This window comes from Merops nubicus, unplaced genomic scaffold (genome assembly GCF_000691845.1).
Source record: "Merops nubicus isolate BGI_N331 unplaced genomic scaffold, ASM69184v1 scaffold42831, whole genome shotgun sequence".
Lineage (NCBI taxonomy): Eukaryota > Metazoa > Chordata > Aves > Coraciiformes > Meropidae > Merops > Merops nubicus.
The window spans coordinates 21,745-83,535 of NW_008588561.1; the positions used below are offsets into that span (position 1 = coordinate 21,745).

General features: G+C 42.8%; 2 protein-coding genes across 2 annotated transcripts; one reads left to right on the forward strand and one right to left on the reverse strand.

Annotated features, from left to right (window-relative positions):
* The first annotated feature begins 38,997 nt into the window (after positions 1 to 38,997).
* Positions 38,998 to 39,177, forward strand: LOC103781564 (cortexin-2-like). Its single transcript, XM_008949289.1, has one exon. It carries the CDS (start codon positions 38,998 to 39,000, stop codon positions 39,175 to 39,177), a length of 180 nt encoding a protein of 59 aa, XP_008947537.1.
* Positions 39,178 to 49,781: 10,604 nt separating this feature from the next.
* Positions 49,782 to 60,724, reverse strand: FAH (fumarylacetoacetate hydrolase (fumarylacetoacetase); the record flags this gene model as incomplete). The annotated part of the gene is made up of 11 exons (XM_008949290.1): positions 49,782 to 49,890; positions 53,258 to 53,375; positions 54,300 to 54,401; positions 55,089 to 55,135; positions 55,689 to 55,764; positions 56,508 to 56,638; positions 57,321 to 57,420; positions 58,516 to 58,568; positions 58,833 to 58,930; positions 59,442 to 59,532; positions 60,675 to 60,724. Coding segments are annotated over 11 exons (946 nt in total), but the record flags the coding sequence as incomplete, so codon positions are not given.
* Between the last annotated feature and the right edge of the window lie 1,067 nt (positions 60,725 to 61,791).

Below are 61,791 nucleotides of genomic sequence, written 5' to 3' on the forward strand. Positions count from 1 at the left end.
CTGTGAAGATAATGTACAGGTGTTGATTTAAAACATTTAATAGTAGATTATTTAAAGCACTGCCTGCACAAAAACACCATTACCCATGTCAGACAGCCTCACAGAATTATGGACCCTCAGACCTGAATTTCTCTCTCATCCCAGCTCCTCTAGATTAAGTCAACACTGCACTTGCCTTTCTCTTTGTAGAAGCTGGCTGCATAAAAGACCCATTTCACTAAATCCTTCATTTGCAGCTAGATTGCTTTCTCTGCTATTGCACTTCTTTTGACCCAGCCTTTTGAGTGTTTGACTTCAGCTCTGAAGAGAATAAGAATAAAGATGCACAGATAAGGATCTCATCAGATCATACATTTTCCCAAAGACACAGGAGAAAGAGAAGAAAATAATTCTCAGAAGAGCTCATTCAATTTTTGTTCTCTTGGAGGCTTTTGGGAACTTGCTACATAAAAACAATTTGGTTTATTCGTCTGAATTTTCAGTACCAAAAGAAGTTTGATAGGTAGAATTAACTCTGTTCAGATGGGAAAGGAACTTCATTATCTCTCACTGTTGTGCAATAAATAACTGTCACAGAGGAGCAGTATGAGACTGGTCAGTTGTTCTAGCTTCATCCCATGACCTGCATTGGAGCTGTGAATTCCCAGCCTCTGTCCTGGCACAGTTTGTGATAGCTGGGGCTGTGGTTTGTTCACAGCCTCCAGGTCTCACATTCCTTTTTTCTTCAGAATATCCAAGAGGCAGCTAAACTGCTGTCTTCTGAAATGTCACAGCATTCTCCTCAGTTCCTGCTCAGGACTCTCAGTAGCTCCTGCCTCTTGCCACAACCACCTCAAGTTCTCATCCTCATGTTGGCAAAAATCAAAACTCTATCACTTAAACTGTTCTTCAGCCTATGATTATCTCTGGTCAAGTCAAAAACACCTCCAAAATGAACACATAAGCCTCCAGATTTCGATATCAGGCCCCCAAAAATCCAGTGCCATGATCACAAAATGTTTTTGGAGAATAGACATGCTCTGATCTCATGGACAACCTCAAGGGCTGTCTGCATACCTTTCGGTTCACATCATCTGCTCTCCTCAGTAACGCTCTGCTCTTCTTTCCCTCATGCTGAAATACAAAACCATAGCTTCCCACAGCTCCATAGTACATCCTCTCAGAGCACGTCCTTGCCAAACTGAAGGATTTTTAGGGCTGTGCCTGCCTTTTCATCCCTTGTGAAGGGCCTAATGCATTTTTGGGCACAGGGGCTACAATTCCTGTAAAATGATCTTGAATATTCTGTTAGACCAAGTTCAAGGTCCATGATCCCACTCTCAGTTTTACTGTAGATGTACCTGTATTTTCCCATGTGACAGGAGGATTTCCCCTCATTCTTGACCTGAGAAAGAACAATTATGTAGAAAGGATAAGGAAAGTAAAGTTGAATTCATGGATTTACCTGGAAAATGTCATGAATGAAAAGTTGTGGATGAAATAGGGCATTTTATTTGTAGCACATAAACAAGATTAGTAGCACTGAGAGTAACAAAGGAAAAGAAGGTGATACAGTATACAGGAGTAGCAATCTGCTCATTTAAGAGAAAAATATAAGATAATTAAGGTATTGGTCCCACAGTTAATTGTCCCATGAAATTAGAAAGCGTGTCTCTAATTCAAATGAGACACTTTGCTGACTACTCAGTTCCTTTTGCTCCTCATCTCCAAAAGCTGTAGTATCTCAAATGGAATAGGATGAAATCAGTTTAAGAAAGACTGTCCTCCTAGAGGGGACAGGCATAAGTCCTGTCCTGTCACCTTTACAGGATGTGCCTTTGTAGGCATATTCAGGAAAATTTACCTGAAATAAGTAAAATGTGCTTAAAACAGATGCCTAAAAATTGTATTCCTGCTTAGTTTGTAGCCATATGTGTATGTTGAAAATTAAAGTGTTGGTCATTCAATTTAGGTTAAATTATTCTAGAATAACAGTATAGAGATTATCAGTGCAGTAGTTATGAATGGGTGACTATCTCACCTTAAACACAGTTTAACTGTGCTAAATTTCCTCCAGTGTGTACTCAAACATCAAACAAAATATTGTCCTAATTCTTAACATGCAAATATCTAATTTTTATAATCACTTTTCTTCTAAGACACAGTGTCAGGCAGATTTTCCTCTAATTCCTGTCATAAGATGGTGGTTAGTAAGGAAGTCCTTTTCCCAGTGCTTGATTTCTATGGGTTGCAGTGAGCAGCTGACCACAAAGCCAGCTGGAAAGGTGATGAAGCAAGAGAATATTTCAAATTTGAATTACAGAATTTATTTAACTAATGAAGGAAAAAGTGTGAACTTTTGCCTCTTTGAAGGAGGCACCGAACATCCTTTTGTAACCTGAAGTTGTGCTCTCTCGATTCACTGAAGACTCCAAGTGACTTGAGCAGGCTTTGCTGACTCTCTTCCTCCCCATTTTACTATTCCCCAACTGAAGAAGGAATCATAAGGTGATTTTCCTGCAGACATTGGCCTCCAGCTCAGCTGCCCACTGCATGGGCCATGCTCTTCACCTCACTGTACAATAACTACCACAAGTTATCCCAGGCTACTGCTAGAGCTGTTAAATACAGCCCCAATAAACCTGTCCTGTATTGTAACACTGAGTAATTCAATAAAGGCATAGCCAGGCTGCTCCCAAATTCTTTTAAGCTTATGGAGTCTGCTCTTGACACAACTATATTGCTACTATATAAATCTTTATATAGTTATCACAAACAAATAAATAAATTCACAATAAATGTAAAGTCCTACGTGAACTAGTTTACTTTTCTCACAGATGAGCACTCTGCACTATATGACTCTCTTCAATATTACACGTCCAGAGTCAATTATAAGCCCTTTATGTTTCCCTAGCAGGAAGGTTAAAATTCAATTCTTTTTTATTGCAGTTTGCAAATATAATACGCTCTCCAGCTGGCTTGGAAAAGCTCTTCAGTTAAATCATCATGGGCAGCACTGCTTCTTAGCTGCTGGTACCTCCCTACCCAACAACAAACTGACAACCCCACATTCTCAGGGTATTTATTGTCTTTTTCCTTAAATGTGATAGTTACTTTTCAACACATTTATTTTTCATTCAAATGACCACATAGTTTTGCTTATTGGTTGGGGGTTTTTTTTGAGTGGGAGCACAACTGTGCTTTAAATTTTTTTTTATAGTTAAAGTTGATCTTTTTATGTTATGTGTATTAGTCATGAAGTTTTTTAAATTTAAACTGTCTCCTAAAGGCTTTGAGCCAATGCTGTCGTCCTTTGTGCCTCTCCCCAGTAAATCAGTTGTTCGGTTCCTTTTGTTTTCAGGGTTTAAAATACTGTTACTAGCAGAAAGTAAAGTGATGTGTTAGCATAGCAGAGTTTGCTGTGTTATTGAGCTGAGGCAAGGAGCCTGGAAACCTAGAGGAAAATGATCCATAGAAATCTATAATCCCTCCCTCTACCCTCACCACAGCTCCAAAACATAAGATTATTATGCTTGTTAGAATAACTACATATCTGCCCATGGCCAGGGCTGCTGTTTACTGGGATGTTAAAAAGGTCCACACCTAATTACTGTGCTGACTCAATTATTTTTTTCCAACTCATACTCCAAAGAAATCCATTATACCTTATCCCCCAACCAAGGAAAGTAAATGGACTTACTGGAAGGATCAATATGCTTCAAAATGGTGACAAAGGAAGAGAAAGCCAAATAAAGACAAAAAGGAGAATCTGAGTGCCTTTCTATAGGGTCCTACAAAAGCTAAGATCCTTCACAGTGAGTTAATTGGTTCTGCTATCAATGCTACGTACAGCTCCCAAATCCAGCCAGATTTTCCTGATTTTCTTGCAACAAGGCTATCACCTGGCAATCCTGGTTGTTACATGCCTGCATCACTTTGTCTGATTTTCACTGGATGCTCCTTGGAGCAGGGACTGCTGTCTTTTCTGCATTTTAAGAGTTAAGACACACGCACCTTATACGTAATTACTATATAAAACAACCTTAATATTCAAGGCACCTTTGTTTGTTCTTACTTTCTATGACTCAACAAATTTGTTACCTTGAGGTGCTAAACACAGCTGTGAACGCAAGTGAGATAAAAAAAAAGCTCATTTTTTTTCTATTACAGGAGTACCTTCTGGTTTCACAGACACCCCCCCCGATGCTGACACAAATATGTGGTGTGCTGGTTTCCCCTCTCCTGCAGGATGTTATTTTTGTGAAAGTGCAAACCAGCACCTTTCCAGCAACATCTGTCAGCCAAGAAGACTGAGTGTCTTTGGCATTTTCACAGACAGAAAATACAGCACTCAAAATAATAGTCACAGTACCAGTGATACCAAAGGGTATCATAGAAAGCTGCATTGATACAGAAATTCAAGAAAAAGATGAAGTCCAGCTAATAAAATGCTTTCCAAAGGAAAGATGTAACATGGTCCTTCTAGGTGCCTGTCCTTGTTTGCCCTTTTTCTAAAGGATCCAATTAATATTCCTGCAAAAGTTATTAGCCACACTGTTTTGGTGGCTGGGATTTCCCCATGCTATCAGAAGGACAAGCAGCCTCTGGGGATGCTCAAAGCCATTACTAAGGGGGTCAAAGCCTCCTCTCAGTAACTGGAAGCTCCTGCGGTTGTCACCAGGTCCTAAAGCTCCCGTCAGTGGCAGAGGAAATCTCCCCTGCCCAAGAGCCTTAGGGAGATGAGTGAGTCAACACCTTACACAATGCCTAGTCTTCAGAAATGTTAATTAATGGTTGCTGTACTATCTAGTGAGGCACCTGTGTGGAGAAAGCATCATATCCTTACCTGCAGAACTGCAACGTATTTGTTTTCACCAATTTACCACACATGGTTAGGCACAATTAGCAGGTCACAGGAGGTCTGGGTAAGCACAGCATCAGCATGGGTCTTTTCTCCTGAGGGTCCCTCTGAAGGTCACGGTTGGAGTGGGTGGCAATGTGGCTTCACAAATCTGCTTGTCTGTACACCTCGCTGGAGCCGGTTACAGGGAGAGCAAGAGCCATTCCCCCACCACTTCCCAGAGCACAGCCTGGGGCGTGTCACTGGAGTCAAAGAATCAGGGTCCCCACTGAGAAATTATTTACCATCTCTCTTTCTGTCTCTTTGTTATTACTGCTTGTTATTTTTTACCCTGTCAGCTTGCTGTGGGACCAGTCCCCCCCTCATACAGTGACAGACGTGCCACAGACAAGGGTGACAGTCCCACCTTCAAGACTAGAACAGTGCTTGGAGCATGCTAAACCTGGATTGTTAACCTGTGAAGTTTTAGGCTGCTACATTTTGAGTGTAACCTTTATGTAAGTGGGCTGGTACAGTCCATTTCGGAGCTAGGAAGCACCTACCATTCACTTGTACTTCTGAAAAAAACCAGAAGATTAAGTTCAGCTGAAAGAATTTGTTCCTCAGCCTTTAAAAATGCATCGGCTTGAATTTGTAGTGTAAACTGAAGGTCTCCCTGAAACATAAAACACAGGGTTTGGCTGGGAATTTCACTGCAAGTTACAGAATACAACTTGCACTCTAAAGAACCGTAAGGCAAGATGAAGGCATCCCCAGCACCTTTGCCTTTAAAATGCCATGGAAGCACAGAGGCTTTCGGCAGAACACCTTATCTGCTCTCCAAAGCCGTGACTCTTCATCCTCTCATTATGAAGACCCAGGGGATTGCTTACTTAGCATACACCAGAGGCAATGGCTAAGGGTGAGCAGCCACTGCAGCCAGAAAACCCCAGTACAGAGCACAGGCAATTACCCTCCACATGCAGAGACTTTGGAGCTGAATTGTGCTGAGCAGAGAACCCCTCCGGCTGAGAGCCATGTGTGCCCGGGAGGAGCAGGCACTTTCCCTCGGCTGAAGAGCAATGCAGTAAGTGACTGGGGGATTGCAGCAGCCACCGCTTCCCTGCCTTACCAGGAGTGAAGCCTTGCAGCTTGTGCTGGGAGAGACACAACCTCCAGTCCAGGAGCAGTGTCAGAGCTGCATGATTTTGTGGGTTGCCGTTTCTAGATGAAGTGAAGGAGCGGAGCTGATGTGCAGGGACACTCAGTGTATTGTTTTGCTCTGGGTGGATGTGTGTGTATTGCAGGGGAGTGCTGGCTCTGTGGTCCTGGGCTGAACTAGTGCCGTTTGGTTTGTAGCTTTTTTTCTATAGTCATGGTTAAACAGAGATAGTGCTTAATAACTTAATGTCAACGTACATTTGTGTGTTCTTTCTTAATTATACAGCATGATTCCTATGCTTGGGTGCAAACTATTTTCTGTACTATAATGCTGGGTTTATAGACTGTGCCTTTGGATAATGATAAATTGTGGATTTCAACTATGTGAATGACTGCCTTGAGGATGAATAATACTTTGATTTCAGCAGATACGGCTGATTTCTAGTTTGAGGTAAATTCTTCACTGTGGTCTGAAATAGCAGATGCTTTTTTTGTAGATAAATGTTTGTAAGCAATACTTTATCACAGCATAGCTGTGGTTTTCTTCAGACTCAGTTGTTCTGTTTCTCTACTCTGCAGTAACAGCTTCCTATTTGTACTGGGTAGGAGAAGGGAAGACGGAATCATTTAAAGTTTGGCTTATAAGAAGAGGGATTTTTACATACTTTGAAAGTGTTGGCAAAATTAGACTTTTGGGCAATAATTTCAGGCCTTTGGAAGAAACTGTGCAGCATTTAAAGCGAATTTGACTATGCAGTTTTCATTCTGTTAATTTAGGGACTAGTAATAAGCTGCATTCCTCTAGTTTCTTGATACAGCTTTCTCAGTGACTTATGAGGCTCTGGCTTTAGAATAAATGCCTGCCTTGAGAATAACTGCCATTTTGGGCTTCAGGCACATTTAACTCTTTAAAGCAATGCATGATAAATTTTTTAAAGAGCAGTACATACAAGTGCCAAAAGTTAGGGATTCTTTTCTTCCTGTTCAGCCAAATGTCAATATTAAATAATCATTGATCTCTTGTAAAGGAACACTAATGAAAGCAGCCTTTAATTTTCCAACTCAATTTTTGTGGAAAAAGTTGGGATTTATTTAGTTGTTATAACCTATTGAGAAACGCATATGAAGTCTTTACATAATAAAGAAAAAATTTCCTCTGTCATTTTAGTTTTGAGCAAAATTTGTGGTGTCACTGTTAGAAAGGATAATCCTTCAGAAATCAGACAAAGGGAGTTCAGTTTCTGATGAGTTTCTGTGGAGATGCTGCTGAAGATGTGTGTAATGTTTAGTCCTGGGCACAGCTAAAAGCACCAAGAAATCCCCTGGAAGTTATGGCATTTTCTGCTCACAGGCAACGTGCCTGTCTTAGAGACTTTACTCCTTGAGATTGATATTCCAGTGCTGACAAGAGCTATTTCCTTTGACACTGCAGTCAGAAGAATTTTCTCCTTTTTGCCTAAAAGAGAAAGAGCCCTTGTGACATATGGTGCTATTAAGTTGCAATCGTTAAGATAACGAGCAATTAATAAGTGATAATTATTCTTCATTAGCTGCACAACTCTGAAGACGGACAAATGTACAAGGAGGGTGAATTGCATCCGAGTCTGAACTGCTCCCTACTTCCCTTTGTCTCCCATCCCAACTTCTCCCTTTCTGTTTATGAGCACTTGGTAGATGTTGTTGTTGCTCTCAGTTAAGGACCTGGACCTGAGATCAGTGCAATTTTTCCAGTAATGGGTTCACAATCACTGTATTTGTCCCCATTTTCTTCATCTAGATATTCAGTAAAGCCAATAGTGAATTTGGAACATATGAGAATTTATTGTAAGATAGCTTAATGAGCATTATAAACCCAGTATTGATCCACCTATCATGATGAAATAGGAGGGGTTTTACCTGTAACTAGAACATACTCAGAACATGCAGTTTTGATGAGATTATCACCAGACATTTTCAGGTAAACTAATTCTGGTAATTTAACAAGCGACGGTTTTCAAATTATTTTCTCTGAGGAACAAAATGGGAGGAGGAAAAGAAATGCAAATAAGATTTATGTTGGAAAGACACAGGATTCATAATGAGAATCACAAGATGAAAAGAAAGATTGTAGCTGGTTTTGTGCCTTCATGCAATTCTGAACCTCTAATCAAAATGTGTTTCCTGAACTGGAACATTAGAATTATTTGTCAGATATTATTGTTCATGTCAAATTTAAAATGGAGAACATTATGTATAAAATCTAATTTCTCAATAATCTAGAAATAAGTGTATTAGTAAACAAACTTTTTCCCTTCTTCATCCTGTGTTTTAAGTAATCCTGGCAGGAGCCCGGCCTCTTAAGTCAAGTTCACTTTATTGCATTGTGGTCTTTGAGAGATACACACAAAGGGAAGTTTATTAATTTTATCCTACATTGCCAGTAATGAGTTGGCAAGTCAATTTAATTAACAGTAGTTGCTCAACCTTTGCTCTACCTTTGTAGTCACCTAAAGTAATTTAATTCACATCACTCTGTCTCCACCACTTTTTCACTTGTAAAAGAACTGATGTTTCCTTGCAATAAGAAATACGACTGCAACGTCTTGTCATTCAACTACCAGAGAGAAAATTTCTGGTATAAAAGAATATGCAGTCGATGGATAAACATGCTCCACAATTTCAAAGCACAGTGAAAATGTGTGTCATAGTTGCACCAGGAACCAATGTTGCCAACAATGTTACATTAAAAGATAACAACATTCAGCACATTCTCAAAGAGAGAAGCTTAGCTGTGTTCATGGAAGGGTAGAGAAATTTTGTACCATACGCAGTAGAACTGTCATGTCTATAAAGAAAAATAGCCTACAGATAGTGATGGCCAAAATGTGCCACACATGTCGTCAATAGTTTCTTGCTGACTACAAAAGAAAGGACATTTTCTTCCTTTTCTGTTATTCAAGGGTAGACTCCTGATGGTGTCAACTACTTAGATATGCTGCATAATAATTATTTTATTCATATGTATGAAAGCAGATCCCTTAGAATCTTCATTATACTTATCTGCTGTGAGCATCAAGATTGAATTCAATTTGGATTTTCAGATATATGCTTAGACAACCCGTTTTCAACAACAAAATGAATATACTATTATTTGCTACTATCACTTCTTACCAAGGGCAATTGCTTAATATTCAGTAATAGCTACAATTCAGTATACTTTGCCACAGTGACTCTCTTCACTTTCCACACCCACACAAGCCCCAGAACCTACTGTGTAAAGCAGCAGTGCAGTGGAATTCAAGGAGGATTAAAGGACTAAGACTGAATACTTCCTAAATGCAGCTGTCTGTGCTGTTGTTTGAAACAGGGGCAAAAATAATATACTTGCCTTTTCCAAGTGCTGTTCAAAAAGTATAGATGCACACCCAAAACACTGCCAGATTTAGAAAGATCATGCTCTGCGTTTGGCAAAGTACCTCCAATGTGTACCTGTAAGCTGACCTTCAGAAGATGCAGAAGAACTGGTCCATGATTCTTCCACCTTCTGTATCTGTTCCCTAGAATTATGGGCAAGAATACTGGAATTCTGACTTTTTGGAGGATAACTCAACACATTGAACTTTGAAATAAGGCTGTGGAAAGCACGTATCCTAATAAATTTGATGATCAGTGACAAATTGCAAATAGGGTATCTGATTTTCACTACAACATCTGGAGGAAACTCCAAATACTGTGTTCTCAGTTCTGAATCCTCCTGAGTTAGTTCATGGAATGTTTAATGATCTTTTCATCTCTTTTGAATATCAATACTACAGAAATACAAAGCATGTGAGCTGAACAAGGGTTTGCTTGAACAATGGCTGCAGAGACACGTACCTTTTCTCAGCATTATTTTAGCGTTTACATTTCAAATCTATTTCATCTAGCCCTGGTGAGACTAAGCCTCTGGGGGTCCTATTGACAGATCCTCTGAATTCGTAGTAGTCAGCCAGAGAGATTCCTAGACGGGAAGAACATCACATTCCCGGTGTCAGTCAGTACTTTGTTCAGAGGGGAAGATGAGGAAATGTGACAGAAGGTTGCTGAAAACACAGATGCTCGCATTTTTTTCTGCTAGAAACAGAAAAAAAGGTTTCTTTTTATCATAAATCACCAGTTCTCTCTTGTTACTATGCTTTTAGACTTTCAATCAGAGCTGATGGCTGTAAAGAATCCCATGCTCAAGCAAATCTAAATTATCTGGTGGAAAAGCCTCCCCTTTCTCTCCCTGCTCCATCTGATTGATTTCATGATTACTGGAGAATTTGGTCCTTCATGCATTTAGTTTGCATTATAAGCTGGTCCAAAGTAGCTGATGCTACCTATCCGAATTTCATATCCATATTCAAATTCAAACTCCTACTCCCTCTGTCAACATCACCAATATATCTGCGACTTCTTACCAAACAACCATATCACACCATATGTTGCAGAATTGTTCTGGATATTCACCAGCTTAGTTTAAAATTCAGCCCTCAGTCTGAGCATAATTTAGCTAGGAGGAGATACAGTAATAGATCATTTTTTCTAACTCACTGGGAAACTGTTTGTCACATTGAGTCTTGGCATATTGATTCTTTTACCTCCACTATAAAAAAGGAGTATCTGGTCAGTGGGGTTACCCAAGTCGTTTTGCAGTCCTTGTGCTTTCTTTTCTAGGGAAATCAGGGGAAAGAACATGGCAAATTAATACTTCAGAATGGTTGAGCAGCACCTGCTCACTTTTAACGATGATTTTTAAAAGGCTTGGTGGGACCCATGAGCCAGAAGCCCCATCAGAGACTGTGAAAAACAGTGGGACTGAAGAGAAAAGGAAGCCTTACCCCTCAACACAGAAGGAGCCAATTTGTCAGCAAAATCTTGTCAGGAAAGTGTCTGCCATTATTAGAATTCCAAATAATGACAGATCATAACTACTTAATGTCGTGAAACTTGGATAAACCAAACCAAAAAGACTGAATTCTGAAAAAATAAACATTACTTTCTTTTTGTCTCCATTTTCAGGGATTCTTTAGGATTCATGCTTCAAAACTTTAATCTGCGAGCATATGAGAGCATTTTAGAAAAAAAAAGAATCTGGGGTCCTTGCACAGTATCCTCACCAGAGTTCCAAAACCATCATCGCATATGAAAACCATAGAAGTTCAAAAGTCAGGTAGCCCCTATAGTTAGAAGCACAATTTTACAAAACACTGCTTTCTTTTTTTTTTTTTACAATTTTACATGCCTGTCTTGCCTGTCTTTATGTTTTACAGCCAGTGGAAATGTTTCCTAGGAAGAGAAACAGGAGGATTTTCTACTGTCTGCATCTGCAAACCACCAAAAATTACCATTTTCTGGGTTGTGTTCTGAGTTCACTACATGATCATTGTAGTTTTGCAAGTAACAAGGAAAAAGCAGCCAGAGAGAAAATACTCAAGTAAAGCTGATCCAATACTTGTCCAGCAGCAAAAGCATTCAGAAAGATCTCTCCTTTCCCTTTTCACGCTATGTATTTGGGCAGCACACTGAGGATGACTAGCATTGTATTTTTTCCCATTCAGACTCTGTCAAACCATTACAGCATTTACAGTTCTCATCTTCAGGCCCTCTATGGGTATTTTCTGGAAAGAAGCAGATTCTCCTGCTCAGAAAACACCTGCTGTCACTTCGTACAGTTTTCCTTATGCCAGATCCTAGTAATGTGCTCTTTTAAGAGTTGCCTGGAGAATGGGAACAGGTTGGTAATAGCAAGTAAAAAAACAATCTAATCCATAATTGCATCTGTAAAAGAGTTTTTCCCCAGCTGCCTTCTGCTTTGTGCCTTGATCCCAAATCCAGGGAAGGCAGCGAGTAGACTCCTACTGACTTTGTATCAGAACCCAAGAGACTTAAGTGAAAGGCATATTGAGAATATTTTTGCTGATCTACAGCTACTTGCATTTGCAAAGTTACTCTCCTTGTGGTGCAGAAAAACAGAGAAATGCAAGAGATCCTGACCTTGCAAACACTCGTCTTTGTGAGCAGCCCTCTCCTGTGTAAATAGTCAGGCTTTCATCAGTGGCTTTATTTGCCCAAGTCCTTGCACATACATTAAAAATTTATAATGGGACTCTTATAGACAATGAAGTTATGTGCCATCCTGTTGTTTTCTAATAGTGGTTTGATTTCAATTACGTGGTGACTAAAGGAAATAATATTTTAAAAGAAATGAAAGTGTAATATAAGCACAAATAAAATTTGGTTACAGATTGAATTTAAGTAGATGGAATAACTTTTCTTATGAAGAAATACTGCTCCTAGGGAGAATATCTTGTACAGTACTCCATAGCCTAGGATTTGATTTAAACTGCCCTCCAGATATCCTTAGTTCTCAGTGTAGCTCACTGGAGAAAACCAGCAAGGGGATGTGTCTTTTAAAAAAAAACAAACAAACAAACCCAAAAACATTTACTTCATATAATTCTCATAAACCCAAGATTTTGGTAAGAAATAATGCATACAAATGAAGCAATATCTCTGAAAGAAACAAAACCAAAAACCCCAATAAATCAATATTTGGAAAGGAAACAAAAGCACCATATATTCCACAGGGAAGTTTCCTTAAACAATACTCAGTACTAAAGCATTTATTGTCTTTAAGAGAAAAATGAAGTGTCACCTGGATGGGTCCTAGCTGGCTACACCTGTCTCTCGTGACCAAAGGAGCTGACCACGTCAGCCAGCAGCAGAGGACAGAGGTGTTTATACACTGCTTCATTTCAAGTTGACTGGACAAGGCCTGCACAGAAAGCAGAAAGAATGGCTGGTAATAGTGTTCTTTTTTTTTCCAAAACTATCCCGTGATGCCATGATTGATTTAAGAGGCTGCTATCCATCTGTTAGGAAGGACAATCCATGCAGAAACCACCACTGTCCATAAGAGTAAGAGGCTGAATAACAGTAAAATAAAGAGAGGGATTTTATCTATAATTGTGTACATGTACACATACATGGATGCAAACCTTGGGGTTCATCTTTGGGCTTTCCACGAGTTGCCCATTAACAGGGCTGCCAAGAAGGACTTGAGAGCCACTGGAGCCCACAAACAAACATTTTTTTTGTGCCATTTATCCACAGCACAAAAGGAATATACCAAGTTTCATATGAAATATGTTACAGTTAATAGGGCAGCTTTCTTTTGGTTCCCCCACAGCTAGAATCTCGCTCTAATCATTTGTTCACAAGAAACACACCTGAACTGATGGCTAGGGTTTATTTTTTTTACCTTTTGACTAGTGCTAAACTATAAATGTATTGAGCATGGAACAAACTCTTCTGTGATATTTCCCTGGGTTCCAAATGTCTGGAGTTGCTGTATGTGCAGTATTTGAAACCTAGCAGCCTACACATCACTTCCAAATATGCAGTATCAGCCTTGACTTTTATATCCTATAGAGTTACTATTGCTATCACAGCAACTCAGTCCTATAGATTTCAAAATTAAAATGTGTATGCAAACACACTGCTCTCTAAACCGTTGTTTAGTAACAGAGGACCTCATTGAATCCTTCTTACTTAAAATTCACAGAAGTTACAGTTTAAAACTAAATTTGAAAGACTGGCTGTATAAGGGAACCACAGATGCAATCATCCTAGGCTGAGATTTTTTTATGAAGTCTGTGATTTAGTGGTTTAAACTTACTCGGTTTTCTGAGGACCAAGAACTCACAGGCAGTCTATTACTCTGTCTTAGCTGACAAGAGGCAACTTCTAAAGATACATTACCTGGGTTGCTTGCTGTCTTAAAAATATAACCCTTCCACACTGGAAATAATATTCTAATAAAAAGTTCTCTACCCTATCTGCAGTTATTGCCATGTTATGTGTTATGTGATAGTAATAACTGAAAGACATCAACATGAACTTTGCTAGAAATAGCTCTAGCACAGCGTTGAGAGCCACTTTTTCAGGTGAATGAAGTAAAGAGAAACTTTTCATCTCCAGGAAACATGAGCCTTTCTAGTGTGCTTCAAAGCCTTGGCCAACTGGAGGGAAACGTAATAGGAATCTGCTGTAGAGTTCATTTGGAAGCTGACTCTATAGAGCAGAGGCGTTGAAAGAAATGAATTTGGCATCTAAAAGGAGGTTTTGTGGAGTCAACGCTTTCTAAGCAAAGGACACAGAGAGGTTTGGCAAGGTTGGTGCATATATTATTGACATTTTATGTTGCAAAGGGGTAATCCCAAATCCAACTCTTGAGCCAGCTGAACTTCTCGTGGTGTAGAAGCCCACCCTTTTCAGGTGTATGATTTAAGGGATGCTGGGTGCCTTAGACCACAGCCTCTTGGGGGGGTGTGGGAGGGAGGGGTAGGTGAGTGTTAGAGACTGTCACAAAAAAAAAACCACAACAAACAAAAAACAAACAAACAAACAAAAACACACAAAGAAACCCCCACCATTTTTGCACTAACCTGTGATTTTCTGCATTCCCTACTACCCACCCACCAAAGATAAAGCTTTTCTGTGGATAGTTGTCAGAAAATTAGCATGGGGGTGTTGAGAAAGGAAATAATTATGCTTGCTTTAGATTGTTCAGACTGAAACATTTTTTAAAGGGAATTATTTGGAAATGGTAATCAATGATGTTTGGCATCACGCTCAGAACATTGCCTGGGGACACTGAAGTGTACAAATGCTTTGCTGATATTTTGGACACAGTGCAAGAGAATTTTCCAAGTGATTTTCCATCTCACAGCAAGAAAAATATTGCATTTTCTTATTTACATGTGGACATCTATTGGTGGCTTAAACAAGTATCTGCAAAACAGCAATGCCTACAGCAGTTTTTAAAAATTGACAGCAGAGAAGGAAATAACACTGGTACTTTTAGCAGAATTTTATCTGTTGGATTTGTTAAGAATGGGATACTCTGTATAAACAAAGTCTTGTTTCCTTATTTGTTTAGGGATCAGAACCGTTGTCTTTAGCTTTCTCTTTTGACAATTCATTCCTGTAAACACCTTATGCTCCTACATTAAAACCTTTGGCTAAATTGAGAAGTCCTTTGACTGATAATTTAAGCTAGACAGTAGTAAACATACCAAGAGGTAATGGAACAGGTCACCCCACAAAGAAAGAAAAATAACAATTGGAATCTCTACTACCTCACTTACTACCTTCTATTCCTTTAAAACCAAAATCACTCCAAACCCCTGTTTCTTACAATGCCTTCTTTCTCCCTCTACTTGCCAGTGGCATCTGCTTATACTGAGTTTGTGATACGTAAAATAGTTTACACCACAGTTGGGTCTGTTTTAAGGAGATCCTTGATATTTAACAGTGGCAAGCAAATGAACTGCATGACTGGAGGACATTGACATTCTGGGCACATCCAGGGCAGTGAAGTAGCACGGCAGAGATGTGAGATGTGCCAAGTGACCTTGTTTTGGGGTGTGTAGGATTCCTCCAAATGGCTCAGCAACAACTGAAAGTATTTTTTCAAGTGCAAGGTGGATGGTGTTATAAAACAACTGAAAAAAGAACCCAAAACCCCCCACACAATAGGTAATTCTAGGTAACTCCTCAGAAATGGGGACACCACCCACAAAACTGGCTGATTGCTGTATAGAGTCAGATAGAGATAGCTGCAGCTAATGGCAGTGGCTTGTCTGAAGCACTGACCAGGATGTCCTGGGTGCTCTCAGGCACTCAGGGAGGGGCAGTTCTGGCCACGAGCTCACCTCTGGGCATAGGCAGCCAGATAGTTGTTAGAGGAGGGAGTAACTACAGGAAATTGGTTTCAGCTACAGGGAAAACAGAATTTTAATCAGTGATTTTTTCATAGCAACTGGAGCAATGCAGTCCATGGAGTCCTGTGTATTGGATAAGGTATTTTGATTCCAAGGAGTCCAACTACAGAATAATTTCCCAAAGACTATCAGGCAACATGAGTGCCTGATCATCTCAAAGAAGTGTTGCAGAGTTGTTTTTTCTCTCTTCTTAAAAGTGATGTTCAGTACAAAACATTCTCTAATAGCATTACCCCTACGCCAAAATAGAGCCCCAAGGAAATAATCACCTCCCCAAACTACTGTCTCAGAGCTGTGATACTAGAGGCAGAGAAGCCCTGGGAACCTCTCAAATGACTTTGCCATCGCTGCTTGATCATGGGTAATAACCAATAGAGTTAGTATGGCACTGCAAATCTGTTTTCTGCATGAACCTGACTGCCTCTAAACAGATAGTCTGGGGGGGGAACAAAGTCTGTGTTTTTCAAAAAAGGTTAAAGATATTTAGTATTTTTTCCTTTTTTTTTTTCTGTGAACAAAAAACCTTTTTTTTAGTAGATGCCAATCACCAAAGGTTTTTGTTTAAACCTGCCTCTCTCTGCAAGGCTTGTGTAAGCTGAAAAATGAGCAGTTTAAATTGAATGTTTCAACACAGTTTAAAAGTTTTTGTGTCACTGATAGAGTGAATCTCATTCTAGCAGAGCAAAATCAGGATTGCCTCACCCTGCAGCTACAGCAGTACTACCAAGTGCCCTGTTCTTTGGAAAGGAAGAGGCTGCGTTGGAAGGAATCCTTCTGAAGCACCAAACTAGAGCTGCAGCTCCTCTGCCATCACGTTTTCCTCACTATCTTTTTTCCCTATTCCATCATATGAGCCAACAAAACATGTCACCCATTGAATGTCTGGAAAATTTAGTAATTTTGATTAGGACAAGAGAAGTTTCTCTACCAGCTCTATTAAATTCACTATGTCTCCTGAGAGGAGAGGATCTTCGAACAGCAGCAGGGTATATGATTGTGAGTAGACATTTATTTTATTACACAACTGCCCAAATTGCACTTTTCTGAAATATCTGGAAGTTCTACTGCACAGGAATAGTCAGCATTTTTTAGAGCTGTTTAAACCACAAAACAGAGTAGTAACCATTAGAGGAAAATAAGAGTAGCTGTTCCTTGAAATTTTTTTGAGTAATTAAACTAATTTTCAACTTTCCCTGTACATGATCTATTATTTAATTTCCCGTGTTCCATCATAGCAACAAGCAACATCTTTTTTTCTAAACCTTTGGTTTTCCTCCATTATCGGTGCATTTTTCTCTAATGGATTTCTGTAAAAATTTTCTATAAGAGATCAGAAAGCAGGAGCAGCTGCGAACAAGGCTTCAGATGGCTGTGCCAGTTCTCCCGAGTGCCGTGCCATGCCACTGCTGCTATTAAGCATATTCCTCACCTTGAAAGCCATATCAAAGAGAATTTTAAAACAAGGAATAAAATTAGAAGACCAAACATGTAGAGGTGAGGAAAAATAGATCTGATCCAGTACTTACTAGGATACATGAAAACAGAATTAGGCTTTCTTAATCATGATCTTGATGTTAATCATGATCTCGATGCTCTTTCCCATATTTGTGTTATCATTAAATAAAAATCTATTCTCATGAAATAAAAATCAGTAAATGCTCTAACTATAACCATATGTCAGAAGGAAAAAGAAGGGGACAGTCATGTTCCTACAATTTTTTTTTTCTTCTCTCATATAATACATGGGCTAACTCTTCCTTCTTCCTGTAAGATTATCTTAATGAGTTCTCCCCCCATGATTTGAATACGAGAATAGAAAGAACAAATTCTATTTTAAACAGACTTTCTGGGCAAAATTTTCAGATTTCTATTCTTCTAGTCTCTTCTGGTTGCATTAACATTCTCTGCCCCTCCCCCCCCCAGTTCTGGCTAACGTAACCTTGTGTTTGGCTAACGTGTCATTCAATGAGCCCTTAAACAAATTGGCCTGCAAGGTATTAAATAACTGGTAAAGTTCTTGTAAAAACACATTTGGCAAGTGAGACTGTTTTTGAATGAATAATAGCCACAGCTTCAAAGCAGCAAAGATTATTCTACGAATCTTGGTTTTAGCTTTTCAGATCTCAGTAACTTTTTGAGAAGCTACTGTTTTAAAACATAGCACTAGCATGAGCACAGATAATAAAATCTGCAGACATTTGCTTTCAATCCTCCTCAAAAATATGCTGCATTTCCATGTACAGCAGAACAGCTACAGGGACTCTGAAAGGGTGCTGCGAAAATAACTGCTCCAAAAAGTCCTTGCTGGTTACAGTTTAGAAAAGGAATTTGGGAAGGAATAAAAGCACTTTTTCACCAGATTACAATAAAGGAGGATGAAGAAATAGTTTCCCATTGCTGGAACTAAAACAGACAGGGAAGCAGAAATGCATGTAGAGGGGAAAAAGAAACCCAACACAATTTGCCATTGCACAAAGAAATGAATGATGAAGAGAAGGCACTCAAGAAAATACTTCTACCCTGGCCATGGGAAAGATTTGTATATAATCAACTTGTGTTTGCTGAATAGAGGTTGCTGACATATTTCCTTGCAAGCTGATGTTGTTTTCCTTGCTTGAATGGCATAGCAATAATAAATACATTTATTATTCATTAAATGACATCAAAGTACTTTAATATGCCTCAGCATTTCCAAATAGTGTTCAAATCACAGCAATACAACAATCCTCTAGCCTAATTTGCCGTATTAAGAGCTAAATATTATAGTTTGCAGTTTAAACTTTCTGAATGCTGGAAGAGGGGTGTAACTTACTTCACTGCATGTTATAGGTAAGATATGATAGGAGAGATGGTGTTGGTGGGACAGTAGGAGCTGATCTTGCCAAAGTATGGCACCAAGCATCAAAATGCTCGTGTTCTCTGTGGCAACACTGCACACTGACCTTGTGAGTTCAAGGCAAGAAATTTAGGCCACTGCTGAAATTCTTAGTTAATGGGTTATGCAGAGCTTGAGCCCATCAAGACCCCTGTTTTCCTGATGATTCTTCAACTAGTCACCTGCATTTTGCAAAATAACCAAAAATCCTTACAAAGTCACAATGCTGCTTTTCTTTTTTTTGACACTTTCTATACCAGTGAACTTTCCATTTAGGTATTTGGAGTCCAAGCCTTAAAAAGAACTTTTACTCTTAAAAGACCAAAAGACACACACACACCCACCTTATACATAGTGTAAGTTCTGTTCTCCCATGTTTTAAAATAGGATTAATAGAATTCACCAGCCTTAGAGGGTGTGAAATGAGGTTGTTTCTAAGGTAAAGGCAGATCCATAGATAGATGCTCTAGTATGTGCACGCATTGCTTTCTGTGATTTGTTGTGGGCTGGGTTTTTTTTATATACACAGGAAAAAAATAAAATGAGAAAGGAAGAAGGAATCAAGAAAATTTACTCTTGTGATTTTCTCTGCTTGCTGTTTGGAAGCAAGTCCTTGTGTTGCTGTTTTAACTGGCCACAGGGTCCCAGCCTGCATTTGCATGATGGAGAGCTCTGCATAGCATTTTCCTGAGTGCTGCTGCATGCCAAAGTAGATGGAAGATGATTTATGGACTTCATTGTTTATGGGAATAAATGAGGACAGAATTATTCCTAGTTCGCCATGTCCCAAATAGTTCCTTGATGTTATAAAGTTTACATAGCACTGCCTTATCAGATGTTTATGCCAGTATAAAATCCAAGTAACAGGAAGCAAACTACTGAAGCAGAATGCATAGGGAACATACCAAAGCATATAGTGCTATGGAAGATGAATTTGTCTACAGCTGAACCATATCAGCCATGGAAAAGAACCAAGTTTTATTCCCAGTTAAAGCTCAGTGCATCCAGTGAAGTGCTCTTGGACTGTATTATTGTCACCAAGTGTAGCATTTGGCAAACTATAACTACAAATAGAGTTCTGCAAACTTTAGGATACAAGCAAATGAATCTGAAAGCGATATCGTTTTTCTTCTTAAAAGGTTAGCGCTTGAACATCTAACAGCAGTTACCAGTGTTGTGTCCTGTGAATACAGAGACAAATCATTCATTGGTCTGAAAGCAGGCTTCGATACACTGAACAATAGAAGTGGGGTGCTCTATAAGTAACATGGAGATGATTGCTGCCACTCTTGAAAAGAGTGTAGAGACACTATAGATATAACACTACGTGATTGAAGCTGGCAGTAGTCTCTCACCAAGATGCAAAAATAAGGCTGAAAATGAATATACATGTCCATTGGTACGGATGTTATTTACTGCATGTCTCCCAAAAAGAATATGGAACTCCAGGTATCTAACAGATGTTTCCCAGAGGTCTGCCTGTGCTGTCTGCCAAGTCCTGACAGTGACAGAACTGCCACTCATGAATTTCAGCACATCCTAGGAGCTAAGGCTGACTGTATAATTTATTAATATCGTTGCAGATCAAAACTTAAAATGGAATACCAGTCTTCTTGTTGTAACTCTGGCCAAAGGCTTATTGCAAGGAACTCTCATTTTGGTACACTAGCACTTGCTTTCATAGCAACAAGGTCAGGCATTGAACAACTATCTGTTTTTGGGGGCAAATGTTGCTGAAGTTGTTATACGAGGCTGTGGTCTCACTAAGCGTGGGATAGGTCTTACTGTTCAGTTACAAAATGGAAAAGGCCAATATTTGTCAATTAAATGCTCTTGAAAAGGTCCTGTGTTACAAGAAAAGCCTTCCTGTTCTGTCCCGGTTAGAAGGCAGAATTGTGTCCCACCTCCCTTATCCCTCAGTTTCCCAGGTAGAGAGGTAAATAAGGAAGGCAGGGGTAATGAAAACCTTGCACCAAATTGAAAGTTAACAAAATGAAATATATTATTTAACAGGGTACAGAAAGGAAGAAGGGAAGGGGTTTAACAGGGTACAGAAAGGAAGAAGGGAAGGGGTTTAACAGGGTACAGAAAGGAAGAAGGGAAAGGGTTTAACAGGGTACAGAAAGGAAGAAGGGCAGGGGTTTAACAGGGAAGGGGGGTTGTAGGAACAACAAGGTAAGGAAGATTAAACTTCCAAATATACAAAACCCAAATGCTGTGCTGAGGCTCCCCAGTGCTGGATCTCGCTGGATTGAGGTGGATTGAAGCTGGATGCACAATCCTTGGACGTGGATGGAGGCAGGGAAGAGTCTGTAGATCAGGCCCAGGTCTCCAAAATGGCCACGGCCACGTGGAGGCAGAGGCGTGCCTTTCTCACCCCTTTTTATAGACCTTGGCAGGAAGTCCCGAAGACAGGAAAAGGGGAGTGGGAATAGGACAGGTGTACACCCCTTTCATTCAGGCTTGTACCTGGTTTAGGGTTTCAGATCTCCACCCACCAGGGGCAGCAGGTTTCAAACCATTACACTTCCAAAATAGATTTCTATCTACTTGATCCATTTCTTCAGTGTTTCTGTATGCAGTAATGGTTTTGTTCTGAAAGATAAATGTCCATTGATTTGAGTTCCTTATGACTGCTAGGTCATTTGCTTAATTAATTTCTCTGACCTTCTTTCCATTTAATACTCAGGATGACAAACTTCCATTTTACCAGCTGTGTGGATTTTAGTCTGAAGCACTTATGATGTCAAAGGCTTTGTATTAATTTACTAAGCAAGTTACTTCATGCTATTTTTTTACTATATATATGCTCGGTCAGCATAGATTCCAGCTTTGTTTTTTCAGCTCAGTCTAATATCATTTGTCACATGGATTTAAATTAATGTGTACACATTGACCTACAGGAAGGGGATGGTTATTGTTTCTTGAGATATGAGGAAATAATCTGAATTCCAGGGAGGATTTCAGATAAATGGATTAGTTTGTAAAGTTAAAAAATTCCTTCCTACTTGTAATTAGCAACACTTCAAATTTCTACATTACCATTCAATAGTAGAGGAGGAGAATGGAAAGTATTGTATCTAGTACAAAGAGTATTCTAGGTGCTATCCAGCAAACCAAGCAAATACTTGGACCATGCATTTAAATCAGAGTATCAGTTGGACTTTGGTTGAAAGTCAAAACCATAGGAATAGATTGGCTCCTAAATCCTGCCTAGAAATTCCTGTTCTCATTAACATCTATGATGATTTAGGGACCTAAATGCAATTAGGTATCTTGGCCTTACTGCTTTTCATCTCAGGCTGCCCTAAGTACATATTTAAAGTTAGACATTTGCTTAAGCCCTTACATGAAAATTGCATTCAGATAAGTGATCTAAAATTAAAATATCAGCCTGACACTTGGACACTTGCAAATCAAATTTATTTTGACAACAGGTTAGCATAAGACACGGCTGAGGCAGAGCCTAGAGCTAGATGAATTGTGTGATTTAATGCTCTGCAATTAAAAGACAGAGATGCTGCCTTTCAGATGTGTGCATGAAAGCTCTGCCAGGATTCTATTGCCTGCATGTACGCCAGTAAACTGGAGCAGTTGCCATGCTACTTCATTGACTTAATAAATAATCTTCTATAATTTATTTAGTCTGTTTAAATTATGTGGGATAAAACACTGGGTTGGTATTGTCATGAAGATTATGCTATTATTATATTTTTTTCTTCAATTAAATTTAAGCAACCTGTACGACAGCCAGTTTCAAGACACTTCAGAAATGCACACCTCATTCTCTGGCTGGAGAACAAAAGCCTTCATTCTAGACAGGGGTAGGATAAATAATATTTTAATTCTAGGAACCTACAGAAAACTACTCTTCTCCTAGAATCTTCCATGCACAGCCAGAGGAAACAGGCTCTTCATTTTAGTGTCTCATCTTACAGGGGAGATATTAGTAATTCTACCCCCCCCCATCTCTGAGAAATGAAATATGAGCCCCAAAAAAATAGAGTCCCAGGTCTGAAAATCTAATGGAAGAGAAACTCGATTCCTACCTCCACGCTTCTATAACTCAGCACACTATTTACTGGATAGAGCCAGACCTGGCCACCTTCACCCTACTGACCTGGGATGAATTATTATTTCTACCTGCCTACCCAAAACTACCCACCAGTCTCCCCTCCCTGGCAGACCCCCTGCAGTCTGCCAGCTGAGCTGCCCCTGTGCTCACTCCCAGACCTGCTCACAGTTATTCAAAAGGAAGTTTTAATGCTTCTGACAGAGGTGAAACACCACAGGTTTTTATACCAGAGATTTGGCATTGGGTAGAGGGAAAGGAAAGAGCAGCTGGGCACAATACCCTCAAGTGAGCATGTCTGACCACTAACCTCTACCTCTTTCTACCAGCTGAACTTTATACAACCCCTGGGAAAGTCTCCTTCAGCTCACGTGGGAGGTGGGGGGGGTTGGGTGCTAATGGCCCTGGATATGTGGCTATTGCCTCAATAGTGAGGTTGGTGGGACAGAGGCAGATGACTGACAGTACCAAGTGATAGCACTCAAATTGTGGAAAACCATGTTGCTTCAAAGCTGCCTGACCCAGAGAAGAGAGTCAACTGCAAACTCATCCTGTTGCAACGCTATAGCACTATGTTGTTTTAAATCCTTAATAGAAACAGCCTTCAGAAGCTATTTTAATCAATTAAGAACAGTTGGACCCCTTAGCACATGGTTACCATCATCTACTTATTATGCACTTAAAAGGCAATTATGGACGGGAGAATAATGTTCATTTTCTATTGACCTCTTTTTACTCAAGTGAATTAAGTCTACTTCTCATCTGCATTCAAAGTCTCAGCTGCTTCCTGACTGAAACAGATCCTGGAGGCTTTTTATATCCAGTAGCAATGCAGCAATGCCATATGTAAGCCCAGGGGGTGTGGGGGAGCTGGGATGTCTCCTGGCTCCTGAAGTATCAGGCTGATCCAAGTTCCAGTGCAGAATCATTCCCAGGATGGTGATTCATAAGGTATCAAAGAAACTAGATCCAGTTAAGTTTTCAGTATTAGAAAACCAATCTTGACTCCTCTAGCTTAAAAAAAGGAAAAAAAAAGAAAAAGGAAATAGAAGATGGGTTTTAGAGTCACTTTCTATAACTAATAGTCTCAGAGATCTGCTGTGTTGTGCAACAGACTGGGGTAGAGTAAAAAGGGTGAATGTAGAGTAAAGGAATCTTCCTAAACATATGTAAATAGCAAACCATCACACTGTCAGTGGAATAAGCAAAATTTGCAGGAGGAAGGAGTTACTGTGCTTTGAAATGCATCTGACTTCAGTGATTGAAATGTAATACATCGTTTCAACAACTGACAAACCACATCTGGGCACAAGAACTCCGGAAAACAGAAATGCTCATATTCCCTAAATGACATGGATGCAAGTTGCTTGCTGCCATAATTAGCTTTGTCAGAGGACCTTAAATAGAAAGGAATGGAGAGGAGTCCCTGCAGCATAAATGAGGGGTTGCATCTACTACCTGAGTGGTATCTAGTAAGGATTTCTCCAATTTCTTAGAAGTGCATCTGCATTCATTCCTAACCACTGCACCTGCATTGTCATTTGATGGACAGATATGCATAGGCTAGCTACATTACACTGTTAGATTGCTAGGACAGTTTCAAGGTTATATTTATAAGAAACCTGGCAAATGCTTTAATTGATATCCACTTCAGTAGGTCACCAAAAAAAAAACAAACAACAAAACAAAACAAAACAAAACAAAACAAAACAAAAACAAACAAACAAAAAAACAAACCCAAACCACCAAATCCCAGTGTGGCATTCAGGAAACTTCAGAAGCATAGAGAAGTTTTAAGTTTGGACAAAACAGCCTATCAGGACTTAAGACTTCTGTGAAGACTTGCTACTTCATACCTCCAGTAGATGCCAAAGGAATAATTTAAACATCACTCTTTGTGGTCAAGTTTAGGTTTTAATGCTGCTACTATAATATGTAAACACTTCCTACTGAAAATTGCATAGCAACAGAACTGGCTATATCAAATATCAGATAATTGCTGGCATTTGTTTTTCAAAGTCAAAACTCTGCTTGGACTTCCCTTTGAGAAAATCAGGGGTTTATTACTTGGCAGAGAAGGGGAGGTGATACCAAGGGGAATTTGGCTTGGGAATGCAGTTTTCCAGTTAGAGTGTCCTTTCTGGCAGAAAGGCTTTCCTCAGCAGGGTTTCCTGAGACTGCCTTGCTCTCAGACTTGGTTTTATGGTGGCCTTGGAAGATGTCAAGATGGTGCCTTCAGACATATGGACCTGCTCGTCAATGCACAAACCCCACAATCTTTCTCACTGCATAGTCAGTAGTGAGTCAGAGAGTGGCACTTGCAGAAAAAAATAAAAAATGTTGAGGGGGAGGAAGGCTAAAGTTTATGCTCATCATATCACTGCATAATATGGGAAATGCCAAGTGTAGGCTGCCAGCCTGTATAGCCCCCTGGTTTCATACAGGTGTCTTGGGAACACAAACTTTACCCGGTCTGAGTGTCATACTGGATCTCCCTCTCCTCAAGCCTGACCGACCAGTTGCCCATGCAAATAACACTATCCTCCTTTTTCCTGCTCATGGGGGACAACTGCCAGAAAGATGATGACATTTGCCAGGCATTTGTATTTTGGTTAGCCCAAAAATACTGGGTTAGAATGAAGCAATCAGAAGAGTCTAGCTACCCGCAGTCTTCCTGGTTGAAGTCAATGCAGTTTTTATGAGGCATTTTATTATTAAAGAATTTCTCTGGAAACCAACCCACCCAATCCCAGTCCAACGTTTACAAAACTAATTTAGTTCAAGGGTGCTCGCAGTCAAGTAAATGCAAGCCAAACATTATTCTCTGCTAGGGAAAAGTCCAAAGAAAGCTACCTAGCCACGTGCAGACCATTTTTTTAAACGTGCCCATAAAGTGCTATTTTTTAGCTTAATGCTGTGTATCATTTTGCTTTTGAATGGCTTGCAGCTGTAATGCTCATTCAGCCCGGGACAGATGCCTGGCACAGCTCTACCATGTGAGCCCCGTTATTTACTGAGGGTATCACTACAGGGTTGCTGACCTTGGTGACATTATGTGCATCAGGCCATTTATCAGCAGGCTCTCCAGCCTTCTTCCTGCACTCTGTCTTCTGTAGCAACCAGCCCGTACACATCTTTCCGACTTTGAGGTGTGGTGTATTTATAAGAACTACATTTTTCAGCAGTCTCAGGCTACTTTCCATTGCGACCCCTCCCTCAAAGCTGCAGGGGCTGCAGTCGTGTAAATGGATAGAGGTGCTTGACTAAATCCCAATTGGCAAAGTTTAGTTTGCACTCTTAGTTAATTTTTACTCTTAGTTAACAAATACTTTCAGCTTATTTAGAAAAAATAAAAGAGGTTATATGTTTTTGTTTGCTTTCCTTTAGCAGCGTTAACTCAAACTCTGCTGAAATTGAGGTCTGTGCTTCCCTGTTGCAGAGGACTCGAACAGTCCTGCTCCAAACAGCCACCTGGAAGCAAAACACGGCTCCTTGCCTTGTACTGCCGTAGGGAATCCCTGTGGTCTGTGGTAGCTCCTGCCACACAAAACCTGAGCATCTCACACACCTTTGCACCTCAGGCTGTACACATGCAGAGGTCTCATTTTTGTGTCAATACAGAAGGAAAAAAAAAACAAACTTCAAATGAAAATGACAGGATTCTCTACTAAAGAGAAACATTTTTCCCCAGCCACTGCAACCAGATAATTTTTCATGTTAATCTGCAACAATGGGAAAAAGATCACTAGCTGATTCACAGAAATGACCGAGCCTATGTCAGACACTGCAGAACTGATGAAGACCAGCTGCCCTTGTTCACCTTCCAAGAGAAGATATATGCTGAACCACGATGGAGTTATAAAGGCTCTGCCACTTCACTTTCCCCATTCTCAGTCAAAACCCTGTTTTAAGAAACCTGACTGTTGCTGGCATGAGAGCAGGAGTAGCTTCTGAACCCAGCACTGGTGGAAGAGCACCAGGCAGAAGTGCAGCTGAGCAACAAAAAAACAACTGCTGATTGTCCTGTCCTTCCAGATGCTCCTGTGGGAGATCTGGAGTCATTCCTTTCCATAATAAATGCATAGCACTAGGGCTATCTAGAAGACCTTGCAGGGAAAACAGTCCAAGGGGAAGGAGAGAACACTTAGTTAAAAAAAAAAGTTTCAGATCTGCATTTGTGCATATATAAAAATTTACCTTAGACAAGGCCAGTTCCATAATGACGTGTGGCTGCAGTCCAGTTTGTTCCTATCCTAACATAAATCTTAACATTGAGGTACACCAAACCAGGCAGGAAAATATAGTTAATCCTACAGGTATCATCATATCATATCTTGCTCCCTGCATGGTCAAAAAGATCATTGCCTGGATGCTCTGTACTGACTTTCATATCTGGAGAGATGGTGTTTAAAGCTAATTCTGTCTCCTCCAGGACACACAGATTTGGGGATGGAATTTCTATCTGTTAGGTGTGTGCTTGTTTCTGGCCCAAAGTCAAGTGTTCTGCAAGACAACTAGCCTCCAGTGCCTGTATTTGCAATTAACTAAACCTCCAAGAGCACAGACATAAAAAGAGCCTGTGACAACAAACAAATACCAGCCAGGGGACAGACAGAGACCCACTGGGACACATCTCACCTTATTATTCATGGGACTGAGCTGTTTGAGCTTAGTTTCCTTTCATGCATGAAAAGCTTTTGAGGAATCTCATTATTGTACTGATTATGTTAATATGAAGAGACAGAGCTAAACCAGAAGCAAAGATCAGTGCCTGGTTTTAAAAGTATTACAGGTATAATACTTCATTTATAACTTAAAGTTATAAATAAAGTTATAAAGTTATAAATTGGATCAGATCTTTAACATTTTCTCTTTTTTTAGCAGGGAGTCTCCAGGACTCAGCCTGAAAGCATTAGCAGTCAGAGAAATAACAACATCCAAAACCTGTTGCTGGGCCAGACCAGTGGTTCATCCAGCCCAGTACTCTGTCTCTGGTAGTGTCAAGAGGAGATGTTTGTTAGGGATATCATGTAATCCTGGCCACATCTGGCAGTCCATCCTCCTATCCTCCAGCATCCACTGCTATTGTTCTAGGGAAGTTATGGGAAAATCCCTGCTTAGTGCTTTCTGTAGCTATTAGACTGCTGTCCATAACTCATCAAACCCCTTTTGAGCATCCCAGTACTGTCTCCAGTCACTTGTGGCAGCAAGTCACTCTCTGCTGAATAAAGAAGTACTTTTTTCTGTTCCAAGCTGATTTCCTACTAGTTCCGTTGAATGGCCCCACACTTCCCCATTTTGGAAACTGGTGATTTTTTTTAATTAGGAGGAAACCATTTTCCCCACTCACCTGATCTGTGACTTTGTACAGTTCAAAGATATTATTTTTTAGACACCTTTTTCCCCGAACTGAAGAATCCCATCTTCCTCAGGCATTTGTAAAGTAGCTAATCATCCCTTTGACAATTTTATTTGTTCTAAAGAAAACTCCCTAATAGCAGGTATCTATTCCTCAGCACACTGACCTGCTTTCAAATTACAGTGATCCTAATTCACGAGAAACCAGAATAATAAAAGTGGCTGAAGGGGGCGAACCAGCATTTAGACATGGGACATAGAAGCAGATTCAGAAGTTAGTGTGGTCCCTGCAAGGGAAAGAAGACTTTCCCAACTGCTGAGTCAGTTCAGGCAGGCCCTCATCGCTCCCTGGACATTAGGTTCACTCTAAAATGTTCCTCGTGGCTAATAGCGCATTAATAAGGTATTGGCTGTCTGGGGCTGTCAGGTGCTATGCCAGAAACACAGTCTTTTATAAATTGAACATGTACAGAGGTTCTGGCAGTCTGATTCCCAATGACCCACTGACAAGCTACTGATCTAGCTGAAGATGTGGAGATGGAATGTAATTGCACACAATCTTTTTAATCAAGGTCTACACTTCCAATAATCTGCTGCAGTGACAAAGAAAACAACATCAGGCTGTAATACATGGCTGGAATCAAAGCTCCTTTTGCTACAATCTTAATTAAAGAGTGCCTCTGACATGCTTTACAGAATAGTCAATAAGCTTCAAGCTGGGGAAAGGCCCTTTCTTGATGTGATGAAATGGCTGCACGTGCATGTGGAGCATAAGCAGAAAAAAAACCAAACCACTACATATCAAGTTCAACCCATGGCCTGATTTTTATCTTTCTTTACAATACCATCGGTACAGATTGGGGTGAGAAGGAAGAAAGGAACAAAACCACATTAATCTCTCCCAAAACCCCAAGCATAAACACAGCTATGGCCCAAGCCATCACTAGCACAGAGCTGCTTCAGGGACGCTGCATTACAGCCTAGCTTGCAGCTGTCCCCCAGGGCTTGGGTGCCCGAGGGCTGCAGGCTTGGAGGTGATCCATGGAGCATGCACCAGAAGTGGGAATGACAATGAGGGTGAGAACCACTGGGTGGCTTTTCATCGCTTGTACAGTCTTCAATGTCAGGCTGCATTGGTGGTCACTGAGTCTGTATTCTGCCCACCTCACGCCAGCAAAACCCATTCAGAAAGTTGCCAATTGCTTTGCCATTTTTAGAGATAATTTTTGACTGTTCTCTGTCTTTGATTAAACACAAACTGTATTTTACACCCATCCAGCTGGCACTTTTCATAAATGGAATATGTACATATTCTGCAACTAAAAGATATTCAAAGTTGAAAAGTTTATTTTGTCATCCATCTATATAACCACATTCCAACATTGACCTGTCAAGGTCAAGCAAGTTGAACAGTATTTGCATGGGCTGCTCTTTGCCAGCCAGCCTCAATGCCAAAAACTAGTCTTGGATACATTTGATTTACTGGTACAGGTATAACCCACATGTCCTGTGAAGGACAAGAGACAGAGACCATGAGCAGATGGGACTTAGGATCCTGACTGATCCTCGCTCTTCTGAGCAATGGGCCATTTATCCTTTCGCCCAGCCTTGCTTAGTGACACTCAGAATTTGGAGGTTGCTGTATTTGTTATCTACCTGCAGAGCTGTAGACTAGAGCTCAATTACCCTTAAATTCTTATCAGGATCCTTCACTCCTGCCAGTGCTGTCATGGAAATGTAATGCATGTCCTGCCTCAAGGTTTTGCTTCATTTGTAATAAAAATCATCTGGCCTCTCTCTGAAGGAAAATGCAATCCATCCCCACTGGGAGACAGTTGAAAATATCGTTTATCTAGATGCCAACTGGATCCTCATCAGAAAGCAGCTTTTCTGCAGTATTCATGTGCAGAACGATACAGAAAGGGGTGTGTGTGTGTCTGAAAACGGGAAGATTGTCTGTGATGTTGAATTGCTTGGCGGGTCGCACTGATTCCAGATGGTGCTCCAGGCACTCAGCATCTCTGAAAATGGGCCAATTTTCAGTCTCCCAGTTCCTATAGTAGTAAGAGAAAAATGGTTCTCTTGAGAAAAGAAATCAGGGAAAAACTAGTAATGATATTTCTACTCCTCCTGTGGCAAATTATAACCAAAATTAGCTAACATGCTGCAACAAGTCTAGCTTTCCAGCTGGAGAGAAAGCAGTGAGCTTCTCTGGATGTCTCCCATAGCACAAAGCACTGCTCCCTGAAACAACCCTAACCCAAGCTCATTTTGGATCACCTGGGGCTCCTAACTTTTCATTTCAAAGCATCAATTATTTTTTTCTCCAATTTTTTATACCAGTGAAGAGAAATAAATCTGTTTAAGTAGGGTTGGTTTTGCCTCTGTTTTCTAAGGGGTTTTCATCTTTACTCGACACCACTTCTAGGCTTTGTGGCTGTTCCTGGTTGTAGGTCCTTTTCTGCCTCGTGACCTGGCAACAAATGCCAGACAAGTATATAACATCATGTCCTGCTTTGGAGTCAAATCCATATTCCTACACAGGAGAACCACTATATCCTATAGCTTATTCATTCAGCTGTATATACTCCTCTACAAAATTTTTTTCAGTTTAAGATATGATGTAGTTCAGCTGGCATCACACCTCTGGTTAGATCACCACAAAGAAATGGAGTACAGTAAATTACATGTATGACCCCACACTATAAACTTCCGCCCTTACTGTGCCCCATGGACTAAACAAGTTCTGAAAAGGAACAGACACAAGCAGTGTCTTTGATGGGAGCTCTGTGTATGTAGCTTTTCAACATGCAAGGGCAAAAAGATGGGTCTCAAAAGTATCCTACAAGTTAGAGGATGCTGGACACCACCACAAGGTAGATGTTAATGTAAAAAGGAGTTGCTGTTCAATCTTGAAGTGCACATACTGGTTTTGAAAAAAAAAAAAAAATCTTCAGAGCAGAAGTAGAAAAAAGTATGGGTTTTTTTTTCTCCCCATCAGCTTTGCTGCAGTGAAAAATTTCCACATAGCTTTGCTTACAGTTCTGCTGGCTAACAGCCACAGTTTAATTTATAAAATAACTGACAGGACCAACAGGCATGTTTGTCTCCTTCCATAGGATTTAAACAGCAGAGAGTTTGAACAGCAGATACTCCATTAAAATGAGTTCATATCATGTCTGTTCAGACCTTACAAGCCTTGGCTTAAAAGTCAAATCCATTTGTCTCTCTAAGGCTCTCCTTTATGTTTGCCATGATGAAAGGGGACGTACAGAGTCAGCATCATTAGCACTGAGGAATAAGAAAAGTGTCTTCAGACCCCTTATCAAAATACGTGCAATGAAGGATGGCCTTGCTGCAGTCAGATTTTCCTTTTCAAGCCCCTCTAAACTTTGCATTTCAGCACCTGACGAATCGATGCTCCCTGGGTGGAAGGGAGCAGCGCAAGGAGGACGGGTTGAACCGTGTTATGAAATCACTGCAGCTCTCTCACCCACAGCAGAAACACAAATAGGGAACCAAAGAAGTGTCACACAGCACGCACAGGAGACACAGAATTCCTTTCTCCAGGGCTGAGCTGGACTGTTGGCTTGCACATTGCTCCGTCTGGCCAGCTGAGGGCAGGACTAGGGAGATGTGGCAAACCCCCCTGAACCAGGGTCTGAGGCATCACTGGATGCTCTTTCTTCTCTTGCTTCCCTGTGGACTGTAAAACAGCTGAGACAAAGGCACATCACCAACTCAGTCCTGGCTTACCTCTCTTGTTTAGCTGGCATACGTTGCTCAGGTCCTAGCACTTCCCAGTGTTGTGCCCAGTAGCCAGCAACTCGAGGTCCATCAGTGATTCTATCCCGATTTTTTACCTCTGAACTATCATTTCCAGTCTCTGAAAGAGGCTCCTAGGTGTTCTCAGGCTCTCATTTCAGCAAAGTTCAATCAAAGATAATCCATACAAGTTGAACTCTGGGATATTGGAGGAGCTTTTCTCTCCAGAACCCAACTGCCCATCGTTTCACTCAGTAGCTCTCGACAGCTACTTGCTCCCAAGCACAATCATCTATTTTTTAATCTTTTGTTAACAAACAATACCACATGCTCCTCAGCTGAGTGAGAAATGACTATTTGATTTAGGACACTCTGAAATTACAACCAGCTCACAGTTATTTTAAATGTATGTTGCATCTTTTTCTCAATGAAGATTAATGCTATTCTTGTCATGGAGCTAAGTAATACGGAAACATTTGTGGAACAGCAATTTTTAACACTTTCCTTAGATTGATTTATGCCTTTGTTTTCAACTTTTTGGGCACCCATAAATGATGTCTTTTAGTCTTGAGGGAATACTGACATCCAGTAATTTATGACTGGCTAAAAGCAAGTGTGTTGAGGGAAGATTATTTTTCTCTTGACCATAACTGAGTGGGCTAGATTGAATAAATGAGTTTGCATAAAATAAGCTGAGCATAAGGATTTGAAGTCAATATGTAAAGCAAGGGGAAAAAAAAAAAAGAGTGAATTATAAAGAAAGAATAAACTGCCTGTGTGCTACAAGTACACAGGAGAAATCATGCTTACAGAGAACCAGAGTTACTGAAATAAAGTATTGATTTTTTTTCTGAAAGAAAGGTAAGTATAAAAGGACAATTAATTTTTAAATGAAGATAATGGTCATATTATTGCTCTCTGGATGTAGAAAGAATCTCATCTGTCTATATCTGTCTACAGCATTTGACTCTGCTCAGAGGCAGTGAGTTTTTAATCGAAAGTAGATTGTTAAGAGTATTAGAGTATGATTAAGTGTCTGGACTGCTCTTTTATAGATTTGAACTTCAAACTGAAGGTGAGCTCATTGACACCCACTACATAGCCAAGGCAGCACTTTACCTTCCTTTCCAGCCATTCACCTCTGCACCCCTGCCTGAGCAACAACCTGTCCTGCTGAGTCCCCTCACCTGGGATTTGGGGTCATCTTTGGCTTGTTCTTCTCTGCAGCCTTCACACCCTACATCTTAAAACTCCTTTCCCTACCAACATCTCAGAGTAACCATCTCTGTAGGCATCCTGAAAACAACCAGGCGGGCTCTTATAACCTCACAGATTTAATTACTACAACCTCCTCTCCTCTGGCTTTGACAAATATCTCTCCCTACCACTGCTCCAAATAGCACTGCAGAGGTCAGCTCCTGCTCCTTCCCTCAGAGCTTCCCCCAGACACCTGTGAGCCATCTCCCCTTTCAAGGGCCACAACAGCCTCTCTCCAAGCTCTTCCTACCACCTATCACCACTATTAAAAGGTCAATCTGTGCTTCCCTTTGGCCCTTGTTCCAGCATCTGTCACTTCGTCAGCTCTCAAATCCCCTTCAAAGATGGAAGAGGAGCCCTGCCAACACTGTCTGCAAAGTAAACCTCACTGTCCTGCTGGTACTCGTTGTGTTGGGTCCTCAGCCATCACCTGTCTCACCATTCACTCCCTGAGCCAAGTATTGTCTTTTCTTCACATTTAGACTGTACGTTCTCTGGAACAGTTGCTGTCATTTTGGCCCATTCTCACAAGGACCATAGCATGCTAGATATGGCCCATGGCAAAGTCCTGATGTCCGTATAGCAATGGCTGGAAGTAAAGTTTTGAGCAATCATTTCTGTGAGTTGATGAGTGGTGCTGCTGAGCAGGAGTTCTCGACTCTAGAAGTTTGTTAACTTTCAGAGAGTTAACAAAATTAAGTGGGGAAGTGGGTTTGGCATCCAGCAAGTTTTAAGAGTTTGTCTGCTTTAAATTATTTTGTGTGCATGTAAAAAAAATATCATCATCCTCAATCAGATTAGAAAATGTCCACACAATTAATAGGTTTCAAGTTCTGGTATATCAGTTCAGAACAATCAAATAGTTTTGTTTAAGCAACCAAAATGTTTCACTTCAATTCTGGCCATTTTTGTAAAATAAGTTTGAAAAATCCAAAAGCTAACCAAAGATGCAGACACCTGCAGTATCAATTCAGACCTGGTTGATCTTTAACTATGGATTAAAAATGGTGTTAGTTTTTTTTTTCTTGTTAGAACAGAAATAACAATATGATCTCTTTGGCCTCAAACATCACTCTTTGTATCATAAATGTTCTCCTAGGGAGCGTCTGACAAATCAATCCATCCTGTGTCTGGCTGGATCCGACTGCCTCAGGCTGCCACCGGAGCGATTCCCCACAGCCTAACGGAGCCGTAACGCCCACATCCTGCCCGAGGAGCAATTGCCAATTATTTTTTTTTCCAGAACACACCGGTAAGGAGAACTGCTTCCAGGTCTGGGTGGACATGAATCCGAGTGGAGCCTGAACGCCCTCAACTCCACACTGACTAACCAAACTTCTCAAATATGACTACAGTAAGGATTTTAACTCCACAATGCTGCTATGCCGGGATGTGACAGGCTTCCTACCCAGGTCTGGAAGGTAGGGATCTGCTTGCATGTATGGAATGGCATAGTTTCCCTTTCCTCCCCTCCCTGCACATCTGTTGTTTTGGGAAAGGAATACAGAAGAAAAAGAAAAAGATAATGTTTTGAAATAGATCCTGTGTGTGTTGAGATGAGTGGAAACATGATTAACCAGCATAGGAACTGGTGTGGTTTAGACCAGCTCTCTGTGATATATGAGGTACATTATTACCTTATATTTAAAGTGACAGTGCCAAAATTACCAGATCTGGAAAAAAAATCCCATGGCTTTTAAAGTACCTTCCATAGGTAAGAGTGATTGCAAAATTCAGCCACGAGAATAAGCACAGGCATTAGACCGAGTCTGTAACAGAGCTTGGTGTACTAAGGAGGATGCCAACATACCTGTCTTCTTTACACAGGGTCATAAAAAAATGACTGTGGCAAGGGGAAACAAAACAAACAGCAGAGTAAAAACCAAATGCTCAGGACTGATACTTCATTTGAGGTACCCAAGTTCTTTATCCCATGGTCCCTGACCATTCTTGCACAAGATTGCCAGGCTGCAGGGTCTCCTGGCTGCAAGAATGGTCTGACAAAAGCAAGCCAGGGGGACCAGGGCATCAAAACTAGGTGATGCCAACCCCTCTGAAGAGATACAGCTGATGCCTTATCCTGGCCCTCTGCAATCCATGGGGAGTCAAGTGCACAGAGTCACTTTTGGAACCAAATTAAACTGCCTACCACAAGCCAGCAGAGGTCCATCCCTGGGATTTTGAGACTGCCAGTGGCACCCATCTATTCTCGGAGGAATTAGAGAGGAAAAGATTGTCCCAAAACACACAGGGGTTTACAGAAGATACACTCAGAACTGCTAACCTGGATAATAGCTTGAAACACGGATTGGTTGCTCTCCTTCATCTGGTGGCTTTCTTTAAACCAAATGATGTTTCCAACATATTTGAAGAAATTAAAAGCATACAGTTCTACAGCTTGAGGCTGACAAGCTGGAAAAAGTAATTTTCTACAATTCAGCTATTTAGAGAAAACTTGATCATTCAAGTGTGAAACTTTATAATTGTTTCTGCTAAGATTCCCCCGCCCATATGCTGTCAACATCAGCAGTGCTGGTAAATTAGAGCAAAGCTTCCAGCCAGCCAGCCAGTCTGTAGCCAGAGCGAGAGCTAGTTTCAATAGTACTGATGGATTTCAGAAGCCAGACTGGGATTTCCAAAACCATCCTACTAACAGACACAAAACATCCCTGTGGCTGAGATAGATGGTGGGATGTGCAGGCAGAGCCTCCTCCAGCATGGACCAGCTCTTCTTCAACCTGTAAAACACTTCCACATTCCCCTCCAAGCCTGAATGTACTGCTGGGCACCAAGGAAATGAAAGCAGAGGTTGAGGCACTGACCAAGGAAACGGAAAATAAGCAGAGCAGGTTGTTCAGCTACTGCAGAAATAGAAGACCACAAGTACCTGGCAGACAGTGGGGAGCAGCACGTAGCTGCTGTACCCTCCATCGTTCGTGTATGTAAGCTCATCATTTCCAAGTATCAGCCCCATAGTATGTTCCAGCAATAATAAATTAATCTGGAGGCAACTGCCTCATATGACTCCATTCCAGCACCTAGATCTGGATTTCCAGCCCACTGCAATGGGGTCAGCAATAACTAACAGCACAGAACACCAGCAAATGCCTTCTAACACCCGGTGCACCGTGTGACTTGGATGAGCATGAGCCTTGTGTTGGTGCAGCTCTGACACCTGGACCTGCAGAGGAGGTTTCCTCCTCTGACAGTGCTGGTGCATGGACAGATTCAGGTGAGCAGTCAAGCTGTGAGGAAAGCAACTCAGAAAGCCAGGCCTTGCTGGCCAGCCCCAAGAAATATGTTCTCCATCAGTAATGACTTAATGCAGAATAGCAGTCACAGCATAGAAATGTTGTCAAGTTTATGGGGAGAGCAGAAGAAGGGAAGACATGATTTATGCAACCTCAGGAAGACAGCTTTCTGGAAAACATTTATATTCCCACTGAAAATGCTGACTTTTTGGCAAAACAGATCAACCTAAACCCGTTAGCTTCAAGCTGTTGCTGCAATTTCCTGTGTGAACTACAACTCAGATGCCACTCGCTTTCGCTTTGCTCTCAGGGTAAAGCTTTCTGCCTGGCACATCCTCTCCAGAACATGCTTTCCCCTTCCAGTAGGAGAGGGGGCTGCTCAACAGCTCATGGGTTTCATAGGAAACATCAGCCAGCCACAGCCCTGGGGGCAGAGACAGCAGAAGGATGCAGCACTTGAGCCACAAGACTGATGAGACTGTGTGATGCCATTTTGAAGGGATGGATCTCTACTTGAGACCTCAGCTCATTTTCTGAGTAAATGATTCATCTTTTAGAGGAAGGTACATTTGATTGAAAATGCAGTTTTTCATCAAGGATCAGCACTGATGGAAATTGCCAGGGAATTCTGGTATTCCGCAGAACTGATTTCTGTGTCAAATAACACCACATGATATAATAGCCAGAGTGTCAGGGGGAAGAGAAAAAAAATTCAAATCCATCCTTGTTGGACCAAAAGTAGTTCAGGAAGGATTGGGCTACATTAGTAGTTTTAATAATTTTTTCTTTTGTTCCACACACACAAAGGTATCCACAGCCCAGCCTTGATGACAGTCTTGACTCTTTTTCACCAAATGAAGTTATAAACTGTATTGTAAGATCTCTTTGTGCTAAAACGGAGTGGTAGTATAGCCTTCTGGGAATAACAGACCTCTGATCAGGCTAGATGAGATTACAAGTCTGACCCCCCCCCCCCTTCTCAATGGTTTCTTCACAAGTGTGGACTTGCTGGTCCCATCTTAAGGATGTGACTGGTAATACAGGTAATGTCTGCTTGGTTTCTTTCACTTTCTGTCATCAGCTTCTCTTTCATTTCCCTGCTGCAGAACTGGCTGTTGCAGTAATTTCTGTACTTTCAGGAAATTAAAAAAAAAAATATCGTCCTTGTGCTTAAAATAGGCTGGAGGCCCCAGCTGATTTATACTGGCCTGAATCTAGAAGGTGGCAAGATTGGAAAACAGCTTGAAACAGAATAAATTATGAGGCAGAGAAGGAACAGTGAACTTTTGAAATAAAAGGTCCTCAGTTCACCCTAAGAAAAATTTGCAGGGCACAAGAGTTCAGTAGTCCCTGGGACAGCCACTCACAGCTGGCACAGCACAATCCTGCAAGAACATGAAGCTCCAGCCAGATGTGAACCGCTAGTGAAATAGCCCTCCACAGCATCAGCTCACTGGAAACGTAACCAGGCAAGCTTGGCTTTGCAGATAGAACCTGTTCCTGAGATGTCCTCACTGCATTCATCTGGCTGTAGAGAGCAACTGGACCATTGGATACCCAAGTTTCAACCAATTCTCCCTGTAGTTCAATATCTTCTCTTTCCCATCTCTCTTCTCCAACTGAAGCAGGGATCAGTTCTCAGATTGACTATTGCATTCCATGTGAGCATCTTTTTTGTTGTGGCTTGGTTTAAAGAGGCATTACAGATTGCTCTTTTACAGTGGTAACCCTCAACACTTCTACCTCCCGCTTTGACCAAAGGTGGACGTCAGGAACAGTTTCCCCCATCCCTGGGCAGTGACTCAAATCCATGAGTCAGGTCAGTTCCTCTCCTTCAGCATCACCATACAACACAGTTTGTGTTAGCTGCTAATGAACTATCCAGAGGCACACGTACAGAGGCCAAAGGGAGTCAATGCCTGCTGAAGCCAGTTTGGTTATGGATTCAGAGGAGGTTAGAAGAGACCTTCAGCTATGCAGACATCTGCATCTAATAAGATAATCCTCATACTAATCACATAATCACCTGTACCTCTCTGGGTGATAAAACATCCACTTAAAAATGATACTGCTCCTAAGAAACTTCTGTTGCCTGGAGAACCCAGGAGTGCCAGAGATTACATGTTATGGGAAATAAGTATGCATAATTTTCACTTTGCTTTGTGCCAGTAAGAGACAGGGAATGTTTGAACAGAGAGGAAAACTGGGATAGAAACAGTCTGCTCTGCCATTTGTCTGCTCTTTCACACTAGCAGAGAAGGGGAAATATTTTTATGACTGGGGAATGCTGAGGCAAGAAGTGTCTGTGCCTCTTTTAAGGGATGATATTTCAAGTCGGTAACATTCATTCACCACTGCTTCTCTTTTCTTTGTTAACATCTCTTTTTATTCTGTAACATTTTAGCAAGCAGCATTCATGGACTAAATGGAGGGGATGAGGTTTCTTCCATTCACAGGAATCAGTTACCTGAACTGATTGATATGAGGTCTCCAGCAGATTTATTTCCCTAAGATTTTCTGTTTCCAGTTTTCCCCCCAAGTATTCCCATACTCAGGAGCCACAGTCACTCATGTCTGACACCATGTTTGTTTTGCAGGTGGTTGATGATGTTAGGAGTAAACGTAAACCCAGATGAAGAGCGGCAGAAGCAATGGAGGGACCAACCCCAGAGCCTGTGTACGTTGACGTGGACAAGGGACTGACATTAGCTTGTTTTGTCTTCCTCTGCCTCTTCTTGATTGTGATGATTATTCGCTGTGCAAAAGTCATCATGGACCCTTACAGTGCCATCCCTACATCTACATGGGAGGAGCAGCATCTAGATGACTGAAAGGACTTCACTAGACAGAGCCATAAAATGCTGCAATCCAGGAGGCCTTTCCCAGCAGGAAGGCTAACACACAAACAGCCACTTTCAGATATGCAGGGCAATGGCAATATCTCCATGAGCACATGGTGTAAATGATCCTGGCTCAGCAGATCAGGATATCAGCAAGCCATTCCGGCAGCACAGTTTAATACTATGCAGCAACCCTTATTTCACCGAAAACGGTTTTCATTGTAACTCAAGTAGCACAAGACTTTCCAGAGTTATGCTAATGTAATTCTTGGTCTAGCACAGTTTGTTCTCCTCTCCCACAAATCCAGGGTAACCATCAGCATTTGGAAAAGCAACAAGAATATTTTGTCTTTCCCAGAAATAGATTGCTTCAAATTCCTTCCTCGATCATTATATTTGTGTTTCAAAAAAGGCCTAGATTTTATAATTTTATATTCTAGATTAGCAGTAAGCAGAAGCACTTAAGCACCCCTGGTTAAGTAGGATAGTACAAGCAGGTTTATTCTCAAATCACTTGGTTCTGCACATACACTCGCTATTTTCAGTGATCAGAACACATCAGCACTCAGACTACAGTTCCCAAGTGGGTCATGAGCTATTGCTGGCCCTGTAACACCACCTCACTATCAGGCTCATGCATATCATCTGCCATGGGCCCATGGATTAGCTAGACGTGTCAGACCACTTACTATGAGCTTAATAACCATGAGAAGTGTGTGGAGCAGGGCTTGGACCCTGCTGTTTTCAACTACATAGAACTTGCCGTGATCTTCAAAGAGTGATTCCACATGCAACTTCATCCACCTTTTGTTTCAGTGAGATGAGGCACAAGTAGAACGCTAAAGACAGCAAGCAAAGAAACATTGCTCCTAGCTTTGCCACTCTGACTGCACAGCATAACAGCTACAGTAACACACAATAATATGCATTCTACCTCCAAGAAATTCAGCACCTTTACAAGAAGCATTTTCTCACAAATTTGTAAGGTGAATAGCTGTACGTTTCCTCCTCTCAACTTGTTAAGACAGCCATTATGCAAGAATGGGTTAGTGAATATGGGAGCTTTGTAAATTTATTATTTATTACCTTCTGAAGAATTGGGATTGAGGGATTCCCGTGTCCTCTATTTCCCAAATTCTAAGGTTTGCTCACAGCTGCCTTTCTTAGTGACTACATTTGGTTTCTGGGATCGTGAGGAGCTGCTGAAGCAATAAGGAGTAGGTACTGCATTCACAAAAAGCACCGTGAACAAGCAAGACTTTAAAGCACAAATCTGCAAGAAGGGTGTTTCACCATTTCTGCTCTTCCTTACTATCCTGCCTGCCCTGTAGGTTCTCACCATAAAACAATGCACAGTGGGTGAGAAAGGTGGGTCCAAAGGTGTCAAGAAATCAGGATGCAGAACTTGTAGGCTACTATTCCCAGCTTTGAAAGATGTTTGATGATCACACAAGTCACGTTTTTATGTGCCTCAGTCTACTCATCAATGAAATGGGTACAACAATATTAACTTGCCTCATATTATTTTGCCTGCCTCATAATACCAGAAAGCATTTGGAGAGTCTTAGATAGGGACACAGAAATAAAGTATTGATTTACAGCTCTTCCTTGTGAAAGTAATGGGGAAGGTCTGAATCTTGGTATACAGCAAGGGAAGATCTCCCTGGCAAGTGACTTGTCCAGACCACCATTTACTCCTCACTAAGACTGCAGTATTCTGAGTCGTGGCAAAGGGCATCAGTCTGTGCTACATATTCCACTGGTTTTGAGGACAGTCTGGATGGAAGGTGCTCAGCACTGATTACAGAAACCTCAAAATAGCAGGCTATGAGGCATGTGGAGGTTTTCGCATGGATCTTCTATACTACACAATTTTTGCTAATCTCTGATATAGGAGATCTCATTCAGGAAGCAGGAGATTTGAGGATTGGCTTTAATCCTGCAATTCTTTAGCAAGAGACCTCCACTGCTTCAATTACCCACTGCAGATTGCTCACCAGGCTGCTTTTAGCCCCAGTTTCTGCCAGCCAGTTAATCATCAGTAACTGAGGATTTTTTCAGGCGTGAATGTTAATGCTCACCATGCTTTGAGCAAATACATTGATCTCCCTTATTCATGAATGTGTCTTTCACACAGAAATGGATGCCCTAGCTCAAAGGAGTTTGCTTCTCTTCCCAGGGCTAAAAGTTTAGAACCCGTGTTTTGTCTTTGAGTCTTATAAGCCACCTTGATACTAGTGGAGCTGCTTACAGAATAAACAAACAAACAAACAAAATCTATTTCCAGGCTAGAGATGCTTTCAGTTTGCAGGTCACCTGGCTGCATTCACAGCTGATGCAGAACGAGAACAGAGTTTGTCATCACACCTCCCAGTGCCAATGCTCCACTCCATGTTTATCTGCATGCAGAACCCTTCAGCTTTGCCATGCGTCACCGATAAGCCCCTGTTCAGCCAAGGACTTACGCACATGCTTAACTTTAAGCCTCTGAGCAGGCTGCCTGACTAGCCAGAGACCTGTGCCTGTCAGGTGTTTTGTCCTTGGCAGGGCAGAGACAGCAACACACAGTCCTTGTAGGAGCAAAGGGTTATGAATGCTGGGGAAGCAAATGAACAGGTTTGCTTTGCAAGAATGCTTTCCACTTGTTTTTAATCTGTTTGTCTAGCTGTACAAAGCATTTTATGGCTTCCCCTGAAAATCCTAACAGAAAGGCCCTTATGGGTGGCTCTATTTTCTAGTGAAAGGGCACTTATTTTCCTGGCATAACCTGTCGAGTCCATCCTTCTGATGACAAAAAAGGTCTCCATGGACATCTACATATTCATGTCCAATCTTTCCACATGACTGTGTAAGAGTCAAGGCGACTGTTCTAATACAGATAATGTAAATGCATTCTGATTTCTGCCTTCCCCCACTGGTTACAATCACACAACCTCAGCACACTTTAATCAAAAGCAATACTAAGCATCATGCCGAAGACAGAAATTTTATCATCCTCACATTCAGAACTGGGACTTGCCCACCCGAGGTGCATCATTGCAGCTCTCACCCGATGCCAGCTGTGCAAGCCCTGACAGCAAAGCTGCACTCACAGCCAGCCAAAAGTCTGTTTTAGCAGGGGCTGCATCACTGGGCTTGGTAGCAATTTCAGCTGCATGAAATAAGTGCCTCTGCTAGCTTTGGTTCTTTTTTAATCATTATGCCATACTACCAGCAACTGCACTCAGAGGAAATAATTCAAACTTGTTGCAAATGTATTTATCTTACACAATAAACAGCTTCAACATGGAAAACCATCTTGTTGTGGTTTTCTTCTATTCACCAGAACTAAAAAAAAAACCCCTACATGACATGATTTTCAAGAAAGACTTCCATTCCTGACAGCCCTCCTTGGAGGGTGAGAGCAGAAAACTGTTCCCTGTGTAGTGACACCACCACAGACTCTCAGAAGTTCAGGACAGAGCTGATGTATCTTCGAGTGTTCCTGTGGCTCTGCTGGAAGGTCAGCCCCTCCAAAGTGACTATTTCTTATTACTCCCTCAGTCCAGAAGAGCACTGAGCCAAGTTTCAGTTAGCAGGATACAGCAGCACGCTGTGTTTCAGCAATTCATTATCAGTAACAAATTGCATACCAAAAGAAACAGGGCCACTGAGACTGGAATCCCTCCTGCTAGCAACTGAAAACAGGGAGTGTAGAGCATCTGTGGGGGCTCTTTGAAGAAGCCACAGAGTATGGGATACGCTGAGTAAAAAGCAACCAGGGAACATCTCCACTTGAAAAAGATGAGAGAAAAACTGCTAGCTCTTTCATCTTGTAAACAGACTGTTGCCTGAAAGCTGGGTGCTCCGTGTATCTGCTTGTCCCTGCAGTGAGTCCTCTGGCAGGAGGGTCTTTGTGCCTGAAACCCAGTTTGCCACAAAGACAAAACCTCACTGATAAATCATTAACTCTGTCCTAGTCAGAAACAGAGGCTGGAGTCTTCACACTTTTCAGAGCAGCTATTATGGTGAACACAAGCCTAGACCTGCATTGAGCCCAGAAGTGGCTGACTCTAGGCAGACACCCTGGAGACCGTGAGCATAAAAGTTCCTGAAGAATCAGGGAATGATACCACACAAGTGATGCTGCTGCTGCTGCCACCTGTGCTGCCCAAAGGTGTCCCCAGTTTACTTGGTCGTTACAGGTCTCAGCAGGTAACTTCAACCCTTCAACCCCCCAAAATTACTAGAGATCAGAAGTCAGCACAGGACTTGGATGGGGAAAACACTGTGCTCTGACTCCAGCGATCTCCATGGCACATACAGGGAGGGTAGTGAAGACAGCAGACCTCAGGTATTAACTGGTTCACTTCTGAAGCTGGAGCTCCAGAAATCAGAGTGAGAGTGTGAGAAATTAAGACAGTCACTTTCCAAGACTATGCCAAATGAAACTTTCATGGATCAAGACTGATGCTGGTCCCCTGTGCTACCTGCAGCTTCCATGCAGTCCCCCCCACTAATGCTCACTGATAACTGAGCCTACAAAGCCTCAAGCTTCTCCACCCAAAGAGCCCAAACAACAGCAGTGCCACCATGACCTGCATGTGGATTGAGCATTGCTGCTGGGGCAAGGAGACGTTCTAAAGGAGCAGCTACCTCTGCAGGTCTGTATCTTTGAGCTCAACACGGCAATGCATGGAGTGACACCCATGCACCAGCTCCCCTGCTTCCCATCCTGCTCAGTCCTGGTCCATGGTGGTGCTGGGTCTGCACCAGCCACCAGCACAGCAGCACCACTGCAATGGCTTCGGCTGAGCTGCCCAGGGTGTGAAAATCCTTCTAAATGTAGGCTGGAAAATTTAAATTCATCTTCCCCCTTTCTTTACCCTCTCTGTTTCTGACTTTGTCAACCCAAATTTGCCAGGCTTCAAACGACTTGTCTTAGCTGTCCCATGGTTTTACGTCTCAGGTGACTTGATTTAAATTAAGGCTATAAAATCCCTAATTTAAAGTATGTCTTAATTCTGGGAATTCTTTATTTCAGGCAACAGTCTTGCATTTTTTTAAAAACTGTTTTAATTAAAAACAGTAGATACCCTTTGGCCACTGCTCCTTCTTTCTAACCTGGAGGAAAATACTGCTCAGACATACTTTTTTTTTTAAGCAATACACAGTTTAAGATTCCTGGTTGCATTTATTCTCAGGGTTCAATTCATTCTATAATGGCATTAGAAGTATGGAACGAAACACTGTTTAGTTACAAAGCTCCACATTTTGTGTGAGGACTTGGCCAGGCAGCTCCTGGATGGAAACCAGAAATCAATCAAAAATGTATTAAAATTACATTAAGTGTGCTGAAGCTGTAAAGGAAGCAAAGTTTTTTTGAGATGTTTTATATTTAAGACTAATTAGATTTTTCAAGAAGCAGCAGCCTTATTGCCTCTGCAGAACAAGTGCCTGGTAGGGGCAAGCAGGCAGCAGAGCTGGGCACCCCACCAGCCCCTGGGGCAAAGCCCAGAGCCATGCCTGGAGCAGGGTCCTGGGACATGGCAGCTCCAGGACACCCATTGCTCTGTAGTGGAGCTGCTAGCTGGAGGTCCCCAGCCCTGGATCCAGTGTGCAGTGAGGAGGGGGACAGGAAACCCTCCCTGCACTTGCAGCTCCCAGCCTGTACCTTAATATTCGTTGACAAAGGTGCCAATCCTGCAGGATGACCCAGCAGGTGCTCATCTGCCACCAGGGACCTGTTGCAGCTGCCAATGAGATAACATGGAGCAAACACTGTAAAAATTAGAAAGCACAGGTCTGCAATTAAAACTTCATGGAAAAATCAAACACACACGCAACAGAGAAAGCACTGAGATGAAGATGCTCTTGGGAGTGAGGGCACAGGAGAAGGAAGAACAACTCACAGCAGTGTTTCATGGGGCCGCATGGTGCCAGTTCTTCAGCATGTCCCTCACGTACACCCAGAGCCTTCAATCAAGTTTAAAATTCAAGAAATGATCTCCTTCTTTCTCACTAAGCAGCAACTGCGTGGGCAACCTGAACAGAAGCAGCAATCAAGCCTGAGAAATGGCCTCCTGCCTGACTGCTTAAAGCTAAAACCAATGTGACTATCACCTACCAGCTCTGTCCCCCTTATCAAAGTCGCTGCCTTGACCCTGAATAGCTCCTGAAAGAGCATTTGACTTGGAGTTATTACTGCCTGCTTAATAAAGGAATTATGAATATTGCTGACCCAAACATTTTCATCAAAACTGATTTTCTTTTCCATGATATTGCATCCATTTCTAATTAGAATCTCTGCAGAAAACTATTTTTGGTGAAGAAGGCCAGCATTTCACACAGAAAATCTATTGTTTCCTTTAAATTCTGAAATATGCTTTAGGGTTTTGTTCCATGCTCTTCTTTTGACACTTAATTATACCAACAGTACTATTATAAATTATATCCAACTTTTTCATTATACACCAACCAGATAATGCTTTCATCTATAAGAAAATACATCACAAACAGCATCAAGCAGAGGCTTCTCTTAGTTTTCTTACCAGCAAAATTATAAAGCCAGATGAAATATTGTCAGACAGCATGATGCATTGCATCTACAGCCACCCTGTGATATGTCAGAACAACATAGGACCAGTTCCTGGAGCCCTCCAAGACCTTTCACCCAACACCTCAGCGTTACTCACGTCCAGGGTCACCGTGCTCCAGCACAGGTTCCTACTGGGAACTGCTGACCTCCAAGCAGAGCAAAACACACCCAGCCAGCAAGAAGGATGCTCCAGTCAAACATAAGAGCTGTGGTTTCCATTTAGACACATTCTTCCATCTCCTCTGGCCAGTAAAGCAGGGTCTCTTATCCCACACAACGTTGTGTGGCTGAATGAGGTCACCCAGGTGGCTGGCACAGCAGAAAGTTTTTATTTTTCCCCCAGGGTTCTGAAGATCTAAAGAGGAATTTCTTCTACACCCAGGTCACAAACCTGGTGCTATGACAGGACAGAGGAAAAGGAGTTCTGGGTTTGATTTTTTTTCTTTTTCATTTTTGCAAGAAGCCAGGTTATTAGCAAACTAATAAAAAATATTTAAATTGAATTAAAATTAATAACATCTAGAAGCAGAGAGAGCCACACTCCAAACTAATTGCAGCAAAAGCTTCCAGAAGCAGAGAGGAAACTCTTTGTAGAGAGGGTCAAGCCAATTAAAATGGCACTCCAAAAAAAACCCAACACTATTCTAAGTACCAGGTCTGCATGCTGAACTGAGGGCAACCAAACTGAATCACCTTCCTGCTCCCAGAGCCTCAGCTTTTCACCCCAGTTCAGCTTCACCCCTACCCTGTAGGCACCTTCTCCCCAAAAGAGAAGAGAGTTCCATGACCTTCAGTTTAAAGGCCAAGAGTGCAAAGTGGTCCCAGCTGCCCCAGTGGAGATGGAGCAAGAACACCAGATTGGGGTGTTTCCCAAATCTTGCACAGGGGGCCACTGCTGCAGTGGTGCTGCTAGTCCTAGGTGAAAGCAACTCTGTTTTAGGGATTGCCACATGGATACACCCTTCACTTGCCCCTGGACACAGGGTACCCTGGCAGGGATGAGGATCAGCACCGCTGATGGTCCCATGCTCGCTGTGTTGGGCAAGGGCAGCCCAGCTATGGGGTCCCCTTCTCCCAGTGCCCACCTGAACAAAGCCCATGACCTTCTCCTCAGGGTGAAAAGGAAGTGGCCTTGGCCATAAAAAAAACCCCATCTCTCTCTGTTTTTATCATCTCCTGGCTTTTTGGCCCCCATCCATGCAGCAGGCAGCAGATGTCTCTGAGCTCTGTCCTGAGTGAGGTTTTGGACTTTCTCCAGCTCACCTCTGAAACCTGTTCTCAGAGCTGTATCTGAGCCCCTTTCCAGAAAATTTCCACATTCTGGGAACCTAGGACTTCTCCGGACGTCCCCAGGCTGGAGAAGCTCAGCTCTGTCACCTTTGGGTCACAGGGGGTACCTTACCACCTCTCACCCATCCCCAGCATGGTGTACAGGCCCATGCCCATACTCTGGGGGTGGTGGCCCCAGGATGGAAAGCGTGGCCACAGCAGATGCAAAGCCACTCTCCTCCTTCATGGCTGGGGCTGTGAGTGGCAGCCCGGCTCTAGGTCAGGAGCCAGCTTAGGGGCTTCATGGCTGGGTGCCTCAGTCCTGCCAGGGTTTGGTTTGCAGCAGGACTCTCAGCAGCACTGACCCTCCTGCCTGTCCAAGCGAGGAGCCCAGTTTCCACTTGGTGGCAGCAACTGCAGCACCAGGTTGGCTCTTTGGGAGAGGCTCCTCACCCGTGTGCAGGACTTGCCTTTGCCTTGCACAAAGCTGGGGAAGAGCACTAGGGATCTAACAGCTGCTCTAGGTATTCCTGCACCCAGAAGGCATTGACACCATGGTCCTTCCTGGCTGCAAGATGTCTTGCATCAAGGTCAAACCCCATGACTAATGACATATTGCCCTGACGTCACCTCTAGTCTCCCTGCAGGTGCACCCCTCTCCTCAGACGCTGCATTTCCCACACCTCAGATGTGGTAACGTGCAATGTGGATGGTGCTTCTGCAGAGAAACGTCTCCACTGGATAAATGCTTTCTGTGTCCTCCTGCTGCTGCCACAAGTAAAGCCAGGCTGTGCTCAGAGGAACCACACACACAAGTTATTTCTAAATCCAACAGGGAAGGCATCAACTTGTGGTTGTCTTTTGAGGTCAAAAGAGAGCACAAAGCATCCTATAAATTGACAAACAAGTCAGAATACATTGAATAAATATCTGCCTATTAGTTCTGCTCCAAGTTCCCACAAAAGCCTGAAGGGAAAAAAACTTTTCCTTGATAAACAATGAGCTACTGTTTTCCTGGCCAGGTCATCCCTCCTGGTAATAGCAGAATGTCTTAGGCTAAAAATGTAAATTGATTTGGGGATGATCCTCCAAGTATCATTCTTTAAAGGGACTATTATTATTGCACACTGGAAGAGAGCCTGTTCCAGAGAACATGCCCCATTAGCAGTGATTTATCTGCACTGCCATATTTTTTCATTAATCTTAAATTCAAATGCATTTTTCTCTCCTATGTGGCAAAGAGGTACCTACTCCAGATCAGCTGCGGGTGCTCCCCAGGATGGCATCACATACCCACATGGCCCACACCAGCAAAACTGCCCAGCAGGCCTCAGAGGAGCAACGGGGCAGCCCTGGGAAGGCAGCAGCCGACACTCATCCCGCTGTCGCTGCACGAAGCCGGCAGCCTCATCAGGCTCTTCACTTTGAGGACCAAGCAAATATTTAACAAGTTCCCCTTGCACTGTACCAGAGTTCATTATCTGGTCTCCTGAGCTTCTTCAGTCAGTAATATCCTCTAATTGATGTGATTTGGCACTTGGCCACAGAGTTAAATTGATTTGTAGACCAGCGGGAGACGGCAGATGCCCTTTACACTTGAGAAAAGTGGCATGTGGCTTTGTTTACTGCCTGCTGCAGGGGGATGCCATGGCACGAGGGCTTTGAGGAGTGCAGGAAGAGGGTCTGCCTCCTCAGTGTCCTCTCACCACAGCCCCTGTTAGGTGACAAGGTGTGACTGCCATCAGTGAGCACTTGGGGATCGCTCCAGCCATGAAGTCCAGCCTCCCTCCTTGCCTCCAGGGAAGCTGGTGCACAGCGGGAGAGAAATGGGGAATTCTCTTTGCTAAAACCAGGCAAGACACACGAGGTATCTCAAAACATGCTGTCTTTTGAGGGGTGCCCCAGCACAAGCTCCCATCTTGGGGCTGGCATCAATCAGTGTTCTGAGGAATGGAGAGGTGCCTCTCCTTGTGTAAGGGCAGGAGAAGCAGGAAGAACCCACCTGGTCCTGGGGCGAGGGGAAGGCAGCAGCTGGAGGCTGCAGCCTGCAGGGCTTTGTCTCCAGCAGCTCGTCAGTGCTGCAGTGGAAGGGTTGAGCTCTAAGGCATGCACAGATTTCCTTTCTAAGATACAGGATTTTAGTGTGGAGCCTTCGTGGTTGGCCTTGGTTGTTTGTTGGTGGGTTGAGTTTTATTGTACAGAAGCCATCTCTGTTTCACCTTTCTAAAGGCATTCAGCATGTCTAATACTTTTTTTGGTTTGCTTTCCTGTTGCTTTCAGTTGCATTCATGATCACATTTGAAAATGGCTTTGTTACAAATTAGTTTAGGGGATAGTCATGTAACATTTTTACTCAGGACAGTCTAGAAGATTTTAGCATCTATATGGAACTTCTCTTCAGGATTTTACCACCAGCATATTAAAACCAAAAAAACCCAAGAAGACAGCATTCGCTCTCAGCTGCTATCTTCAACCTAATACTCTGAATATCTAAGTTCAGTTGAAAGCCTCTTTTTATAATGATGAAAAAATAGTAATATAATAGAGTTAAGAATCTCACTTTCCATTTCAATCATCCTATTCTTATCCAGAGAATTTTAAACTAGCATTGATCTTATCTCACCAGAAAGCTACATGCACCTTTAAGATATTTATTGATAATTAAAAATAATGAGATACCAATCACTCTTATAAAAATAATAAATCTGAATAAAGCATCATGACTGTTAGAGGTGGGGGGAGAGTTTCTTCTCCTTGGATGTCATCTTACTCCAGTCATCATGGACCCGACAGGGCTGGAAGGATTTTTCCTGAGCACTGGCCAAATCCCACACGGAAGCCGTTGCCCTGGCAGTAACCTAAAGCCAGAAAAACAACAGACAGGTTGCTCGGTAAGGACAGCAGGATTTTACCAGGAATAACAGTGAATAAAAGACATAAAGAGATCAAAAATTAGTGGAAACATTTCAGAAATGCAATAAGGGGTTAAAAAAAAAATCAAACCCAACAAACACCTGGAAGAGTTCAAGCAGACCAGGAATATAAATTTAAAAAAAAAAAAGAAAAAAAAGAAAGAAAAATGAAAAAAGAAGCACAGAATGTTGAACACAGCAATGTGGAAGTTCATTGAGTTGATCAAAAAGCAAATAAGATGTGCCTTATTTCTATTCTCAAACCTAACCTGCAGCATCATCAGTTTAACTGGAAAGTTGATTCACTGCCTGGCCCAGCCTTACAATTAATAAAGTAAATCTGGATTTGCTTTCTGCAGCATTAGGACTGCTCTTGGGACAGTAAGATGTTTATAGCTGGAGAGAGGATCATTAAAACCCCTCAAACAGCAGGACCTGCCCTTGCAGGATCCGGCTGAAATAGTTCAATTCCATGAGAAACTCTGCTTCTGACTTAAAATATTCATTTATCCTCTATTATATAAACAGTCATTGAAGGTCTGCTGACTGCTGCTGAAGTTACCAGCCTGTGACAACATCTCTAACTAAAGGACGCTCCAGTCTCTCCCCACTCCTGTGTGATGGGGGAGATGACATTGGGATGGAGATGCTGCAGCTGAGCTGCTCCAGAACAGCATCCAGTACCAAAGCTGCAGATAAGGAAGGGAAGGGACACAGACAGGGGCTCCTGGCCCATCTGGGAAGACTAGCCTGGCAAGAAACAGCTGAGGAGACCTACTGTAGCTCTCTGCTACGACAGCTGATCAAAGGAAGGACACAAATGACATATGCTGTACTTTAAGGACAGATTTCATAGTTAAGAGATGGGTTTTCCTAAAATAATGGAATATATCATCTTCCCTGCATGTGATAAAAACCAGCTGCCTTCGCAAAGCCAAGAGGGAACTGAACAGAACAGACCTCAACCCTCAATGAATAACCCTTAGCATGAATCAATGGAAGCATCCTCCAAGGAAGAGGAGGGTGGGTGGGCTCAGGCTGCAGGGCGGGCAGAGTTATTGCAGCGTGAGGACAGGCCCTGCCAGCTGTGCCCACAGAGCAGCCCTCACAGCCAGACTGGAAGGAAGTTTTCCCAAGGACAGCAGAGTCTGTAAGTGCTTGCATAACAGCCTGCCCACAGACACCATCCTGGGGCCTGGCGGGCGAGCCTCCCTCGTAAGCAGTACTTAAGCAAGGCACTTGCTTTAAGGCTCAGCTCAGGTTCCATTTGTCTGTTTGTCTCATCAGGCTCCATTGCCAGCCTTCCTTTAAGTGCTGGCTTATTCTTCCAGTCCAGTTTGGTTATCCCCAGTGTCAACTACGATTTAGAGCAGTACCAGGGAACAGCACATCTAATGAAGCAAGCTCTGTGCTGCCAGCAGCAGAGGCCTGAGCACAGTGCCAAGGAGTTACAGAGAGATTTTTGCAGCCGGCTGCAGCACACCATCAGCAGCCCTTCCCTTGCAATGCTCCCCCCCTCCCCGAAATTCACTTCTGGGGAAAAATATCCCTCTCTCATTTTATGCATTAGGGCTCTGAAATAGCTCCCATAAGGGGAGCTAGAACACAAAGTTGAAGTAGGAGACTAGAAATTATGGGTTGGGCACCTGGTGAGAGCTAATGGCAGTGCCATGGGAGAGGATGCAATAGCACTAGTCCTGCCTTAGGGGTGCCTTGAGACACTGTACCTGCCATACATCACTAAACAGGAGCAGGTCCCAAACTGCCCCAGCAGCACCTGGCTCTCAGGAATGGTGTGATGTCCTCATCACCACAATCAAACACTCTTGCTAGTGTAAAATATCACAGCAGACTCATAAACATGAGACTGCCCGACTGGGGCAATGGTGCTCCAACCAGTGTAACAACAATGCCTTCATGTCATCTTTAAAGATTAAAGACATTTGGGATTTAAAGCATTTATTTAAGTAACACAGCTTGTTTTGAGTCATGGTCTAGTCCCTTTGTCCCTCATCTGGTCACCTTGTGCCAGCAGCTCTCAAACTGCAAGGTTCTCATTGCCAGTAAGGATATCAGCACGTAACTCCAAAGGGGCGTTCATAATATCTAACTGTACCCTGATTTAGGGCTCCTGGCATAGTTACTGGAGGGAGATCTGTAGCTCTGCAGGGCAATGTGGTACTCTGAACTTCTGGAGGGGTGTCTCTTTGCACTGAATGTATAGGGAGCCTATGGAGAGCAGCATCAGATGCCCACCTATTGCAGCATGAGTAGTCGCTGGGCTGTTGGGAGGTCTTGAGGCATTGGGGACTCCTCAGTTTCATCTATGGCTCTCTCCAGTGCATCTCAATCTCCAGTTGTCTCAGCATCTTCCTCTGCAAAACTGGCAGCACCTCACAGAAACATGATTTTCAAAGCTATTGCACAGGTGGTCAGACAGGAGGCACTGTGCCTACAGCACTACCAAAACCACTTACAGAGACAACACTGGGAGGCTGGAATACATCCAGCTATTATTTTTTTTACATCACAGAAAATTTCTTGGGTTTTGTTAAAAAGCTTTCTGAAAAAAATGAGAAATTTTAGACTGTTTTGGCAAAAATCCCTTACGTCCTGGTTGGATTAAGCAGGCACAGGTATGTGAACACATACTGGCATCACACTGTCATGTCCTTCAGGTCGTTGCACAGGCACCAGTCACTCACATTTTCTCTGCCTTAAGTCACATTTGTGTTTTCACATCTCTTGAGCCATTTTGTTCTCTGTGCAGACTATCTCTGATCTCATCAGCATGAGGAAGTTGCTCAGAGCCAGGTGTGGCACTTGCTGGGTCTCATCTGATGATGCACAACATGCCACAAGACACTCTCTAAAAATTCAGTAGGGGACATAGCAAGGACATACAGGCTTGAATCAGAAGTTTCTCATGGTGGTTCCTGCCAAATATTTTCCACCTCAAAGCCATAAAGGGGTTGAAAATATGAGAAGAAAGGAAAAAATAGGTTTCTTTCGGACCAGTCTTTGGATTAAAAAGAAGTAGGAGTGGGATTTAGATCACAGAACACTGTGGTAGATTTTAATTCATAAAATACTTAGTTTATGAAGGTGAAAATTAAAACAATGGCCGCGTATTTACTGCAGGGACACTTCTATCCACCTCCTTTCGCCTCCTGACAGGTAGGATGGAAACAACTGGGCTTGTGTGGCAGACATGTACAGAATAGCCCATCTCCCCTCCGGGTGCTCACACCACTGGGATCAATCAGTGGAAAGACCCCTGGGTGCAGTGCCAGAGCAGCTGCTCGGCCATTACCTGTCAGAATGATTTCATCTCCATCCTGCAGGAACTTCCGAGACTGCCCATTGCCAAGAGGGATTTCTTTTGTTCCATTCCAGGACAGCTCCAGCATGGAGCCAAAGCTCTCTGGCTCCTGCAACAAGAGTTTATGAACAAATAAACAACTTTTTAGTATCTGTCCTGCTGGGAAGCTGCTTGCTGCTGGAAGGAGACACACAACTAGGTTAGCTCTGTAGAACAAGGTCTTGCTGTTGGTTTAATTCATTGATACATTGGCTTGTGTTCCTGCCTTTGCAGTTTAATTGTTTTACAGCTGTTATCTGGTGTGTTCAACATAATACTAAAGCCTTTAAAAGTGGTTTGAGTCTGCTACAGGGGGAGTGGGAACAAATGGAAGGTGCTTTTGCACATCCAGTGCTTTTACGTAGTCACGTTTTGGACTTTTATTTACATTTTGTTCAGAAGAGCAAAGCTGAGAAATTTTTGTAAGTCTTTAATGTCAGCGTGCAGTACAATAGCTTGAGCAAAGCAAAAAGCACCAGAAATACTTCAAAATGGAAGTACAGGTATCCCAACTTGGAAACAACTTACCTGGGGCTGACTATCAGACAGCATGAACAGGATTTATGCCAGTTCAAGGGGAATAGTCCTTGTGAATTTAGTCTGAATATGTAGTATTAGAGAAACTAAAAGTTATACCCATGCACCTTTTACATTCTTCTCAGAAATAAAAAACGCCCGTTTCACAGAGCATGAACAGGCCACGTGGATGCTTGTGCACAGAAATTAACTTGCATACATAGTAAAATAATTCTGAGGGAAAGGAATACAGGAGAGATTCAATCCCAAAAACCGGCAACAATATAAAAAAAAAAACAAACCACCAATTCTCAGTCTGGTTTTGGGGCTACCAAAGCATCAGCCAAAAGTGCCTAGGAAAGAACTGCAGACGTTTTCATGACTGCTCAAATCAATCAGGGCTAAGAACCAAAGCCCTGCTCAGCTGGGCTTGGATTGCTGACCAGCTCCCAGTGACTGTCATTATTTAAACACTTACAGGTCCACTGATTGTGCCAGAGGCCAGGAGATCTCCAGGTCTGAGGTTGCACCCATTGATCGAATGATGAGCCAGCTGCTGTTTCATGGTCCAGTACATGTGCTGGAGGAAGGAGGAAGAGGAGGCTAAAGCAATGAAGGGCAAACCTTTCTGGGGTGCCATTAGACTATGCACAACGTCTTGCATTCTCAGGATGATGCTGGTAAGACTGTCCCTAAAGAAAAGTTTCCTTATTTGATTAGAAACCTTCAACAGCCTAAAAGCAACCTCCACAGGTATGTAGTGCTGCATTCTCTGCAGTTACTGTGGCCTGGCTGATTGATTTCTCAGTATGACCAGGAGCTGTTATGTGTATATAAAACACATATTTTAACATGCAATTTAGTCCCTAAAATTTCTCTCAATTCATCTGTATGTCATTTCTCTTCTTCTCCTTCCTCTTTGGGACCAGCACTGCTGATCCAGGATCCGTGATTAAGTCCAGTATTTTAATGGCTTTATAGAAAAATCTCCTTATTACTGATTTGCTGACTACTGATTGACTGATTAAGGTAATTACTATGCAAAGAACCAAATGTGAATATAAAATTGGTGGGGAAATCCTGCAGCTGGTAAATATACCTCCTGGCTTCCATCAGCATGCAGAGGCTCTTCTCCCTCTGTCCCAAATGGACACGTATACCAGGTTTGATCTTCAACTAATGCAAAAGCTGGTGTTTGAAGTGGCCTAAGGCTGGAGCTGATGGCACCAGCAAAACTTCAAAAAAATAAAAGACACTGGTATCTTACCTTGAAATTGGATCTGCATATAGTAGTTGGCATGTTCATTCCTTCTCCTGCAGAAAATAAAAATAAGAATCAGAGAAGCAATTTGTCCATGTTGGACAAATGAGGTTGGAGTCTTCTGATTTTAAAGATGGATGAAGACTTCTTTTATCATTGTAATCCTTAGGAAGAAACAACTAATAATGTTTTCTACTGATGTGAAGGCACCAGGGTAGCATCAAGCTGCCCATTTCCAACTCTCTGGTCTAGTACAGGAGCAATACCAGTCAGCAGGGCCATGAGCTGGGGGATGAGCTGGGTTAACATCTGAATCCCACATATAACTGCTCTTTCCATGCCCTGCTTACCCCTGTCCACGAGGCAGACCCCACAGGGACCCTCCTCATCCACCCTGACCATCTGGGAGGCGTTCCCTCCTTGACACATTGCTGCATGGCCAGCGGGGGGCATGAAGAGTTTTACAACTTTCTCTCAGAGAGGCAGTCTGGGCAGAGATGGAAAAGGAGGACTGCAAAGCCAAGACTAAATTGTCTGAAATATATGCTGGTTCTGCATTCCTTAATTGGCAACTTCAGCTTCCTAACCCACTCAGCTTTGCCATACCTTTAATAGCAACAAAGAGCTTGATGTCAAAAGTGTAGGGTTCTTTATCCTGAAGGTAGGGCAGCGGCTTGGGATCCTAAAAGCATACAAAAGGAACCACAGTCTAAACAAACAGAAAGGAAAAATTCCATGAGCCATCCCTCTGACTTTTTGTTTAACCAGCCTGTGCTGCACACTCCATTGACTTCACTGTTGTTACTGCTCAGATTATTGCTTTGCTTGCTCTCGTGCACACACGTTTAAAGATCTTTGTGAACAGATCAGATAGCTGTATAATCCATTCCTTTTTCTGCATCCAGGCTCCAAAAGCCCCCTCCATCATTACAGTGTGGATGCTAACCCAAAACAAATGCAGTGCTAGCACAGAGAAGATGGTGAGTTCTCTACAAGACTCTTAGCTCTTTTAACTAAACATCTACAAAAAGCAGGCAACTGGAAATGCTTGAACAAAGTGTTTTGGCTGGAGTCCACTCAGTCTTCCCTGCTTTGCTGGATGCTAAATGCTATCCAGTGCTGATAATAACCTCTCTGATCAGTTTATTTTCCAGGAGTTTTAAAGGAGATGATTTTTCTGCCCTGATAGAGCAGGTGGGATAACAGCTCAGGGCACCATGTGCCAGCAGCAATGACACCAGTGAATATTTGAACTCAGAGGGCCCAAGGTGCCTTTATATGTTCAGAAGCAGGATCACACTTGTAAATTCTATAAAGAAAGTGCTTGGCATTGATAGAGCTCAGTGATCCCTACTGAAGGGACCTCCCAATCAATGCTATTTCTAGAACTGTTTTTCCTTTATTTCAACCTTTTTTCTTGCTAACCTGGACAGGGTTTGGCAACACAAATGGCATGAGAGCATCCATGGTAACAACCCAAGGAGAGATGGTCGTGCCAAAGCTCTTGCTCAGGAATGGACCCAGAGGGACATATTCCCATTTCTGGATGTCACGGGCTAGGAAGAAAAAATTCAAAGCAATGGTGTTAAACGTGCCCTAGGAGTTGTGCAACCATCCCACCTGTGAAAGAATAACATGGATTGGAAATGTTATCACCACTCTTTCCTAGCCAGTGTGCCCAAATCCTGATTTAAATCCATCCCTTTCAGACCTTCAAACCAATTTTCTTGGACTAGCTAGATTAGGAAGAAAAATCAGCAATAATTAAAACAAGTCAGCCCATCCACATAGAACTACCATTTTTATCCCCAGTTTAGTTGATGCTTTTAAACCCAGCTGAAGGTCCATGCTAGTCACAGTGCCAATTTCAACTGGTTAAATCTGTGCAGAGACTGAGGGATTTGTGATTGCCAAATCGTTTTCATGCTCCTGACACTGAAATCAATCCTCTGTTGGAATCACCATCCTTAGGGCTGCTTCATCCCTGGGCAGAAGAAACTAGACTGATAATAGCTCTTTCATAAGTAAATAAATCTTCATTAGGAAGCAATTCCTGGTCCTGCTGATTGATTGAAGATGGATTGAGATTGAGCCTGAGAAATGCAGACAGCATTTCATTTTCATCCCTTTCAACAGTACCCGGTGGTTCCCATGATCACTATTCTACCAGGAATACATAGAATTTATCCCTGGTCACTGTAGCCCCCTCTCCAGGCAGCCTCCCACAGCACCAGTTACCGCTCCAGTCATTCATAAGGACCATTCCAAAGATGTGCTCCTGGGCTTTGCTGATAGGAATTGGCTCCCCATACTTGTTTCCAGGACCTACAAAGAACGCCTGAAATAGAAGAGCAAAATCTTGATTAAAGGAAGTTTTTGAAGTTAAAAATCCTCACTGCACAGAGGGTTAGCAACAAGCAACACACAAGCAACAGAGGCTGGACAGGATGGGGGTTTGCATCATTTCCCATACACAATTAGACAAACCCCATGGCTTACTCCCTCTTTCTTCCCTTCCATGAAGCTGGCAGGCTGGAAATACAGAAGAGCACTGTGTTGCTAAGAGACAGCCATTAAACAAGGGCATGATGTTGTCAAAGCACAGGAGCAAAAATGGTCCCTCCTAATTACAACGCGGATGCAGAACAGGTTTGCCCACTGAAGTGAGTGTTTTCTTCAGACAGTGAACAGGAAAGAGTTTAAAATCATCTGAGGGGTTGCTGAATGCAGCTGGAGCCTGTTGTGACAGTGGGGAAGAGGAGGCAGATGGAGAAATGTGCCCATGAAGTAGAACAGGTCATGAGCTGGGTGCCTGTGTTTGCTCCCTTAGAAACTGTACAGCCTGAGCATGTGGCAGAGTTCTACAGGGAATCTCACTTGTCTCTTCCGGCCACTGGTATGGAAGTTTTTTCTCCCAAGGCCTTCAGCAGCCTAAACCCACTCTCACAGCAGCCAGCAGTAACGTTCAGGCTGCAAAGCAGAGGTATGGCAGCATGCCGTGTACCCCACTTTATGGGACTGCCTCCCACTAAGTCACAAAAAGATGCACCTTCCAAGGATGTTTGGATACAACACCCACAGTGCAGGTTTCATCCTTGCAGCCAAAACCAGATGACAGGCTGTGGTGTCTGATAAAGAGAATTATGCCTGCTTGCTTCCAGACTCTTGCCCTAGTGCTTGTATTTGGCCAGATGAGCTGTCCCCAGCCTGAAAGCGGTATTAGCAAACCACTCTGTGAGCTAATGCACCCTGCAGCTCATCAGAGGGGAAGGTTTCCCCCATGGAAACCTTTCTTGCCTGCTGCACAGACTGCTCAGAGGGAAGCAGGACTGGAACCTGTGAAGATTCTCATTTTAGAAGAAGCCAAACCTATCTTCCCTGCCTCTATTTAAGGCTTTTCAAGTTGTAGGGAGAGAAAAAAAACCCATCTTACCATTTCTAACTCAATATCCAGACGCTTACAAGCACCAAACACTGGAGGTTTGTCTGTGGGTAGAAGAAAGTGTATTTTATGACAGGAAGGCAGGTAGGGAAATACAACTAAAAGCTAGAAAAAAACCACAGCAGTTCAGGCTGCCTGGTTTGCTAACAAGAGATGTGGCCTTCTCTTGCCCTGACTCTAGGCTGGGCTTTAGACAAGGCATCCCAGACCCTTCCTCTCCACTAATCTATGATGTGGAGTAAAAATAAAAATAAAAAAAAAATGAAGTGAAAAAAAGAAGCCACATTAGAAGCCTACCATGGACTCACCATTGTCAGGTCTCATTTGCCCCACGGGTCTCCGGATGGGTGTCCCAGACACCACGACGGACGATGCCCGGCTGTGATAACCAACAGGTAAGTGCAGCCTTGTGAAAGAGCACCACACACAGCGAGTTAGTTGTGTAACCATCACCTCCCAAGAGCAGCTTTTTGGGGTGGAAGCACCACGGGGGTGTGAGGTACGAGGAGGGAGCTCTGCACAAATGGGCACAGACATCTGCACCAGAAAGGTGCTCTGAGATAGGGACAAAAGATAATCCAAAGCCAGGTGGCTGTGTTAATGCACTTCTGTGCCACTGCTCCACTTAGTTCCTTGGAGCTTAAACCCTGCTTTCTTGTCACTCAGCAAAACCCAATTTCTTCGGTAAATCTGTCTTTGAACCTGAGGTCTGCACTGTAATCAGTGCAGACTCGGCTTAGGCTGGGGAAGTGGGGTTTTCAGCTCTGCTATAGAACCCTTGGCAATACAGATTGTCATCCTCTGTGAACCGAAACCAGTATTTTGCTGAAAGACTGATCAGATCTTGAACAGTTATAGTTATGTACGGATAAGCATGAAAACTAATGTTCCACCAGAGAAAAACCTGAACTACCCACCAGTTTGGCATCAAAGCGTTCTCCTTCCCCCTGAACATGATGCCAACGTTTGTGGCATGTTGTCGAGAAGAGTAGAAGTCAGTGTAGTCTCCTGTGGGGAAAGAAGCCCATAAAATAGGGATCAATGGTAGGAAAATCCATCATCTGCTGGGGCTAAAGCACATTGCATTGCACACTGCTGGCAGAAAAGGAGATAGCGAGAGCACTAAGCAGAGGCACGGAGCAACATTTAATATTACTAGCACAGGGATGTAATTAATAGCTTAAAGGTGGTGATTAACAGCTCACCTATAAAGCACGAGCACAAAACTGGCCTTTTTTTTTGAAGCCTCCAGAAGAGAAGAAGGGGGAAAGCGCAAGGACCTGAAGCAGCAGCCAGCTTTCCAGAGGCAAGCCAAGACCACTGCTCTTTTTGTCTTGGTGGTGGTGTCCAGGTGGAGGAATCGGCTCATACTCAGGACATCTGCTGCCCTCTGCTGCCATCCCTGGCAAACAGCTCCCACCGCTCAGATTCGCGGGAAAGCAGAGGGTTTGGGGAGAAAAAAAACTCAGCTTGGAAGGGGGTATTTACATTATGTTCAGTTGTTTTGCTTGGCAGGAAAAATGGGCAGTAACACCCCTGCTCCCATGAGGGTCACATCCCTCAAGTGATTTTGATCAGGTTGGTTTGGGTCCAAACATAAATTTCTGTTAAAAACAGGAAAATGTTTCTCTATCCATATGGATACACTAACTCCAAAGCAGTCCATGGCCTCATAGGAGTGGAGGTCAGATTTGGGATGCAGAGGAATAGTCGAGGAGTGGAGATATGCTTTTTATGAGGCTATGCCAGAGTAGCTGCCCTGCAGAACTTCGGAAGATCTGAGTTATTTTCTGATGGCAAATGGGGAAAATGTGAGAAACTGAACAAGTGTTTCTTCTCTGGCTCTAGCCGCAAAGGCCTTTGGTGATGCCAAGATGATGACAAGAGTTATGTGGCACCAGACAACCCTGATTTAGTGAAAATTGCATCCAGGAATGTTCTGACTGCTATCGAGCTTCCCGAGGCTTTTATTCTTGCGCCACAGACAGCACCTACCTTTCATTCCGTACAATAAACTACTTCTGGCTCCTGCAAAACCCATTCCCTGTCACGGCTATGATCTGTCTGTCTGAGCTAGCTGGGAATAAAGCAGCTTCTCCAGGCAGGAGCAAAGGGCAGCACTGAGCAGCCCTCGGGTGGGGAAGGCTCACCGATATGAGCTGGCAGGTGCATGGTCGCAGAAGCTTGAGGTACAAATGCTCTGAAATGAAAAATGACAACTTCAGCTCCCAGAAAACTTGTGGCTCTCGCCCATAAGTGGTTTATAGGCATGTGAGAGGCTGACTTGCTCTCCAGCTCCTTCCTTAATTTATTTTGCAAAGCCTCGCAGCGAAAAATCTTTGCAGCAAACAGAAGCTGGCTGCACAAGCTGCTGTTACTGGAATGGTTATGGCCCAAAGGAGCATCCACTGGAGGCACACCTGAGGCCCCAGGGGCACAGACAAACACCCCGTGCCCATGAGGAGCAGGTCACTGCTGCCTCTGCTGCAAGGAAAGTATGATTTTATGGGATGCATCTCTTAGGGTGCCCAATTCGAACTGCTGAGCCTGCTCTGGGAAGGTCCCTATGTCAAGCAGACATTCATCCCTTCTTCTCCACACACGTGCTTAAAGCACCCTGGCAAGACAGGGAGGAACAGCTCTGGGGCAGGCAGCATTTAAAGCAGCACTCTGGACAAACAAGAATGTGGGTGATTAATGGGCGCACATCTTTCCTATCAGCGCAGCACACAGCAGAGCACAGCCCTCCCCCGACTTCTACACCAGGGTGCTGCCCCGTCTCTGAAACCAGTTTGTGACCACACGTTTGGTTTGGGTGAAGTCAGGCCGTGTGTGAGGAGCAATTGGAGAGATGTCCCCATGCTAGTAGATGCCCCAGGTGGGACAGGCAGGGCAGCGCTTGGGGAGGAGGGAGAGGTGGGGTGGGGACCCTTGCAGCCACGTCTCCCTCAAAGGTTGGGGTGAAGGGGATGGGGTCAGAGTGCCAGCCTGGCCCCAGGCCTGCCTGGGCGGAGAGGCGGCAGGCCTGGGCACAGCCCAGGGCCCAGCTCGGCGTTCCCGGGCAGAGGGTGACACCCTGCATCTGTGGGCACTTAAAAGATTAAGCGAGACATAATTAAAGAGAGGGAAGCTCTCAACACGCTCAAACCGCAGTTAATTCCCATGCAGGGGCAGGTGGCCACGTCCAGACCCTTGGTTTGGGTGGGCAGGATCCCCGCGGGCAGGGCCGCGAGGCTGGGGCGCCCGCGCCTGGCCCTCACCTCCTCC

Coding starts and splice junctions, on each gene's coding strand:
- LOC103781564 (XM_008949289.1), top strand. CDS start 38,998: ATGGAGGGACCAACCCCAGAGCCTGTGTACGTTGACGTGGACAAGGGA.